The sequence below is a fragment of the Trichomycterus rosablanca genome, chromosome 8, assembly GCF_030014385.1.
Source record: "Trichomycterus rosablanca isolate fTriRos1 chromosome 8, fTriRos1.hap1, whole genome shotgun sequence".
Taxonomy (NCBI): domain Eukaryota; kingdom Metazoa; phylum Chordata; class Actinopteri; order Siluriformes; family Trichomycteridae; genus Trichomycterus; species Trichomycterus rosablanca.
Genome location: NC_085995.1, coordinates 13,841,947 through 13,914,035, shown reverse-complemented (window position 1 = coordinate 13,914,035; position 72,089 = coordinate 13,841,947).

Genomic DNA, 72,089 nt, shown 5'->3' with positions numbered 1-72,089 from the left:
CCGCCCCACCTGGGGATCTAACCCAGGACCTTTTTTTATGCATTTTCTCCCCATTTTCCTCCCGATTTAATGCACTCAATTTTGTCTTCTGCTTCTACCAGAGATACCAGATTGCATCCAAGGAGAGCACGTCGCTGTACTCGCCTCTTCCGACACGTGTACAGCCCTCCTCTTCTCGCCCCTGCTTTCTGCACAGGCGTCTCTTCCGCCAATCAGGGTCCATACAAAGGGTATGAAGACCCACCCACCGACACATATTCCAGTCCCCACTCTGCAGATACGGTGGCCAATTAGTATCTGCTGCAGGCACTGGCAATTATGCCCGCTAGATGGCGCCCATCCAACCGGAGGCAACACCGAGTTTCGAACCAAGGAGTTCAGAAACTCGGTGCTGGTGTGCAAGCGGAATATCCCGCTGCACCACCTAGGCGCAAAACCCATGACCTTTTTGCTGTGAGGCGACAGTGCTACCCACTGAGCCACCGTGCCACCCTATTAAATAATAATAACAAAAACTGATTCAGTTTCTTAAACTGCTTTCTTCTCTTTTCTCTACATATTCAGCAACATTGTTCCAAAACTGCTATAACAAGAATGTTCATGGTGTTTGCTATAACTCTGTGGAGAACCTGTACCTTTACACACTTGGCACTAGGCAGGAATACCCAAGACATGATGCAAATCCATGCAGGCTTTGGCCTTCCTATAACCAATGATGTCTCAGCTGATTACCCAGCTAAGATCTGAACTCAGATCTTGGCAGTGGTGTACTAGCGTAATAGATATCAGTTTCACCAGGTGTGCATCTGAACATGCACTCAGCATTTAGGTGTGTTTGTAGATGTACTTGACAGTATATTCAGCTTTATATTTGTAGTAAGTTATTTGGCTGACTCTAGCAAATGCTGACAGAAGCGGACACATAAAAGGTGCTTGGCAGTACTTTAGCACTCTTGTTCGAATAAAAAGCAAAACTTCAGACCTCTGTCAGCATTTTATAAACAAATACTGAGGTGTGACTCACAGAAGAATCATACTACTCATTAAAGTCAAGCTGGTTAGAGGAACTGACAGCTTGGAGGAACTGTACTGCTGTATTGACTTGGAAAAAAGATACTTTCCATTTGTCACTTTTACTGGGTACATTAGAGAGAAAGGTTGGCTTATACTTGTTAGGCATCCATATCTCTCTAATCATATTTCCTGGTCAGACTTGAGTGTCTCAAGCTTTAGTGACCTAAATGCATTTATTCATTGATTTTTCCCAACTTCCTTATGCTGGTCTGGGCTGTGGTTTGGTCCACAGTTGCCCAGAAACACTAGGCACGAGGCAGAAATACATAATGCATACAACACTCACATACACCCAGAGACAACTTAAAATATGCAATAAACCTACATATTCACTTACACCTACATATAACTTAACCAATAAACCTTATGCATGTTTTGGAGAGTAACAAAATAACCAAAAGATGGAGAAAGCTTGCATAACTCCTTACAGAAAGGGACCAGGTATCTAATGTACACCGATCAGCCAGAACATTAAAACCACCTCCTGGTTTCTACAATCACTGTCCATTTTATCAGCTCCACTTACCATATAGAAGCACTTTGTAGTTCTTCAATTACTGACTTTAGTCCATCTGTTTCTCTACATACATTTTAGCCTGCTTTCACCCTGTTCTTCAATGATCAGGACCCCCACAGGACCACAGAGCAGGTATTATTTGGGAACCCTTTTTTCACCCATGCATTCTGCACAGACGCCTCTCTATCTGCTAATCAGGGTGCTTACACAGCGTTCGAAGTCCGGTCATCCCGCCCTAGCAGAACCATGTCTGCTGCAGGCACTGCCAATTATGCCCGCTAGATGGCGCCCAGCCAACCGGTGGCAACACCGAGTTTCAAACCAAGGAGTTCAGAATCTCTGCACTGGTCTGCTAGCGCACATAGTTAAATTTTATTGTGCAAAACATCATGTAAATAGACCCTTGTTTGTTTACTTCCTTGCAATCATACAGAAACAATCAGTTTCCTTCCTTCGTGTCTATGCTCAACTTTTTTTTCTCTAAATTTTCTACCCACATCTTGTGTTGACTCATTCATCAATAATCTTCAAGAAATGTAACTATCTGTATGAATCTATAGACCTAACTTTACTATTTGAAGGTTTCTGCCTGCACATACAACATTCTCCTACACTTGTGCTTTTGTGACACTGCTCACACCTCCTTTATTCACAATCAGGGAAAGTCAATACCCTATCAGACTGAACTACACAAGCTTTGATGTCACGCTAATAGCATTCACCACTGCTCACTCTGGCCATAAAAGAGAATGATTTATGATAATTATGAGTTTAAAAGCTCCATGCAATAAAAGATGCAGCTTGATTCTTTAGAAAATGCTGCTGGTGTCTTGCTGGCATAAGCAAGCATTAATGTTGCTGGCTGGCATTCACCACAGACGTGAAACGCAATGGAAATTCTCAGCTAAGGCTTATAGGAAGCTAAAATCAAAGCCGAGCTCCGGTAACCTACTTGAGCCTCCATCGAAAATATCTATATATAGTAAATATATACTGTATATATATAGTATAATAACTATAGTGTAGCTTCACAGGACAAAATACAACAGTACAGACCATGTATCTCTCTTTTACTGCAGACCCCTACCCTAAGGGATGAGGCAGGTTCATACATGGATCAGTAATTATATACACAGTCAAGTCACATTATTATGACACTTCCTACTTTCGACAGCGGCAGCGCGTAGCTCATGAAGGAAGTCATGTCACGCCGGCTTAGTGGGTATATAGGGTGTGCATATAGATAGGCTTTCTGCACACGTATCCCTCGTTGCTGTCATGGGTAAAAGGGCAATTGATCAGAGTTGCAAAAAAATCATGATTATTGGCTTTCGGGCCAAGGGTGGCAGTATTTCCAGAACTGCACAATTTGTGAACTGTTTATGTGCTGCTGTGGTGAAAGTGTATCGTGAGTGGACAAATGGCATCATCGCGAATAAGCGACATGGAAACTGTGGAGCACCACGTGCCCTGACTGTTTTTCTGGGGTGAATGGAATCTTTCAGCAAGAAAGTGTGATGGCTTGAAATGTCCAACATTGGTTGGAAGAGCATGACCAAGACTTCAAAGTACTACACTGGCCCCCTAATTCCACACACTTGAACCAAATTAGGCATCTGTGGGACCAACTCGATCGTCGTGTTTGCTCTATGATATACTGATCAGCCATAACATTAAAACTACCTCCTTGTTTCTACACTCACTGTCTATTTTATCAGCTCCACATACCATAAAGAAGCACTTTGTAGTTCTACAATTACTGACTGTAGTCCATCTATTTCTCTGCATGCTTTTTTAGCCTGCTTTCACCTGACCTGTTGTTCAATGGTCAGGACCACTACAGAGCAGGTATTATTTGGGTGGTGAATCATTCTCAGCGCTGCAGTGACACTGACATGGTGGTGGTGTGTTAGTGTGTGTTGTGCTGGTATGAGTGGATCAGACACAGCAGCGCTGCTGGAGTTTTTAAATACCGTGTCCACTCACTGTCCACTCTATTAGGCACTCCTACCTAGTTGGTCCACCTTGTAGATGTAATGTCAGAGACGATCGCTCATCTATTGCTGCTGTTTGAGTTGGTCATCTTCTAGACCTTCATCAGTGGTCACAGGACGCTGCCCTTGGGGTGCTGTTGGCTGGATATATTTTTGGTTAGTGGACTATTCTCAGTCCAGCAGGGACAGTGAGGTGTTTAAAAACTCCATCAGAGCTACTCACTCTTATTCAATGTGTGAGTGTCTGAGTGTCTTATTCACTCATACCAGCACAACACACACTAACACACCACCACCATGTCAGTGCAGTGCCTAGAATGACCCAACACCCAAATAATACCTACTCTGGCTGTCCTGAACATTGAATAACAGGGTAAAAGCAAGTTAAAAAAGTATGTAGAGAAATAGATGGACTACAGTCAGTAATTGTAGAACTACAAAGTGCTTCTATATGGTAAGTGAAGCTGATTAAATGGACAGTGAGAGTAGAAACAAGGAGGTGGTTTTAATGTTATGGCTGATCGGTGTATATTTATAATTATTCCGTAATGAAAGTATGTGTGCGTATTTGAAGATGGTTCATGCACTGGAGGTTACAAATATGAGGTCAACTATTTGTTTTTTCAACTGTACAGGCTAGTACAATTAGCTGTGCAGTAAACATGCAAGAGGCAAATAACCATATCTGTTAAAACATCTCTAATTGCTGCCATCTGCCATGTGCAACCAATGGACTTTAAAAATACAATTAAATCATTTTATTACTGCAGGTATAGTGCAGATGGTTGTAAGTACATAAACAGATAACACGGTTGTCCCCTTTTTGTGATAATTGAGATGTCAGGGTTATTACATTCTCCCTCTCAGTATCTTTACATACCAGCCAGTTGGTTTTCTAAACAGCTCCAGATTTTTTCCTTGGGGAAACATTGACATATTTTTGCTAGACTCTTCTTTAGTTCTTTATGCTTGAATATAGGCCACTGAGAACAAGCAAGTCCTTTATTTTTCATTAGTGTTATGTTAAGTAGAACAAAATAAATAGGTGACATTACAAATCAACCTATTCTCTTATGTGACTTACACTGTATGCCAAAATATGTGGACACCTCTATTAACATACAATTTTTGTTCTCAACTTTGTATCAACAGTTTACATCAGTGCCTAATATAATATCATATCAATGTCATTTTAACTAAAAGTGCACAAGTTATAAAAAACACTCCGGAATCATGTTTAACCCTTCTAGGAAGAATGGATGGTATAGCCTCCACAAGGGTGCTATAAAACTCCATATGAATGGTCATGGTTTTAGAAAATGATGTCCAACAACCAAATCTGTTGAATGACTGAATAAAAAAGTCTGTTTATTCGATTTGCACAGTAATATACTAAGTAGTATGTTTAGGCGCTCAGGTGGCGCAGCAGGTTATTCCACCAGCACTTCTCGGTTCGAAACTCGGCGCTGCCACCGGTCGGCTGGGTGCCATCTAGCGGGCATAACTGGCAGTGCCTGCAGCAGACACAGTTCTGCTAGGGGCAGGATTAATGGACTATGTGGGTGGGGTCTTCAAACACTGTGTAAGGACCCTGATTGGCAACTAAAGAGGCTCCTGTGCAGAGTGCATAGATGAAAAGGGGTTCCATGTGGGTCGGAGGAGGCGTGAGCAGCAACATACCCACCTCGACTGCAATCAGGGATCCCCCAGCAGTGGAAGACAAATTGACTATGCTAAATTGGAAGAAAATGGGAGAAAAATGCATAAATCAATAGAAAATAAAATAAATAGTATGTTTAATTAGTGAACTTTGAATTGTTTAGTCACACTATAATATGTAGGACATAATATGTGGCTAAGCAATCACAACGTGTGCATTAGTGAAACTTACAGAATGTCACAATAGTTTAATGTGTAATGAATAATAGCAATAAATGCCAAATAGTAATAAAGTCCCATGGTGTAGGCAGAAGTTTCAGTATTTTTATGCTTATGGATGGGTGCCCTCATTTTTTAAAATAAATAGCAACGTTAATTATTTTGGCTTTCAGTTCCTGCAAGTTATTGGGCTGCTGTGCGACTGTTTTTGATAAACTGCCAGCTCATCAGACATGGGGAAGAGTATGCCAAATTCCTCACAGACAGTGACTATAGAACAGGATCAAACCCAGAAACTTAGAAACCTAGAGCAGTGTAAAAGGATCTAACCGAGATGGTCAGGATCCTGGTACTGTGTATCATAGTACATGCTGAGACACTGTGTCGCCCTGAACCACACATTATTTTCTAAAAATGAGAGTTAGAACACATAACCAAATCTCATTTTATTGATGTGCAAGGCTGTGTGGAGTTTGAATGCTCTGTATTGAGGTGAAGCTCACTCAAAGTCTGAATATTCTGTCTGTCAGATGTGCAGTAGAATAGAACAAATGTGCATTAACCTTATCTTTATTTTATTCTGAAAATGAGAGCATCAGAAAAAAAAAGCATTAATAGTAACAGCACTGAAGCTATTGAAATCAGTAAGCAGGATCCTGGTCATTAATTTCTATTAATATGCTGATATGGTTAATGCTGCCAAGATGAATTATGTGAATGTATCAAGTAGTCATTTAGTGGAAAGAGAGGCAGCACAGTGACGCCTCACAGCAAGAAAGGCCAGAGTTCAATTTCCTGTACAGGCAGCCAGGATCCTATTTGTGTAAACAAATATTGAAGGGGATTTTCATATTTTACTCTCTACATATCAATAAACAATTCAAGGAATCTGGAGAAATATAGTGCGTAAAGGGCAAGGGCACAACACTAAGCTGAACTTGTGATCTCTGATCCCTCACATGGCACTGAACTGTCAAGAACCATCATTCATCAATAGCTGATATAACCACATGGGCAAGGGATTACTTTGGCAAACCTTTGTCAATCACTACAATACAGAGTTACATGCACAAATGACACTAAAATACACTGATTAGCCATAACATTAAAACCACCTTCTTGTTTCTACACTCACTGTCCATTTTATCAGCTCCACTTACCATATAGAAACACTCTGTAGTTCTACAATTACTGACTGTAGTCCATCTGTTTCTCTACATACTGTTTTAGCCTGATTTCACCCTGTTCTTCAATGGTCAGGACCCCCACAGGACCACCACAGAGCAGGTATTATTTAGGTGGTGAATCATTCTCAGCCCTGCAGTGACACTGACATGGTGGTGGTGTGTTAGTGTGTGTTTAGCTGGTATGAGTAGATCAGACACAGCAGCACTGCTGGAGTTTTTAAACACCTCACTGTCACTGCTGGACTGAGAATAGTCCACCAAACAAAAATATATCCAGCCAACAGTGCCCCATGGGCAGGGTTCAGTGACCACTGATGAAAGTCTAGAAGATGACCAACTCAAACAGCAGCAATAGAGAAGCGATCGTCTCTGAGAAGCGTGTCACTGCAGTGCTGAGAATCATCCACCACTTAAATAATACCTGCTCTGTGGTGGTCCTGTGGTGGCCCTGACCATTGAAGAACAGGGTGAAAGCAGGTTAAAATGGTATATAGAGAAACAGATGGACTACAGTCAGTAATTGTAGAACTACAAAGTGCTTCTATATGGTAAGTAGAGCTGATAAAATGGACAGTGAGTGTAGAAACCAGGAGGTAGTTTTAATGTTATGGTTGATTAGTGTATAGGTATATGTACAGTGTATCACAAAAGTGAGTACACCCCTCACATTTCTGCAGATATTTAAGTATATCTTTTCATGGGACAACACTGACAAAATGACACTGACACAATGAAAAGTAGTCTGTGTGCAGCTTATATAACAGTGTAAATGTATTCTTCCCTCAAAATAACTCAATATACAGCCATTAATGTCTAAACCACCAGCAACAAAAGTGAGTACACCCCTTAGTGAAAGTTCCTGAAGTGTCAATATTTTGTGTGGCCACCATTATTTCCCAGAACTGCCTTAACTCTCCTGGGCATGGAGTTTACCAGAGCTTCACAGGTTGCCACTGGAATGCTTTTCCACTCCTCCATGACGACATCACGGAGCTGGCGGATATTCGAGACTTTGCGCTCCTCCACCTTCCGCTTGAGGATGCCCCAAAGATGTTCTATTGGGTTTAGGTCTGGAGACATGCTTGGCCAGTCCATCACCTTTACCCTCAGCCTCTTCAATAAAGCAGTGGTCGTCTTAGAGGTGTGTTTGGGGTCATTATCATGCTGGAACACTGCCCTGCGACCCAGTTTCCGGAGGGAGGGGATCATGCTCTGCTTCAGTATTTCACAGTACATATTGGAGTTCATGTGTCCCTCAATGAAATGTAACTCCCCAACACCTGCTGCACTCATGCAGCCCCAGACCATGGCATTCCCACCACCATGCTTGACTGTAGGCATGACACACTTATCTTTGTACTCCTCACCTGATTGCCGCCACACATGCTTGAGACCATCTGAACCAAACAAATTAATCTTGGTCTCATCAGACCATAGGACATGGTTCCAGTAATCCATGTCCTTTGTTGACATGTCTTCAGCAAACTGTTTGCGGGCTTTCTTGTGTAGAGACTTCAGAAGAGGCTTCCTTCTGGGGTGACAGCCATGCAGACCAATTTGATGTAGTGTGCGGCGTATGGTCTGAGCACTGACAGGCTGACCCCCCACCTTTTCAATCTCTGCAGCAATGCTGACAGCACTCCTGCGCCTATCTTTCAAAGACAGCAGTTGGATGTGACGCTGAGCACGTGCACTCAGCTTCTTTGGACGACCAACGCGAGGTCTGTTCTGAGTGGACCCTGCTCTATTAAAACGCTGGATGATCTTGGCCACTGTGCTGCAGCTCAGTTTCAGGGTGTTGGCAATCTTCTTGTAGCCTTGGCCATCTTCATGTAGCGCAACAATTCGTCTTTTAAGATCCTCAGAGAGTTCTTTGCCATGAGGTGCCATGTTGGAACTTTCAGTGACCAGTATGAGAGAGTGTGAGAGCTGTACTACTAAATTGAACACACCTGCTCCCTATGCACACCTGAGACCTAGTAACACTAACAAATTACATGACATTTTGGAGGGAAAATGACAAGCAGTGCTCAATTTGGACATTTAGGGGTGTAGTCTCTTAGGGGTGTACTCACTTTTGTTGCCGGTGGTTTAGACATTAATGGCTGTATATTGAGTTATTTTGAGGGAAGAATAAATTTATACTGTTATATAAGCTGCACACAGACTACTTTTCATTGTGTCAAAGTGTCATTTTGTCAGTGTTGTCCCATGAAAAGATATACTTAAATATCTGCAGAAATGTGAGGGGTGTACTCACTTTTGTGATACACTGTATATATGACAAATAAAGGCATTCCATCTGCCCTAGATTATCCTCATCCTTTTTTTTCATTTTAGATTTGGACCTACTTGTTTTTATTTACTAATTTTAGAGCATGTCTTCTTATTAACGTATGACAATGCCATGAAAAGATAGATTGTTAAGGACTGCTTTTTTGCCTTGATCTCAATCTAATTATGCACATTACATTTGCTATTGTCTGAATAAAGATAAATTCCTGTTGTATTCATTGCTGTAAATAAAGTAGGTTGTACAAACCCTTTTTAACTATTTTTTTGTGGCTGAATGTCAACAGAACGTACTTTCATTTGATTATTCTTTTTTTTAATAATGAGATCCTTAAAGTGTAAACAAGCCAGCAAAGAAATAGCGAGAAAAACATGAAAGTATGACAACATGCATTCATCTAAGTCAGATCTGAGACATCTTGAAGCAGAAAGTGTGTACTGGGCATATTTCATTCCAGCATGAAGAACCAGCATAATTAATTTGGCTGAACCTGCTAAGCCTGATTTCTATTAAAAAGGCAATAGACAGCACAATCATTGCAAATATTTTTAAACTAATTACTGCTACTAATGAATTTACAGCGATGAGAGGGCATATTAACATTAACAATGTAACAATCCCAACATGTACTAGATTCACTGTAGTAAAATCCATTCACATTTATCATTTTCAGCAGACATTAGCTCCCTGTATATGTGTGAATCCAACACTATCTACTGCATCACATTGCAGTCAAAATCAATTTAGTGACAGTTGGTGAACAGGTTTTTACTATGCTATACTATTATACTACACTATACTATACTATATTATACTATACTATACTATATTATACTACACTATACTTTACTACTGTAGCAAGATGTAACTGTGTAACAAAGCATAAACAACAATAGGACATGCATGTATTTATGTATTTAGGTGTAAATAGTGTAGTCACAGAAATAAAAATTTACAAGAGCTGTTAATTTGTTACTGATGTCACACCTCTGTAACAAACCTAGGATGGGTTTTTCAAAATGTTTGTAATGCTAGGTACCTTGTAACCTCAGACTTGAGAGTAATCTTAAATTTACCCTAACATAGCAAGTTTAAGAGTATTTCTTACCCATTCATAACTCATTAAGTACTTACTAACTTAAAGATCATGGCAGTTTTAACTTGAGGTTGCGAATTTTCCTTTAAAAAAATCTCACTAATCGGCTGGGCTGGGCGGCTACATGAACAGCAGTTGGCTGTTGTTCCCACAGGGTGGGAAAGCCAGACCAGGGTTCCTTATAACTGATGCAGCTACAACCTCTGCTGGCTGATTGATGGTGCCTGTGCAAAGTCGAGGAATAATGTGTTGACCAGGGTGTAGCTCTCCTTATTTAAAGCTGATCCGCATATGAACTCGCCTCGTGCAGGTGAAAAGATGCGGTCTGCACACGTGTCGGAGGGGGCGGCGCTCCTCAGTCAGCAGTGGAGGGTTATATCGGTACAGAGGAAGCGTAATGCAAATAGAGTAATTGAATATGAGAAAAATGGGGGGAAATTTCAAAAAATAAATTAATTTAAAAAAATCTCACTGATGCGCTGGTTCATGCACGATGACAGCACATTTATATGTATATAAGAACACAACTTCATGAAAATTAGGATCCATTCATAAAAATTTTATTGCATCTCATACACATTTAATGCCAACAAAATCTACTTGCTTGAATTATGTAGTTAGTATGTTCCTAATTTTACAGTTTTGGCTGTTCGTATAATGATGTAGTGAATAGCAATACAGCCTCCCACTACAAAGGTCCTTAGTTCAATTCTGAGCATGAATGTATATAATGTTTCATTATTATTACAATTTAACTTGAAATTAAGTTATTGAAATACAGTGATACCTTGAAACTCGGTCAGTTGGTCCTGGGAGTGGTGTTGAGTTTAAAAGGTGTTGAGTTTCAAGGTATTTTTTTCCACATAAGTTTGTATGAGAAACATGTTCCTTGGAACTGCATATATGTTAAGTTAATATAAAATAATAGGGTTGTTTTTGACACTTATAGACTGAAAATAACACAAATATAATATAAAAAATACAATAAAACCTGCATTTAACCTTTACTTCTTTATTGTTTTCTTATGCTTCTTAATCGTGGAGATGCTTGATCTTGGAATACCGTATTCCTTAGCGAGCTCAGAAATTCACATGAGAAGTGGCAAAACCACTTTTGAGCTGGTTGTGCTTATTTCCTATGGAGCGGTGCACAAAGCTTAACGTGACTTATTGTACTAAAATAATGAGTGAGGAATGTAATTAGTGGAGAGAACTTATGAGCAGTAATAATTAGGAGAGGTTTAGTGTTTCTAGGTTGTTCTTTTAATACATTAAGTCACATTAAGCTTTTTTTTAACAATAAGCGTTTTAGACTCTCTCGGAAAAGCTGATTGTCACAAGTGTCACCAGTCACACGAGTTTAAGGGTAGGGTTTAAGGGACATCAAGTACAACTGTACATAAATGTCTTGCTTTTCTTGGTGTAGTAGTAGTGCTTTTCTATGCAAAGAAATAGCTACAAATTGGCCTACTAAGCCTGTCATCAGTTAACAAATAAAACTGAGTAAGAAATAATTTACACAATTAAGTAACCTTTGTGTAAATAAGTAAGGTTAACAGTGGTGCTTGTCATCATGACCATGGCAGCTGTACAAATAATATTGTTTCAAATACAGAGACACCATTTAAGTAATCCAACAATGTCAGGCAGTTTGTCTCAATTCAGCACATCATTTAAAAATAAACCCCATTTATCTTCCTTATGATGTGCTGTGTGAAATGGGCTGCCTATGGCTCTGACAAGAGAAACCAGGCAAAATTTTGACCTCAGCTTTACTATGCAGCTCCTGACAGGTGAATTTCTTCAAAGTCTTGGTGATACCCATGGGCTAAGCAAAACTGCTGTATCTAAATGTGTGCATGCTGTCATTACAGCACTGCTGAGCCATGCACCAACATTTCCACACACTAGGGATGCATTGCAAATAGGTTTTCATGCAATTGAAAGTATTCCTGGAATTTCTGGTGCAGTGGACAGCACACTGATCCTCATACACACTCCCACCCATTTGAGCGCTACTACATTTGCCATAAAGGCTTCTCTGCATTAAATGTTCAAGTTATATTCAACAACCAAGGCCTCTTACAGACATTCTGGTCAAGTGGCCTGGAAGTACTAATCACTCCTTTATCTGAGCCAATTCTGAAGAGTGTCAGATGGCAAGGGCCAGTGCATTTGTTGGTGCATATGTACAAGGGCCAGTGCATTTGTTGGTGCATATGTAACCAGAAGCTACTTACTCACTTTGGTTTTGAATCCCCCCCAGACAGAGGCTGAGGAGAGCTACAACATCACACACTGCAGAACATGCAGTGTTGTTGAGAAAGCCTTGGTATTTGGAAAATGCATTTTCAGTGCCTGCACAAATCATCAGTGGAGGCTTCGGTGTTCACCAGAATGCAGCTGTGCCATCATTGTTGTATGTGTTATGCTGCACAACATTGCAGTGCAGGCTGGCATGAGATACACTATATTGCCAAAAGTATTCGCTCGTCTCCCTTCACACACATATGAACTTGAGTGACATCCCATTCTTAATCCATAGTGTTTAATATGATGTTTGTCCACCCTTTCCAGCTATAACATCTTCAACTCTTCAACACTCTCAGGTGGCGCAGTGGTAAAAACACACGCTGCAACCGGAGCTGGATCTTGAGTACGTGGTATCGAATCCAGCTCTGCCTTACCGGCCGAGGCTGAGCGGCTATATGAACAGCGATTGGCCTGTTGTTCAGATGGGCGGGACTAAGGTCGGAAGTGGGTCTCTCTCTGTCAGAATGGTGCAGTTACGACCTCTGCTGGCTGATTAGAGGCGCCTACACGGAGATGAGGAAGGAGTGTTCTTAGGGTGTGTCTCTCCGCACGCAACGCTAGGTGGCGCAACACTCATCAATGTGTGGGTGGCAAGATGCATACGGCTTGCTGCTCACGTGTCGGAGTGGATGTGGGTTAGATTCCTCTGTCAGGGCAGGGATCGGCAGAGGCAGAGAGGAGGCGTGATGCAAATTGGGCAATTGGACGCGCTAAAGGGGGAGAAAAAGGGGAGAAAATGCATAAAAAAATGTAAAAAATAAATAAATAAAAGTGTTTATGGGAATTTTGACCATTCTTCCAGATGCGCATTTGTGAGGTCAGACAATGATGTTGGACGAGAAGGCCTGGCTCGCAGTCTTTGCTCTAATTCATCCCAAAAGTGTTCTATCGGGTTGAGGTCAGGACTTTGTGCAGGCCAGTCAAGTTCCTCCACACAAAACTCGCTCATCATTGTTCATGTCTTTATGGACCTTGCTTTGTGCACTGGTGCGCAGTCACGTTGAAACAGGAGGGAGCCATCCCCACACTGTTCCCACTAAGTTGGGAGCATGGAATTGTCCAAAATCTCTTGGTATGCTGAGGAATTAGGAGTTCCTTTCACTGGAACTAAGGGGCCGAGCCCAACTCCTGTAAAAAAAGCCTCACATCGTAATCCCCCCTCCACCAAACTTTACACTAGGCACAATGCAGTCAGACAAGTACCGTTCTCCTGGCAACCACCAAACCCAGACTTATTCATCGGATTGCCAGATGGAGAAGTGTGTCTGCATGCCTAGGTGCTTGGTTTAATACACCTGTGGCCATGGAAGTGATTGGAACACCTGAATTCAATGAGTTGGATGGTTGAGTGAATACTTTTGGCAATATAGTATAGTTGAGGAGGCGGACAAAGGAGATGAAGAAAACTTGAATAAGGCTGTACGTAACAAAATGTGGAAAAAGTGAAGCACTGTGAAACCTTCCCGGATGCACTGTATTTCCCAAACATAAGAAGAAGTAAACGTTCCACCCTAATCTCCAATGTTTTTTTTTGTGGTTGGAGCCAACCATCGCAAATCGATAATGGCATAGTGACATGACGTGACATTTAAGGGAATTTTTTCACACACTGCTTAAAAGATCCAAAAGGTACTAGGAGTGTGGCTTGGCACTGAGAAAGCAGAATAGGAGAACTGAGAAAAGGCTCTAGACTCCATGACCGCAAGACTTGAAAGGTGAAAGTGGTGCCTATTGCAAGTGTCGTACTGTGAAACAGTTTTAATAATTAACAACCCGACAGCATCAATGCTCTGGCACTGCCTAGCCCAGCCAGACTAATACCCGCAGTACAGAATATCCCCAAATCCCAAGGAAAAAGGTTGTGACAGCATGAAAAAAAAAGAAAGAAAGAAATAATGAATAACATAAAACACTGCAGTGTTTCTTACATTCCAGACAGTATGAATCCAAGATGTTAAATTTTTTGCCTAGTCAACTTTATTTCATTTGTAAGTACTCATCCGTTCTTGAATTTCAGGCCTGCAACACATTCCAAAAAAGGTGGGACAAGGCCATATAAGGCAAGCGATGATGTAGAGAAACTAAATAATAATGTGATTTCAAAAAGGTGATGTAAACAGATAATTTAATTACGATTCGGAACAAAAGCAGTATCCAGGAAAGGCTGAGCAAAGATGGGCAGACGATCTGGAGTACATGAGAATACATGAGATTATTTTGAAAGGTTTTAAAACAATGTTTCTCAAAGAAAGATCTGAAAGGATTTGCATTTTTCCCTCTACAGTGCATAATATCATTAAACAATTCAAGGAATCTAGAGAAATTTCAACGCGTAAAGGGCAAGGACGCAAGCCTAAGCTCAACAGCCATGATTTCCTTTTCCTCAGACAGCACTGCATCAGAAACTTTAATTTATCAATAGCATATACAGTATAACCACATGAGGTTACTTTGGCAAACCTTTGTCAAGCACTACAGTGTGGAGTTACATTCACAAATACCACTTAAAACTTTACTGTGCAAAAAAGAAGCTTTGTTATCCAAGTCCAAAAGTAGCATCAATTCTCTTAGCTCAGAGGCATCTGGGATGGACCATCACACTGTATGGTGGTAAGATGAATCAGTATTCCATATCTTTTTTTGGAATATATGGATGTTTTGTGCTCCGGATCAGAGACGAAAAGAACCATCCATTGTTATCATTAGGTCAGTGACCTTGACAAAGGTAATTAACACTTATGTGATGGCAGCATCAGTGCAGAAAAGTTTATTAAGATTTAAGTGCAACATATGCTGCCTTCAAGACAGCATCTTTTTCCTGGAATGTCAATATATTTTTTTAACAGGACAATGCAAAAAACATGCAGCACACATTACAAAAGCACAGCTGTGACTTCAGAGAATGTGTGGAGAATCTTGAAACAAAGTGTGTCGATGACAACCTGTACTGTTGCATACATTAAGACGTGTTTACAAGAAGAATGAAACAAAATAACACCTAAAGAAGGGTGTTGAGAGAAGGAATGGCACCATTGCAAAGTGTTAAAAGCTTTACCATCCCAGAAGTGTTGATGGCTTGAGTTCTTTTTTTTTTTCTATGTTGAGTTCCTGAGATAATGCATGAAAGAAATAAGAGTGGTGAAAAATAAATCCTAAATGTATGTGTTGCATAAGGGCCCAACAGCAGCAAACTGGCAGTGGTGGGGCTTGAACCAGCGAACTTCTGATTACTAGTCCAGTACCTTAATCACTAGGCTATTGCTTGCCCTTGGTTTATTAATTTGGTTAACATTGAACTTAGTGTAATTTTATATTACCAAGACAACACTGTGGTCTCTGGGGCCCCAAAGAACAAGGCAGTAAAGTCAATGTCAACAGAACACAAGGGTTTAGTGACAGAATGAGGACTGGCTATTCTAAATTGTCCCTTAGTATGTATAGGCAAGTGACTATGTCAGATGTTCTCAACCTTGGGGTCCTGACATGCAGATGGACTCCCGGAATATGAAATTTATTTTAGTCAGTTGAAAGGAACTTGTGATGACTAAGTTGTTGTCCATCAGTGGAATTGATAATTTATTATAAGCTTAATGGTTTAAGGCTGCCATTGCTAAGCTTCCACTGATAGACCTTTGAGCAAGGCCACTAACCGTCATTTTATTGGATTGTGTCCCGTATCAGTTGTAAGTCCCTGTGGATAAAAGTCTCCGCCAAATGCCGAAATGTAACATTTTATTTAAGCATGCTATTATTCTATTAGTGTGTATTGTGTATATGATGTCACATATCTAATATGCACTTATTTATAGCAGTGCACTGATAATACTGCCCACAACATGAGGGGTAAAGTTGCAAGTGCACTGAGCCATCAAAATAGGATCATTGGTAAGAAAATACCAAGAACTCCTGTAAATGGATCCCCTGCAATTAACTGCCACCCTGGCCTGCATGTTTTTTTTATGATAGATAGATAGATAGATAGATAGATAGATAGATAGATAGATAGATAGATAGATAGATAGATAGATAGATAGATAGATAGATAGATAGATAGATAGATAGATAGATAGATAGATAGATAGATAGATAGATAGAGGTAAGTAGGTAGCTAGACAGATAGATAAGTAGCTGGATACACCAATCAGCCATAACATTAAAACCACCTCCTTGTTTCTACACTCACTGTCCATTTTAACAGCTCCACTTACCATATAGAAGCACTTTGTAGTTCTACAATTACTGACTGTAGTCCATCTGTTTCTCTGCATGCTTTGTTAGCCCCCTTTCATGCTGTTTTTTAATGGTCAGGACTCTCCCAGGACCACTACAGAGTAGGTAGTATTTGGGTGGTGGATCATTCTCAGCACTGCAGTGACACTGACATGGTGGTGGTGTGTTAGTGTATGTTGTGCTGGTATGAGTAGATAAGACACAGCAGCGCTGCTGGAGTTTTTAAACACCTCACTGCTGCCGCTCAGGTGGCGCAGCGGTAAAAGACACGCGCTGCAACCAGAGCTGGATTTCGAAGGAGCGTCGTTTCGAATCCAGCTCTGCCTTCACGGTTGAGGCTGGGCGGCTATGGACAACGATTGGCCTGTTGTCCGGGTGGGGGGCGGGACTTGAGACCGTAGGGGATGCTCTCTCAGGAACGGGGCGGTTGCGCCCTCTGCTGGCTGGTTGGTGGCGCCTGTATGGAGACGGGAGGGGGTGTGGCGGAGTGTGTGATCCTCCGTGCACAGTACTCTGCCACGCTGCACTCGTCAAGTGTGGGTGATAAGACGGTCGATTGGCTGTGCACGTTTCGGAGGAGGCGTGGAACGGCCTCGTCAGCCCCAATCAGGAGCAGGAATCAGCACTAATGAGAGGATGATAGATGGGACGAAATTGGACGTGCTAAATTTATAAAAAAAATAAATAAATAAAAAAACACCTCACTGCCACTGCTTGACTGAGAATTGTCCACCAACCAAAAATATATCCAGCCAACAGCACCCTGTGGGCAGTGTCCTGTGACCACTGATGAAGGTCTAGAAGATGACCAACTCAAACAGCAGCAATAGATCTACAAGGTGGACCAACTAGGTAGGAGAGTCTAATAGAGTGGACAATGAGTGGACACGGTATTTAAAAACTCCAGCAGCACTGCTGTGTCTGATCCACTCATACCAGCACAACACACACTAACATCCCACCACCATGTCAGTGTCACTGCAGTGCTGAGAATGATTCACCTCCCAAATAATACTTGCTCTGTGGTGGTCCTGTGGGGTCCTGACCATTGAAGAACAGCATGAAAGGGGGCTAAAAAAATATGCAGAGAAACAGATTGACTACAGTCAGTAATTGTAGAACCTCAAAGTGCTTCTATATGGTAAGTGGAGCTAATAAAATGGACAGTGAGTGTAGAACAAGGAGGTGGTTTTAATGTTATGGTTGATCGGTGTATGTAGGTAGGTAGATAGATATGTAGGTAGGTATGTAAGTAGGTACGTAGGTAGTCTTCATCTTTATGGGACATGATAACATTGTAAGAAAATCTACCACACATGAGTTAGAAACAAATTAGTTAAAATTGTGTTAGTAGTCACTAAGGCAGTAGTTATTCTGCTGGTCATATCCTGTTTATCCTAGATTAAGCTACACTATTAGCCTAATACTAAAACATGAACGACCACAATCAGATTCCACACCACTTTTCTATACATGTGTAGACTAAAACTTGATTAAAACTTTTTCCTGATGTCCGGGAAATAAAGAATTAGATTGGCTGGTATGCAGGATATTATTTTACAAGTCCATGCCTGTGTATTAATGTGTAATGTATTTTATTTCATGCAGTACTTTCATGCAGCTGATATAGCAAATCTGCTAGATGTGCTAAACGTTGCATTTCATTACTATTTTTGGCTCTGTCTTAGAGGACAAATGCATCTTATAGTATGGATTTGATTTCATTTCTTTACAGGTAAAGATGTAGATGTAGAGTTAAAGATGTATGAACTGCTTTGTTCCACATATGCATTTTAATTCAGTGCAGACACTACTCCAGGCTAAACCATTACCTCTAAGCTAATCATGCCTAAAGTATTTGCATAAGTGGGAGCTAGTCAATAGCAATAAACGCTATTTTACAGTGGGCTTTTAAATGGCAGTCGGCCTGCTGCTGAGTGTTTTGCAATTTACGCAGTGGTCGTTGCTTTGACTTTCGCTGCAGCAGTGCGATAAGAAAACATATTCTTTAGCACTACGCAAAGAGCAGTGCAGCATCATGTGTGTCGGCTAGCACTCTCATCACAGCCATAATCTGTCAGGCCCAGGATGAGGCAGATACTCGATGTGGTTTAGCAAGATATGGGGTTTTAAACAGGCAATAAATCACTGCAGCGGGAGTAAAACTCGAGTAGCATACTCATGAATCATTCTGAAGACTAGAGGAGTTTGGTTTTCTTTCTTACTGTTAATGATTGCAGCAGCTACTAACAAGCATCTTGGGATGCAGAAGTTTTTTTAAGTAATTTATTTATTTATTTATTTACTTATTTATTTATTTTTGTCAGACATATACAGGGGTTGGACAAAATAACTGAAACACCTGGTTTTAGACCACAATAATTTATTAGTATGGTGTAGGGCCTCCTTTTGCGGCCAATACAGCGTCAATTCGTCTTGGAAATGACATATACAAGTCCTGCACAGTGGTCAGAGGGATTTTAAGCCATTCTTCTTGCAGGATAGTGGCCAGGTCACTACGTGATGCTGGTGGAGGGAAACGTTTCCTGACTCGCTTCTCCAAAACACCCCAAAGTGGCTCAATAATATTTAGATCTGGTGACTGTGCAGGCCATGGGAGATGTTCAACTTCACTTTCATGTTCATCAAACCAATCTTTCACCAGTCTTGCTGTGTGTATTGGTGCATTGTCATCCTGATACACGGCACCGCCATTGGATGCACATGGTCCTCCAGAATGGTTCGGTAGTCCTTGGCAGTGACGCGCCCATCTAGCACAAGTATTGGGCCAAGGGAATGCCATGATATGGCAGCCCAAACCATCACTGATCCACCCCCATGCTTCACTCTGGGCATGCAACAGTCTGGGTGGTACGCTTCTTTGGGGCTTCTCCACACCGTAACTCTCCTGGATGTGGGGAAAACAGTAAAGGTGGACTCATCAGAGAACAATACATGTTTCACATTGTCCACAGCCCAAGATTTGCGCTCCTTGCACCATTGAAACCGACGTTTGGCATTGGCACGAGTGACCAAAGGTTTGGCTATAGCAGCCCGGCCGTGTATATTGACCCTGTGGAGCTCCCGACGGACAGTTCTGGTGGAAACAGGAGAGTTGAGGTGCACGTTTAATTCTGCTGTGATTTGGGCAGCCGTGGTTTTATGTTTTTTGGATACAATCCGGGTTAGCACCCGAACATCCCTTTCAGACAGCTTCCTCTTGCGTCCACAGTTAATCCTGTTGGATGTGGTTTGTCCTTCTTGGTGGTATGCTGACATTACCCTGGATACCGTGGCTCTTGATACATCACAAAGACTTGCTGTCTTGGTCACAGATGCGCCAGCAAGACGTGCACCAACAATTTGTCCTCTTTTGAACTCTGGTATGTCACCCATAATGTTGTGTGCATTGCAATATTTTGAGCAAAACTGTGCTCTTACCCTGCTAATTGAACCTTCACACTCTGCTCTTACTGGTGCAATGTGCAATTAATGAAGATTGGCCACCAGACTGGTCCAATTTAGCCATGAAACCTCCCACACTAAAATGACAGGTGTTTCAGTTATTTTGTCCAACCCCTGTATGTAATGAAGCCAAAAATGATAATTAATTATAATGGCAAAGAATATGTGTTTCAACTGATTCTTTTGTTTATGTGAGTTTAGGTTTGGGGCACTAAACAGAATGCACTTTGTAAATTATTAAAGCATTCTTTTTGGCAGGGTTGATAGTATTTGGCATTACTCAACAGTGGGAGGCAATATCAAATCTGGAAGGCATCCAAATCTTAGACCCTGCACATCCCTGTGGATCTCTGTGTGATACTGATGTGCAGCTAATGGTAAAGTGTTTGACTTTTTGCCCTTAAAACAACCCTTCCCTTTGTTTGTTACATTCCCTTTGTTTTTTATTAGAAAACATGAAATAAAGGCCTAAACAAACAGTCCACCCACACATTCTACAGTACATTAACAATACTAATTATGAATGAACAAAGAAACGAGTGTTAAAATGCATAAAAAAAAAGACAGAATCAGGCTGAAATAAATAAATGTGTTAAAATATGATACCAATGTTAAAGATGTTGGCTGGAACTTAATATTTGTAAATTAGGCTCAAATCGACTGTAGCAAGAGGTGTCTGGGTTCGATTCCAAGGCCAGATAGCCAGGGTACTTTCTGTGTGGAGCATATTCTTTCTATGTCTATGTGGGACACCCCCATAATTACATTGGGAAGACTTTTAACAAGATAGATATAGAATATAATGCCTTTATACACCGACTAGGCATAACATTATGACCACTGACAGGTGAAGTAAATAACACTGTTTATCTCTTCATCACGGCACCTGTTAGTGGGTGGGATATATTAGGCAGTAAGTGAACATTTTATCTTTAAAGTTGATGCGTTAGAAGCAGAAAAAAATGTGTAAGGATTTGAGCGAGTTTGACAAGGGCCAAACTGTGATGGCTAGATGACAGGGTCAGAGCATCTCCAAAACTGCAGCTCTTGTGGGGTGTTCCCGGTCTGCAGTGGTCAGTATCTATCAAAAGTGATCAAAGAAAGGAACAGTGGTAAACCAGCGACAGGGTCATGGGAAGTCAAGGCTCATTGATACATGTGGGGAGCGAAGGCTGACCCGTGTGGTCCGATTCAACAGCCCAGCCACTGTAGCTCAAATTGCTGAAGAAGTTAAAGCTGATTCTGATAGAAAGGTGTCAGAATACACAGTGCATCACAGTTTGTTGCATATGGGGCTGCATAGCTGCAGACCAGTCAGGGTGCCCATGCTGACCCCGTCCACTGCCAAAAGCGCCAACAATAGGCATGTGAACATCGGATCTGGACCACGACGGAGGCAGTGTGATGCTTTGGGCAATGTTCTGCTAGGAAACCTTGGGTCCTGCCATCCATGTGGATGTTACTTTGACACGTACCACCTACCTAAGCATTGTTGCAGACCGTGTACACCCTTGCATGGAAACGGTATTCCCTGATGGCTGTGGCCTCTTTCAGCAGGATAATGCGCCCTGACACAAAGCAAAAATGGTTCAGGAATGGTTTGAGGTGTTGACTTGGCCTCCAAATTTACCAGATCTCAATCCAATCGCATCTGTGCGATGTGCTAGACAAACAAGTCCGATCCATGGAGGCCCCACCTCACAACTTATAGCAGTTAAAGGATCTGCTGCTAACATCTTGCTGCCAGATACCACAGCACACTTTCAGGGGTCTAGTGGAGTCCATGCCTCGACGGGTCAGGGCTGTTTTGGCAGCAAAAATATTAGGAAGGTGGTCACAATGTTATGCCTAATCGGTGTATGTCATACTGTATATACATATACAGAAGTACACTACAATGAAATTATTTCTTTGCGTATCCTAGCTTGTTTGGAAGCTGTGGTCAGAGCGCAGGGTCAGCCATCGTACGGCACCCCTGGAGCTGTTAAGGGCCCAACAGTGGGTGTATGGCAGTGCTGGGATTCAAACTCTCAACCTTTCAGTTGATAGCCCAAAGCTTTACCCACTAGGCTACTACTGTCCCTTTAAAGGTCAAACACAGATGCTGTGGTTAGAAAAGACCTGGCCTGCAATTAAATAATTGTATCTCGAAGGTGGGGTCAGTGCTCTGTGCAGACCGTTGGAGTTCCTCTGAACCAAATTCATCAAGCCATGTATTCATGAACTCATTTTGAACATGAGCAGCCACAGAAATGCCACAGAATTTCCCTACTTTTGTTCCATGCATGCCGTTTGTTTCTACTAAGCCTGCTTTATTTCTAGATATGTAAACCCTAATTTCCAAATCTCCTTTGATCTACAGGGTCCAAATAGCTGACATCCATTGAAGCTAGATAAATGGCTGAGCTTTCGTTGGGACACATGATCTCCAGATTCTGTGATGGGAATAGAATAAAAAGGCACCAAACACACACACACACAAACCAAGAAACTGAGAGGTCTGTTATGGTTTATTAAGTCATACATTCATCACCAGCATGTTTTTGAGTGGTGGGAGCAATTTGGAGTACCTGGAGATAACCCACATTGATACATTATGAACATGTTCAGTAAGATAACTAGCAAACAGCTTTTGTGTGGTTTCACTTCTAAATTTATTAAAGGGAGCACAATGGCACAGCAAATAATGTTGCCACACAGCTTCACTGACCAAGAATCAATTCTTATCATAAGGTCTTGTGGCCCGTTTTTCCTATGTTTGTATGGATTTCTCTTACCTCCCTAAGCTTTAACCCAAGCTTTAGCTTGGTGTCTTAGAGACCTTGCTTCTGGCAATGCTGCACTAATGGTCAATAATGTGTTGCATAATGATAATTTTAATCATTTTCAAGCCTTTAATTAGTGGGCAGTCATTGAATAATTGAATTGCAAAATATTATTAAAAAGCAAGGTTAGCTTTGTATTTTAAATGAGAGCATTTACAGTTGGGTGTTATAAAACAACCCTGTGGCTGATACATCTGATACCAATATTAGTACTATTTAAATGATTCAGTTTTTCCATTAATGGATAAGTGTGCAGTGAAGGAACACAGTGTACAGTCCACCAAATGGTCTAGATGGTCTGCCTGCGTAATGCATATACCAGGAATCTTCAAACTTTTTAACCAAAGGGCCAGATTACTGTTCTTCAGTGTTTCGGGGGGCCGGACCGCAGGGGAAATAGTAAACACACCCAAAAAAGCTATTTACTATGTATAATGGATGTATTGTCTGTGCTTTGTATAACTGTAGTTCATAATGATAATGCAGAAATTTTATTTATTTTAATAATTTCCATTATCCTACCTCATACAGTGTTTCCTTAAAAAATCAGTGTGAACTGTGAGCCTGCTTTTGTCTGACGACAGTAAGCGTCAGGTTCCATATTTGTTACTGCCAGTCATAATAGCTAATAAATGTTGATCAGTGAGTCTGGATCTGGTTGGAGATTTAAGGTGTTTCAACTTCGAAAAAGTCTGCACACAAAAGTAGATGCTCCCGAAAACGGCAGTTACTTTGAGTGCATGTTTTATTGAGATCGGGGAGCAATGGAAAGAGAAGCATAAAAATTAAACATATGCTTGAGTTTTGATTTTGGACCGCATAAATGCGTTGATCTCCGGGAGCAGGTCGTTAAAACATTTCAAAACTCGCCCCGACTCAGCGAGCGGATCTCAGTAAAGCCTATCTTCAGCTCAGACAAGAATTCCCGAAACTGCCTGTAGTTAAGAGCATTAGCTTTAATGAAATTAACACAGGACACAAGGATTTTCATAACGAAATGCGCCAATCACTCCCCTCATGCTTGGAGCGCCACCCGTTGGATCGCTGCTGTATAATCTACTGAGACTCCGGACCAGTGGCCAGACAACATGTATTGCTGCTGTGGTTAAAGGGGCCGGTCAAATTAAAGCATCGGGCCGTATACGGCCCGCGGGCTGGGCCGTAGTTTGATGACCCCTGGCATATACTGTATAAGGTAGGTAAAGATTTTTACTTATTTTTCTTTTTTGACTGTTCATGTAGTCTTTCTGGAAAGTGTGGATCTCTGCTGCTCACATTTAATTTAATTCATTCAGAGTAAAACGTGCTGTTGAAGGAACAGCTACCTTAGTGAAAAGAAGAACCTGAATATTTGCATTTAAGCTATGTTCTGTCCCTCACAAGAACAAAATAAAATGAAATAAACAATAATACAATACAAAACAAGTTTAATGGCCCTTAGTGCATTACACATATTGACTTGTTTACTAAATTTTGAAACATGGTTTTGCTTTTTTATTGGTTATAGCTTCTTTTACATTAAACAGACTACTGCTATTATTATTATTATTATTATTATTATTATCTATTGGTTTTGTTAGGATTCTTCTTGTTGTTCTTTTTTGTCTTATTATTATTATATTGTAAATCTTTTTCTCAAAATTTTTTTTTTTAAATTATTTAATAATAATAGTAATAATAATAATAATAATAATAATAATAACAATAATAATAACAGTAATAACAATAATAGCAGTAATAATAATAATAAATAACATAAATAAATAACAAAATAAATGTTGTTCCTTTTTGTCTTCTCATTATTATTGTAAATCTTTTTCTCATTGCAAAACAAACTGAAGTCTTTTAGGGAAGGGGGGGGGGGGTAAAAAAACCCTCACAACAATATACACCAACTAGGCATAACATTATGACCACTGACAGGTGAAGTGAATAACACTGATTAAAGTAAATCTTATCTCTTCATCACAGCACATGTTAGTGGGTGGGATATATTAGGCAGCAAGTGAACATTTTATCCTCAAAGTTGATGTGTTAGAAGCAGAAAAAAATGTATAAGGATTTGAGTGAGTTTGACAAGGGCCAAATTGTGATGGCTAGGAATGGTTTGAGGAGCACAACAACAAGTTTGAGGTGTTGACTTGGCCTCCAAATTCTCCAGATCTCAATCAAATCGAGCATCTGTGTGATGTTATTGTAAATATTTTTCTCATATACAAATAATAATAATAATAATAATAATAAAAATAAATAAATAAATGAATTGCACAGATCAAACCGTAAGTTGTATGGACATGAGATTTATGGTGGTGCTAAAGCATAGTGTCAAACTTCGTGGTCTATGTCTCCTACCTTGACATAGAGAGAAAATACCCCTCATGCCCCTCAAAAAACTTCAAAAACCATATAGTCACCTACTTAGATATGGAGCTGATCTGCATATTATGCAAAATCACACACATTCTTGAGCATGAACTAGACTCTGGATTTTCACCACACATACACATGTTAAAGCAAACCCTAACAACTTAAACTTTAATCATTATCTAAATAATGTTGAAATTTCAATACAATGTCATTACTAGATGGCAATCAAAAACTTGGGTAGAGCAAGCCAAGCATAAAGCACACATACACCAACTAGGCATAACATTATGACCACTGACAGGTGAAGTGAATAACACTGATTATCTCTTCATCACGGCACCTATTAGTGGGTGGGATATATTAGGCAGCAAGTGAACATTTTATTATATGAATCATTTTAGAGTTTGACAAGAGCCAAATTGTGATGGCTAGACAACTGGGTCAGAGCATCTCCAAAACTGCAGCTCTTGTGGGGTGTTCCCGGTTTGCAGTGGTCAATATCTATCAAAAATGGTCCAAGGAAAGAACAGTGGTAAATCGGTGACAGGGTCATGGACGGCCAAGGCTCACTGATGCACGTGCTATAACATGCAAGATAATGTTACGCAAACAAAGACTGTCCGGTTGACATAGTCATAGTGTGTCTGTGTCCTATTCTATGTCAGGAATGGTCCAGGGGCTAATTTGTGCTTAGACCCTAGAAAACCCAGCCTAAAATAATAATAATAATAGTAATAATAGTAATAATAACAACAAAATCTCAATTTCTGAACAATGTATAGTAAAAACAAATTAAAGTCAAAGTTTAAGACTACTACTAAAACATTAAGGATGCCAAAGTTAGGTTCTCATACACCGCCAATGATGAGCAAATCAGGATTATTTTGCACATTTGTTCATGATGGAGGCTTATCTCCCTCCTGCAGAACTTGCCTTTTTTGTTCACCCAATGTCATGCTACAGTTTTCCCACAATAACTCTTCTTTTCTGCTACAACAAATGGCCGTTCTCCTCTTTTTGTCTCAACCAGAGCAAATCTGCCTCTTTCTTATTACAGTTTTAAACCAACCAAATTCTTTCTTGTGTCATTGTATTAGGCCCTCAATTGTTCTTGCACCATATGCCTGCAGCAATGTAAGATTATGCCTATTAAGTCTACATAACCCTGTTACAATGCCATGTGTTTGTGATGTAAAATGAGACCAAAATAAATAATTTCAGAACTTTTCTAACTTTAATATGATCTATGATATATTCAATTGCAAAACAAACTGAAGTCTTTTAGGGAAGGGAAAAAACCCTCACAACAATATACACCAACTAGGCATAACATTATGACCACTGACAGGTGAAGTGAATAACACTGATTATCTCATCACAGCACATGTTAGTGGGTGGGATATATTATGCAGCAAGTGAACATTTTATCCTCAAAGTTGATGTGTTAGAAGCAGTGTGCGTGTGCATCGCTTACCAAGGGAACGAAGGCAAGCCGGCAGAGGCAGTGTGACGCTTTGGGCAATGTTCTGCTTGGGTCCTGCCATCCATGTGGATGTTACTTTGACACGTACCACCTACCTAGGCATTGTTGCAGACCATGTACACCCTTTCATGGAAACAGTATTTCCTGATGGCTGTGGCCTCTTTCAGCAGGATAATGCGCGCTGCCACAAAGCAAAAATGGTTCAGGAATGGTTTGAGGAGCACAACAACGAGTTTGAGGTGTTGACTTGGCCTCCAAATTCCCCAGATCTCAATCCAATCGAGCATCTGTGGGATGTGCTGGACAAACAAGTCCGATCCATGGAGGCCATACCTCGCAATTTACAGAAGTTAAAGGATCTGCTGCTAACATCTTGGTGCCAGATACCACAGCACACCTTCAGGGTCTAGTGGAGTCCATGCCTCGATGGGTCAGGGCTGTTTTGGCAGCAAAAGGGGGACCAAAACAATATTAGGAAGGTGGTCATAATGTTATGCCTAATCGGTGTACATATGCACCCTTAAACCAATACTTAAAGCAATAAAGCATCTTTTTATTTTATGACACCCTTCAGTCTTTTTGGATAGTGCCATCAGCATGGCACAAGCATTCCAAAACTGTTCGACCATGAGAGCATGTCCTGTACATAGACCTCTTCAGGTCACCTCACAGATTTTCAATTTGATTCAGATCTGGGCTCTTTGTGGACTATTCCAAACCTTTGATCTTTTGATGAAGCCATTCTTTTGTTGATGTGGAGGTATACGTTGGGTCATTGCCGTGCTGAAAGGTCAAACTCCCTTTCATCTTCAGTTTTTTAACAGAGGCCTGAAGGTTGTATTCCAAAATTGACTGATATTTGGAGCTGTTCTTACTTCTCTCCACCTTGACTAAAGCCCCTGTTCTAGCTAAAGAAAACAGCCCCAAAGCATAATGCTGCCCCCACATTGCTTCACTGTTGGAGATGTTTGTTTGTTGATGTCATGTTTTACACACTTTGGTTACATTAACTGTAGTTACTCATTACACAAGGTTCATCAGTTCACAAGGTTACATCGAACACAGTCATGGACAATTTTGTGTCTCCAATGTACCTCACTTGCATGTCTTTGGACTGTGGGAGGAAACCGGAGCACCCGGAGTAAACCCACGCGGACACGGGGAGAACATGCAAACTCCACACAGAAAGGACCCGGACCACCCCACCTGGGGATCGAACCCAGGACCTTCTTGCTGTGAGGCGACAGAGCTACCCACTGTTGGTGATGCACAGTACTGTTTCTGCACAAAACGGAGACAGTGGTAGCTCAATGGTTAAGGTACTGGACTAGTAATCAGAAGGTTGCACATTCAAGCCTCACTACTGCACGGTTGACACTGTTGGCCCATGAGCAAGGCCCGTAACCCTCAATTGCTCAAACTGTATTCAGTCAGAATTGTAAGTCGCTTTGGAATAAAGCGTTTGATAAATGCTGAAATGTAAAATGTAATACCTTTCAGATTTATGGCCAGAAAGTACAACCTTGGTTTCGTCAGACCATAACAGGAGATTGTTGTCACATGTAGTACACAAGCTGTATTTGGCAGAAATTTCTGCAGCTCCTTTTAAGGTGAATTTTTAAGCCTTAAATATTATATTCGTGAATGGTCAACTTGTGCAGGCTGTAGCAGGTCATATGAATTTGACCTGTAAACAAGTGTTAGATGTAAGACAATTGTAAGTTTAGTGATGCATGTGGGTTCTTGCTTTCTTGGACAGAAAGGAAAAGGTAAATGAGCAACACACACATGTATAGATAAAGAAAAAAAAAACCCGCCTGCTGGATTTTCAGGAGGTGCAGACACAGTTGTAAAGTCGCTTAAAGTTCACACTCATCCTATTTTTACAACCGCTTTGCAGTTTATTTTTTTATCTGGGGAGGCAATGGAAACACTTGGCAAGTTTTGTGAAGCAGTGCACTCACAAATCCATTCTTCAATCCTGTAATATATGGTGTACTGTACATTCTGCTGAAGAGGTTATTTGGCCATACCTGGGTGTAAGTGTATAAACAGCGGGACCGGGTTTGGGAGGCTGGCAATTGGCATTCTGGCTGTGCATCAAATTTTAGGACATTGGTTGTGATTAGGGCTAACTCGATACCACTTTTTTATGTCCGATACCCATGCAATACTGCAAATTGAGTATCTGCCGATACTGATAACAATCTGATACCGCCATTTCTCCTATCAAACAACTAAGCAGTAATAATACATGTCTCAATGCACCATGGTTAAACTAGCTATCTAAATAACAATGCTCAGACTGTGAAGCAAATATTATAAAGGAATAAATACAGAAGCTATAACATCACACTTATGCAAAACTGCTGTTTTAATTATACACACAGAACATTTAGCAGCATTTTTGGTTTCACTTACATTCCAGCTGTTGTTCACGTGACACATCTCGCTTCACGGCGTGTCATCCAAAGTGTCTACAATTGGAAGACGTGGATGTCAATCAAACGCGATGGACCAATTAGAATTGACGCAGAGTTGAGATTTTACATTAAAGTTCTGTCACATTTTTAAATCCTGCAGGATTTTGAATAGGACGTCTGTGACTACACGGGAAACGGTGTAGTTTGTTTTATTTCATAACACTAATGGATTAATCGTTGAGGATGTGAGATATCTCCAAGCCAGGACAAGATAGGTTTTCTTTATCTCAGGTGAGCGATTTATCATTTATAAAGCATTTTTATTGTGTTTAAACAGTGTTTTTAGATGTGGCAGTAGTAGATGATTTTTTAAAATGCTAAAAGTTTAAGTAGATCAGTGTGTTTTAATCTCTGAATGGCTGTTGCAGATGAGTTGTAGATCAGTGGCAAATGTTAATGATGTCTTCAAGATGCACCTTGTTACGGCAGTTGCCGAGTGAGTGGCAATAAACAGCACTCTGTTGGAACGTATCTTCATGTGTTATTTGCTTTACACACAAACAATGGCCTTATTTACATTAAGTGTTATTTACATTAAGCAATGGTATCAGATCGGATTACACGCTTTTTTCCTTCCGATATCCGATCCAGTGATTTGGTCCAATATTGAACCGATACCGATACAGAGTATTGTATCGGTGCCAGCCCTAGTTGTGATTATTAAGTGATAAGAAAAAAAAGATTCAGAAAGGTCCCTTTCTAATCAATATTAAGGACTTAGTGTACTGCATCTGCCAAATGCAGAGAATGAGATGATTACTCATTGTCAATGACCCATTAGGAGACTGGGTGTTGACTTTCTTACATTTCTATTTAAAACCAGAAAGGCTCAGCTCAGATTCCTTTGTAATAGGATCACCTTCTTTGCTCCCATTCGCTGGTTGAGAGCAGGCTGTTTATATGATTGAGTGTGTACCTTTGGCTTTAACAAGATTGTGTTGCTCAGCACTAATCAGACTTGCTAGGACCATTTTAGAATGTACTAGATTTTTCCAAAAGAGAATTTCAATAAATAAAAGAGCATTTAAAGTAATAAGTGGCACAAAACTGAAGCATTTTTTCTAACATACTATATAAAGTTTGAATTGCATTTATTTATTTATTTAGGGTGGCACAGTGGTGAGCACTGTCACCTCACAGCAAGAAGGTCCTGGGCTCAATTCCCAGGTGGGGCGGTTTGGGTCCTTTCAGTGTGGAGTAGTCCTTTCTAGGTGCTCCGGTTTTCTCCTATAGTCCAAAGACGTGCAAGCGAGGTGAACTAGAGATACAAAATTGTCCTGGGTTTGACATTAAACTTGTAAACTGTTCAAACTTGTGTAACCAAGAGTGTAAAACATGACATTAAAATAAATAAATGTATTTATTTACTATAATATACTTTATTACATGTACAGCATAAAAGTACACCGATGAGGCATAATATTATGACCACCTTCATAATATTGTGTTGGTCCCCATTTTGCTGCCAAAACAGCCCTGACCCGTCAAGGCATAGAGTCTGACACCTTTCTATCAGAACCAGCATTAACTTCTTCAGCAATTTGAGCTACAGTAGCTCGTCTGTTTGGATCGGACCACACGGGCCAGCCTTCGCTCCACACGTGCATCAATGAGCCTTGGCCTCCCATGACCCTGTCACTGGTTTACCACTGTTCCTTCATTGGACCACTTTTAATAGATACTGGCCACTGCAGACTAGGAACACCCCACAAGAGCTGCAGTTTTGGAGATGCTCTGACCCAGTCGTCTAGCCATCACAATTTGGCCCTTGTCAAACTCGCTCAAATCCTTACGCTTGCCCATTTTTCTGCTTCTAACATAACAACTTCAAGGATAAAATGTTCACTTGCTGCCTAATATATCCCACCCACTAACAGGTGCCGTGATGAAGAAATAATCAGTGTTATTCACTTCACCTGTCAGTGGTCATAATGTTATGCCTAGTCAGTATATGTATTTATAAGCAGATACAAAATATACTTACTGTATTGATTTTAAAATCAATAAATCAATAGGAGGAATGTTACTGAGACATAAAAGATAATAAGATGTGTACTTTTGCAGACTTGTTTATCACTTTGACCTATTCTTCATGGAAACCAATATTTCCCAGGGTGACCAAATAGACCTGGTTTGATAAGTTAGGTAAAAAGGGACTCTCGAGAATCTTAAAGAGCACTAACCTCAAGCCCACCAAACCTCTTTCGAATGAACTGGCATGTCAAATGCAGTATAGCCAGGCCTTTTGCCCTAACCTCATACACTCTCATATTGAGTGAAGGGCACCAATTGCAAAAGACACAATCCAACCATTTTGCAAAAAGAGTGTGTGTGTATGAACCACGCCCCGACCTCTGCGCTCCTCCACTTCTGTGCAGGCGCCTCTTTTAATCCAGTCATTTCCCACCCAGCAGACTAGAGGCCAATTTTGTCTGCTGCAGGCATTTGCCAATTATGCCTGCTAGAGGGCGCCCAGCCGACCAGTGGCAGGGCCGAATTTCGAACTTGGGAGTTCAGAATCTCGGCGCTGGTGTGCTAGCGGGTTATCCCACTGCGCTACCTGAGCACCTATGTGTGTGTTAATTTAATACAAATTCATACCTGTTTCATATTGCTCTCACCTCTATGCATTATTGTATGGGGTAAAGTATGCTCCACCCAACATTTTTCAAACAGCTTTTCGAAGTAGCTTTGTGTGTTGTGTAGAAATGTTGATGATTGTTGTGCAGTTCATAGTTTATTGCTTTTTGTAACTGTTGTTACTCGATTTACTGGACTAAAAGGGGGTGCACTAGTCCATAATATGCGATTGTCTGTAACAGTGAGGGTTTTTTTTTTTTTTCCAGGGGGAAACACAACGAAAACACAGCACAGGTCCACAAAAATGCTAAACATGCACATATGATAAACAGTAAAAAAAAAAAAAAGAAAAAAAAAAAGAACTATGTAAATAGATATGTAAATATGTAATGTAAAACATGTAAATAAATATTAAAATTGGTGTACTGGACTACTGTGGAGAAATTTAATTTAACTTGTGTGGTAGAGGAGATTCTGGGACTCAGAGTATCTATTATTCTGAATCTGAAGCACTGCTGGTGGCTACTGGAGCAGTGCTGGTGCATAACTAAGCAGTAGAACTTGCAAAATTAAGCATAAAACACTGAGAAAAAAAGCTAAAACAAAGTGAGCCTCCCAGCAAAATAAAGCCTATCACTTATGTAAACAGACATTTCGGACATTTACTGAACTACAGGTCTTGGTATGCTTTTTAAACAGTTGCACCGGACATTTTATTTTCTAGATTTTGTCAGTTAAATTTGAAATCCGTTAAATGGAGGTCTGTTAAATCAAGGTTCCACTGTAATACTTTTAGGGCATTCTAAATTCTAAAAGGGTCAGGTATGATTAAATACTACCATTGCTGGATGCCATAACGTGCATCTAACAAGGTATTTGGATTTGATCACATGCCTATAATGACCAGAGGTGAACAAGTGTGAACAATGGCATTTGCTGGGCAGGAGAGATGGAAAAAGAAGCTAATCAGTGCTGCTTATTATGGATGCTAAATGAATCCACGAAACCACTCTTCATCCAGTACACTTTTGACATTTCCAATTCAGGTGCAATCAGATCTACTTAAGAGTTGACTGCTGCATAAATTAATATAGAAAAAATTAAACAAACACTCGTAGTCTCACATGTAATCATGACTCTGCAGTACTCAACAACAAACCACTTGCTTCTTCGTATTTGGCCATATCGAATTAAACAGAACTGCTTCCCAAACTACCCAGTTGATTGGCTGACCATATGGTGCGTTCTCCAGGCCTTTGGCATGCAGTGAAAATGAGAGAGAGAGACCATCTGCCATTCACATCATTAGTTTCATTCTGCATTTTGAAATAAGAAAGTTTAATTGTATCTTAAAAATAAATCACCATAATCATATTTTAATTAGACTGGTTATAGTTATACAAAACCAACAGGAATAAACCAGTTTTATGCATTTAAAAATAAATAAATAAATCCCATCACTGTTCAGTTGGGTTTCTGTATGATGGTTTAAATGGTATAGACATGCATGATTAGCCATAACATTAAAACCACCTCCTTGTTTCTACACCCACTGTCCATTTTATCAGCTCCACTTACCATACAGAAGCACTTTATAGTTCTACAATTACCGACTGTAGTCCAGCTGTTTCTCTGCATACTTTGTTAGCCCCCTTTCATGCTGTTCTTCAATGGTCAGGACCCCCACAGGACCACCACAGAGCAGGTATTATTTAAGTGATGGATCATTGTCAGCACTGCAGTGACACTGACAAGTTGGTGGTGTGTTAGTGTGTGTTGTGCTGGTATGAGTGGATCAGACACAGCAGTGCTGCTGGAGTTTTAAAATGCCATGTCCACTCACTGTCCACTCTATCAGACACTCCTAGTTGTTTCATCTTGTAGATGTAAAGTCAGAGACAATCGCTCATCTATTGCTGCTGTTTGAGTTGGTCATCTTCTAGACTTCATCAGTGGTTACAGGACCCTGCCCATGGGGCGCTGTTGGCTGTATATTTTAGGTTGGTGGACTATTCTCAGTCCAGCAGTGACAGTGAGGTGTTTAAAAACTCTATCAGCACTGCTGTGTCTGATCCACTCATACCAGCACAACACACACTAACACACCACCACAATGTCAGTGTCACTGCAGTACTGTGAATGATCCACCACCTAAATAATACCTACTCTGTAGTGTCCTGACCATTGAAGAACAGCATGAAAGAGGGCTAACAAAGCCTTCAGAGAAACACATGCACTACAGTCAGTAATTGTAGAACTACAAAGTGCTTCTATATGGTAAGTGGAGCTGATAAAATGGACAGTGAGTGTAGAAACAAGGTGGTTTTAATGTTATGGCTGATCGGTGTATACTGGTTTATTTATGTATTTAAATACATTTTTAATGGCATTTGGAATTAAATGACACCCTGTGTCAAAAATGACATATCATAAGTTATTTATTACGTTAATTTTTAAAGGTATAGAGGGGACTAAAAATTAGCCAGTAGCCATTTTCTGAGTGTTACCAAATTTGCATGTGTAAATCAGAGCTTTGTTGTTTTTTTAATGCACTTCTTTTGTTCAGCTATGATAGGAATTAAACTTGAAAGCACTGCTATTTAACATCACCCATGCATTATTACTTAGCTTGGGGGTGAAACTCTACTGTGATTGATTTTGTTGGCTTATTTTAAATTAAATTTGAATATAAATTCAAACACCCTGTGACAAGACTGGAGACCTGTCCAGGGTATTTTCCTAGATTTCTCCCAGTGAGTCAGAGTGGGATAAATTGGTGGTGAGACAGACAATGAATGAAAGAATGAATGAATGAATGGCTTTAGAAGGAGTGGGCACTGACAGATAGAATAGATGTGTGTGTGCGTGTGTGTGTGTGTGTGTGTGTGTGTGTGTGTGTGTGAATGTGAATGAGAGAGGGAGAGAGAGCACTCTGGCATAGTACGATTCAACATAATACATTTGTGCAACAAGAGCACTAAATGATTCAAAAACACGTGAGCATTGGAACTAGACCACTGAGCAATGGAAGAAGGTGGCCTTGTCTGATAAATTATGTTTTCTTTTACATCACGTGGATGGCCGGGTGCGTGTGTGTCGCTTACCTGGGGAACACATGGCATCAGGATGCACTATGGGAGGAAGGCAAGTCGGCAGTGTGATGATTTGGGCAATGTACTGCTGGGAAACCTTTGGTCCTGCCATCCATGTGAATTTTACTTTGACACGTACCACCTACCTAAGCGTTGTTGCAGACCCTGTACACCCTTTCATGGAAACAATATTCCCTGATGGCTGTGACCTCTTTCAGCCCTGACACAAAGCAAAAATGGTTCAGGAATGGTTTGAGGAGCACAACAGCAAGTTTGAGGTGTTGACTTGGCTTCCAAATTCCCCAGATCTCAATCCAGTCGAGCATCTGTGGGATGTGCTGGACAAACAAGTGTGATCCATGGCGGCCACACCTCGCATCTTACAGGAGTCAAAGGATCTGCTGCTAATATCTTAATGCCAGATACGACAGCACACCTTCAGGGGTATAGTGGAGTCCATGCCTTGACGGGTCAGGGCTGTTTTGGCAGCAAAAGGGGGACCAACACAATATTAGGAATGTGGTCATAATGTTATGCCTGATTGGCAATGGAATCAGTACGTGTTTAAGATTTAAGTATTATATAATTACCGTTAACTCTCCCTTTAACAAATAAAATGACATTTGTAATCACCCAGTCACCACTGATGAAGTGCACAGTTATACCGTTATACTGAGGTATGACTCCACTGATTGTACAACTTGAATAACAGATCTGTATAAAAAAAAAAAAGTGGACGACTTTATACATCTCTGCTTCCAGCTTGCTTCAGTGTTGTTGGTATAACGTTGATATAGCAACTGAACTGAAGTATTATTGCCCCGTCAAGACATCCCTTGAAACCAGTGTTTTAATCATTTCTCTGAAAGGTTATTTCTCGCCTGTCTATAGAGGAATCATGTCCTCGCATTGGAGGACTCGCATCGTGGCTCGACAGTATATAGCATTTTAGTCTGTGTCGAAAAACAATTTCTGAACTGCGATCATAGCTTGACACATTTATTCGGCAGGTTCTTCTGGTGCATCTTTGGTCTTCCTCTCTTTATCCTCCATCTGTTTTCTGTTTTTTTTTTCTCTCATCTGTTAACACTGTTATGCTTACGATACCTGGCTAACTAGTGAGCTGTACCTAATCTGCATAGTGCTCCATAGTACTTTTAGCAGCGAATAATATTATATGATTTGCATCTTATTGAAGCTTACAGCTAATGTATTAACTATCCCACGGTATGTCAGTATATGAAAAATCCACACCGTATGAGGAATCAACCAAGCCGGTATAACGAATGTACCATCATATCACCCAGCACTACTACAAAATACACTGATCAGCCATAACATTAAAACCACCTCCTGTTTTCTACACTCACTGTAGTCCATCTGTTTCTCTACATACTTTTTTAGCCTGCTTTTACCCTGTTCTTTAATGGTCAGGACCACCACAGAGCAGGTATTATTTAGGTGGTGGATCATTCTCAGCACTGCAGTGACACTGACATGGTGGTGGTGTGTTAGTGTGTGTTGTGCTGGTATGGATCAGACACAGCAGTGCTGCTGGAGTTTTTAAAAACCGTGTCCACTCACTGTCCACTCCTACCTAGTTGGTCCACCTTGTAGATGTAAAGTCAGAGACGATCGTTCATCTATTGCTGCTGTTTGAGTTGGTCATCTTCTAGACCTTCATCAGTGGTCACAGGACGCTGCCCACGGGGCGCTGTTGGCTAGATATTTTTGGTTGGTGGACTATTCTCAGTCCAGCAGTGACAGTGAGGTGTTTAAAAACTCCTCATACCAGCACAACACACACTAACACACCACCACCATGTCATTGTCACTGCAGTGCTGAGAATGATCCACCACCCAAATAATACCTACTCTGTAGTGGTCCTGAGAGAGTGCTGACCATTGAAGGAATAGCATGAAAGGGGGCTAACAAAGGATGTAGAGAAACAGATGGATTGTAGAACTACAAAGTGCTTCTATATGGTAAGTGGAGCTGATAAAATGGACAATGAGTGTGGAAACAAGGTGGTTTTAATGTTATGGCTGATCAGTGTATATGCCTCAAGATTTTACAGGATATGCTTTTTTGCTTACCATGTTTAAAAAAAGTAGATTTTAATGTTACTGTAGCCTTTAAGTCAGCTTGAAACAGCCTGAAAATCTAATTCTACCTCTCTTACTAGAAAGGCATGCAAAACTGCTCCTCACTGGAGTTTTTTTTAATAACTCTCCAATGTGATTTGACATATGATGCAGGTTTTACACTAAATGTTTGTGTTTCACTATTATGCACCCTACTTAAAAGTGATAGTTAGTTAGAGCGGTAACACAAACCCTCACAGCCCAACACCAGATAGCACTGAACAGAAGAACAAGACGTAGAAAACAAGAGTTGTGGTTATGCTCCTGTTCCTCCTCTAAAACATCTTTATAATTTATTGTTCTGATGTTATAAACATGCACGGATTTTGTACTTTGCACTCTGTTTTCAAAACTGCAGCATTTCTATCCTCCTTCTGTTACTTAACATTAAATGTAGCTGGTTAATCTCAGAAAAACAACAACTAGAATAGCAGCAAGTAATTCCAGTTCCTGTCAGACCTTTAGTGCTGCAAAATTACACTGGCAGGCTAATGCAGGCAGCTCTTTATAAAGTGTTTTCTCACTGCCTCAAACATTGTAGCAGATTTATAAATCTATGTGCTTTTAACACTGAAAGAGAGGGTGGGGCAATCTGCTGTGATAGCAAAAATGTACCAAGATGTGAGGTGCAAACACCTATTATGCCTGTCAAATTCAAGACGGCATAGATGCTTAATTTAGGCTGAGAGGAGCGTTTTAAGCTGAGCCGAGATAAAACATGCATAGACTAATTAGCTCAGTCGGGGAGGAACTCAGGTGAGGACAATACAGAGAGCTGCATGCTTAGCAAATTTACCTACAGACAGGAAACGGACTCTAGTTTGGAAATTATTTTGCTTTTAATAATACATCGATCAGGCATAGCATTATGACCACCATCCTAATATTGTGTTGGTCAATCCTTTGCTGCCGAAACAGCCATAAACGTCAAGGCATGGAGTCTGACACCTTTCAATTACAACCCCAAATCAGAAACAGTTGGGACAACATGGAAAATGCAAATGATAATAAAAACGTTACATTTCTTACATTTACATTTACTGACTTTTATGTGATTGCAGACAGGATGAACCTGAGATATTTCATGTTTTTTCTGGTCAACTTCATTTCATTTGTTAGTAAACATCCATTTCTGCATTTCAGGCCTGCAACACATTCCAAAAAAAGTTGGGACAGTAAAGCATTTACCACTTTGTAATGTGGCCATTCCTTTTCACCACACTTAAAAGACGTTTTGGCACCGAGGATACCACCTGATTTAGTGTTTCAGCTTTTATTTTTGTCCCATTCTTCCTGCAAACATGTCGTAAGATGTGCAACAGTACGGGGTCATCGTTGTAGCATTTTTCATTTCAAAATTATCCACACATTCTCTATTGAGGACAGGTCAGGACTGCAGGCAGGCATGGACTTCCCTGGAAAAGATGACGTCTTGAAGGCAGCATATGTTGCTCTAAGATCTCAATGTACTTTTCTGCATTAATGCTGCCATCACAGAAGTGTAAATGACCTTTGCCAAGGGCACTGACACAGCCCCATACCATGACAGACCCTGGCTTTTGGACTTGTTGCTGATAACAATCTGGATTCTCTTTTTTGTCTTTGGTCTGGAGCACACAGAGTCCATTTTTTCCAAAATAAGACCTGCAATGTTGATTCATCTGACCACAATACATGTTTCCACTGTGTGATGGTGCATCCTAGATTTTCACCTCATTACCAGCCCTATATTGCCCCCGTCCAATTTTTTTATGAATGTGTTGCAGGCCTGAAATGCAGGAATGGAGGTATATTAACAAATGAAATGAAGTTGAGCAGACAGAACATGAAATATCTTGGGTTCAAACTGTCTGCAATCAAATAAAAAGTCAAAAGTAAATGTAAGGAACACTGCATTTTTATTTTATTTGCATTTCCCAAACTGTCCCAACTTTTTCTGATTTGGGGTTGTAAATAGAAACATGTTTTTAAAATGGTACAGGAGCAGTAAGAATAAAGAAGTTGCTGGAATATTGAAGTTACAACATTTGAAAACACTTCAAATATAGCACTTTTCCACCAAAAGAACTCCATTCTTCCATTCGGGCTTCTTCGAACCTTGTGCTTTTTGGAGAACCTCTCATGTTTCCAGTTTCAAGTTTTTGTGAGCTAAGCATGTGTTGTTTGTACAGCCTTAACCTCTTTTACTGCATCATATCAAACAGTTTGTCTCATTGAACACATTTTCCAAAAGGTCAGCAGCAAACTGGCCTAAAATTGAATCAGGTAAACTTTAAAAGAAGGAAGTGCAGTGTCAAGCTAAACAGGGAAACAACGGCACCCAAACCTCTACAACTTGACACGCCCACAGATGGCATCACGGTTTGCATTGAAAATCCTAGTATTCTTTGGTTCCAGCTGCAAATGCAAGTTTGCCGTTTAGAACCTCTTTTTTTGGTGGAAACCAGCTGAACCGGTTTCAAATCAAGTTTTGAACTGAAACAGAGCCCGTTCCGTATCGATGGAACAGGGCTAAATAAGTAGCTAAATTGGTAACAGTTGAGGATGTCATGATTCTTCTCAAGTAAAGATTCTCGTTTCAGAAAAGACCCGTTTGTAGTGCAAGACTGCAGTAATAATATTAGTCTTTCTTTATATATCCACTAAACATAATATTGTGAAACAGTTGGATAATCTAGAGACTATTTTTGAGTGTGCAAAAGGCCAACACATAACATAGTATGGGGGTGCATCAGTGCCCACGCAGAGGCTTATTTTGAAAGAACAGAGAGATATTTGCTGTCATCAAGGTGAGAAGATTGCTGCAATCTTCTCCTGGGAAGATTGTGGCTATTTCAACAAGACAATGTCAGGCCTCGTTCTGCATGCACTACAACAGTTTAGTTTTGTAGACGGAAAAGTGCACGTGCTTGACTAGCTTGTCTGCAGTCTAGTTTTTATCTATTTTTTTATAAAAAAAAAAAAAAGTGGGCATCATTAAGAGGAGAATCAAACAATGCCCACCACAGATTGCTGAACAGTTGAAGTATTGTTGCAGGTAAGAATGGCCAAATATTCTACTTGCAAAATGACAACAATTAGTATCTTCAGTTCAAAAACAAATAAAAAGTGTAATTTAGCTAAACAGTGCTCAGATTTAAAATCTGTGACCTTCCTAACCAGCTGCTTCTTCTAAGATTTCAGTGCATCCATGGCCACATACTGTACGTATGTATAATACCCTAATATGTAATGATACATGTATTAATATTTGGGTCATTCCTACAATTCGGTGCCTTTTGTGTCCCCAGTGCTGATCATTGTATTTAGTAAATAACATTTTTAACAATACAATTTCTAAACATCTTACTGAAATAATTAACACTTTCAAATACTAAACACAATGTTTACTACCCCCCCCCCCCCCCCCCCCCAAAAAAAATAAAAAAAATAAAATGACTGTATACATACTGTTTTTTATTTCTTAGATACCAGAGGTTTTCCCATGTCCCCAGTGCTGTACATTCTAATTTAGTGATGGTTATATGAGATTTAATCATGAAAATATCTCAGTCTTTCAATACTGTTTAAAATGTTTGCTTACGTTCCTCTAAACCTTAAATTTACGAGTTTCATTTTATTGCTGATTATAAGGGTTTTTCACACGTCCCTCAAGTTGCTGTCCACCCTGTTATTTCTTACTACTGTCTCCTAAAAATGAAGAGCTGTTTTGCATACTGACATCATTTCCTGGAGCTCACATGATCTTTTTGGAGGGAAAACAACTGTGGAAGGTGAGTGGCTAACTCCTCATTTTAATTATGTTTTTTCCACATTTTATCCTAAAAGTCTTACATGGTCAACCATAACATGCCCACCCTGTTATAGGATTTATGAGAAAAAGCAATACGATTTGATCATTTCAAAAATAATTATACTAAAAAGCAGAGAAGTCTTTGTCTGAAATCACGTTTATGCTAGCATGGTTTTGCTCACTCGCTAGCTAATGGCTAATTTTATGTCAGAATGTCCACCCTGTTATGGTCCACCCTGTTATGGTCCACCCATACGTCCACCTAATACGTAACAGGTATGCGAGGTGCATGTGTAATTCAGCTTGACCAGTATTAGTTGTTTCATTTTCAAAAAGTTCTAAGGTCCAAAAGGCACCCAATCCCAGGAATTACCCATTTATTACTGTTTATGTATTAATTAATGTTAGTCTAACACTATAACCACCATGCAAACCTTAGAATTGGTGACATAGTGGGTACAGTTTACGAATCCGTGGGTACAGTTTTGCTAAATTGTGGGTACAGTTTACAAATCCGTGGGTACAGTTTTGATTTTGTTTTTGTTTGAGCAAAAATTGTTTTGAATCCGAAAGCCTCTAAAATACCCTTGTGGAACATCTCCCCTGTATGTATAGCATTGCCTTTTCTATGGCAATACCTTATCTGTGTGTTGGTAATTTAGCTGTCTGTTTTTACACTGTCACTGCCCCTTGTCTGTGATTTGTTCCTTTGTGTATCTCCCGCATGGGCCTGTTCCATGTTTTCTTCTCCCCACCCATTTTCTGTCCTGCATTTAGTTTTACTCCCATTTTGTGGTTTCCTTGATTATGCTGAATGGTTACACCTGTCCCTTGTTACCTTGCCTTGTTAAGCCTTGTTTAGTTCAGTATATAAGCTCCTTTCTTTGCACAGACCAGTGTGGCATATAAGTTGTCAACCTGACACTGATCCATGCTTTGCCATAGTTATGCCCACAACTATGTTCCTTGTACCGTTCTGTTGATTACTCTTATGCCTCGTTTTACCTTTTTCAACTTTTTGAAAACTGGGTATGCAATAAGCCTTTTGCAACCAATTTTAACAACAAAAATAAACATTCTTGCATTTTTAAAGGCTAGGACCTAGCATAGATGAATACATAAATGCTATACACCTTTATGTTCATATAGACTAGTCTCTGATAGTAAATCAATAATAATTTTAATTAGTTTTATTTTAGTTTACTAGCTTTCTGCTACTTAATTCATTATGTGCTATGTCGATCCTTTACATTAAAAACTCAATAAGTACTTTAAAGTTCCTGCTCTCCTACAACTAATGATGAATTTCAAGGTCCTCCTGTTTCCATTACAAACTTCTTTATCATATATCTCTATCACTTCCAAACGTGTACAGCTGAGATTGTAAATTAAAGCTGCTACTAAACCATGTAATTGTTCACACAATGTTCAGAGTGAATATGTCAGATCAACACTTCTATTGATCAACACAAGCTGTGGTGTTTAAACATCCCAATTAACTTAAACATTTATTTTGTTGCACTGCTAACTCTTTTTGACTGACAACATTAAGGTTTTTATCTATACAACTTTATAGATTTCTAATAAAATGTGGATGCGAGTGTGTTGCTATCTTTCTGAAAGGGTTTGCTACAAAATTGAGTGTAGCGTCTAGGAAAATTTGAATTTGAATGAAAACTGGTTGTCGTAATAGCGTCAGCTAATGGCTATAAAAAGATCAGGCTGCCACTCTACCTACTGGTGAGCCAGCACCCATAGATCCATCAATTGGACTTACTCATAAGAGGCAGCTCCGAGACTACAGAGACTGGCTTAGTACCATAAACCATAGAAAGAAGATACAGAATGGCAAATCTGCACCAGCATGGTTTCACAAGGAAAAAGCAGGTTGCCAACAGTGAAGCCAGCAATTCTGTGGGGAGGAAACTAACATTTGAATTAACGTTTAATGAGGCACAGATAATGCCAGTTCAAGGAATTGACCTGCCATACAGGCATAGCAGGTTTTAGCAGGTGGGCATGATTCTTTAACCCACACCCTCTGGGGATGTTACAGAATAAGATTTCAATCACAGGTTTTAGAAATGGTCTAACATCTAGCATGGTCTAACAGCTGATAGTTATTGTCCTAATTTCCAAAGCTTTTGAGTTGATTCCACAAACTGAAATGTATTTGGAAGTATGTTTGCTAGCTTTGTACCAAAAATTGCTTTTAAACCAAACATTACCATTGCTTACGGGTTGTTATGGCGAATTAATCAAATAATCAAGCCTTCAGAAAATATGATACAGAACTGGCCCTAAGCAAAACAATGAAGGAACTGGAAAAGCTCTTTGGATGTAAAGATTTGTCTCACTAAATAAAGATCAGTATTGTCCAGACTTTGGTCTTTCTTTTGTTCTTTATGAATGAACAGCAAATACAAACAAATGAATCTTCAACCAAATCAAACCTAACCTCTTACTAGAAGCTCAGCTTTCCAAACTAAAGCTATACACTGATTATATAATCAACATTAAAACCACCTCCTTGTTTTAACACTCACTGTCCATTTTATCAGCTCCACTTACCATATAAAAGCACTTTGTAGTTCTATAATTACTGACTGTAGTCCATCTGTTTCTCTGCATGCTTTTTTTAGCCTGCTTTCATCCTGTTCTTCAATGGTCAGGACCTCCACAGAACCACCACAGAGCAGGTATTATTTAGGTGGTGGATCATTCTCAGCACTGCAGTGACGGTGACATGGTGGTGTGTTAGTGTGTGTTGTGCTGGTATGAGTGGACAAGATACAGCAGCGCTGCTGGAGTTTTTAAATACCGTATCCACTCACTGTCCACTCTATTAGACACTCCAACCTAGTTGGTCCACCTTGTAGATGTAAAGTCAAAGACGATCGCTCATCTATTGCTGCTGTTTGAGTTGGTCATCTTCTAGACCTTCATCAGTGGTCACAGGATGCTGCCCACGGGGCGCTGTTGGCTAGATATTTTTGGTTGGCGGACTATTCTCAGTCCAGCAGTGACAGTAAGGTGTATAAAAACTCCACCAGCATTGCTGTGTCTTATCCACTCATACCAGCACAACACACACTAACACATCACCACCATGTCAGTGTCACTGCAGTGCTGAGAATGATCCACCACCCAAATAATACCTACTCTGTAGTGTCCTGTGGGGATCCTGACCATTAAAGAACAGTATGAAAGGGGGCTAACAAAGCATGCAGAGAAACAGATGGACTACAGTCAGTAATTGTAGAACTACAAAGTGCTTCTATATGGTGAGTGGAGCTGATAACATGGACAGTGAGCGTAGAAACAAGGAGGTGGTTTTAATGTTATGGCTGATCGGTGTATTCTGGACATCATTGGAAAAGACAATTATGCCTGAAAGAGTTGAAGATAAAAGCGAAAGAGGATAGAATATAGATAGACCTAACAACAGTTTGCCACAATATGACAGGGTGCTTTGGCTGTCTGCAACGATCCCAACAGAAATATAAATATATTGCTGGGTACAGCAATAAACGGGCAGCACCACACTCCACCAAGATATGAATTTACAGTTGGGTCTGCTCAGGAAAAGGGCTGTCATGCCTCCTCAGCAGGGGCAGGTCGTTTATAATAGGTGGTTCAGCTGTGACGTCCAAAAATGCCTCAGACTGAGCTAAGTTTCCAGAAAAAGATTGTGTGCTGGCAGCGAAAAGAAGAGTGCAACACAGTTCCAGACAAAAATGCATGTTTCCCAACAGAATTGCTGGCAAATCTGTGATAGAAAAAATGTTATTTATAGAAACACTCCCATCGAATTAATGCTTATGAGATACAGGTGACATGTCAGTTATGGGAACTTACACATCAATCATCTGCACCTCTTTGCCTCTTCTGCTGGTCATAACTGGCATACAGTGGGGCCAAAAAGTATTTAGTCAGCCACTGATTGTGCAAGTTCTCCTACTTAGAAAGATGAGAGAGGTCTGTAATTTTCATCATAGGTACACTTCAACTATGAGAGACAAAATGAGAAAAAAAAATCCAGGAAATCACATTGTAGGATTTTTAAAGAATTTATTTGTAAATTATGGTGAAAAATAAGTATTTGGTCAATAACAAAAGTTCAACTCAATACTTTGTAACATAACCTTTGTTGGCAATGACAGAGGTCAAACGTTTTCTGTAAGTCTTCACCAGGTTTGCACACACTGTAGCTGGTATTTTGGCCCATTCCTCCATGCAGATCTCCACTAGAGCAGTGATGTTTTGGGGCTGTCGCTGGGCAACACAAACTTTCAACTCCCTCCACAAATTTTCTATGGGGTTGAGGTCTGGAGACTGGCTAGGCCACTCCAGGACCTTGAAATGCTTTTTACGAGCGGTGTTTGGGATCATTGTCATGCTGGAAGACCCAGCCAAGTTCCATTTTGGTTTCATCTGACCACATGATATTCTCCCAATCCTCTTCTGGATCATCCATATGCTCTCTGGCAAACTTCAGATGGGCCTGGACATGTACTGGCTTAAGCAGGGGGACACGCCTGGCACTGCAGGATTTGAGTCCCTCTCGGCGTAGTTTGTTACTGATGGTAGCCTTTGTTACTTTGGTCCCAGCTCTCTGCAGGTCATTCATCAGGTCCCTCCGTGTAGTTCTGGCATTTTTGCTCACTGTTCTCATGATCATTTTGACCCCACGGGATGAGATCTTGCGTGGGGCCCCAGATCGAGGGAGATTATCAATGGTCTTGTATGTCTTCCATTTTCTTACAGTTGCTCCCACAGTTGATTTATTCACACCAACCTGCTTGCCTATTGTAGATTCACTCTTCCCAGCCTGGTGCAGGTCTACAATTTTCTTCCTGGTGTCCTTCGACAGCTCTTTGGTCTTGGCCATGGTTGAGTTTGGAGTCTGACTGTTTGAGGCTGTGGACAGGTGTCTTTTATACAGATAATGAGGTCAAACAGGTGCCATTAATACAGGTAACGAGTGGAGGACAGAAGAGCTTCTTAAAGAAGTTGTTACAGGTCTGTGAGAGCCAGAAATCTTGCTTGTTTGTGGGTGACCAAATACTTATTTTCCACCATAATTTACAAATAAATTCTTTAAAAATCCTACAATGTGATTTCCTGGATTTTTTTTCTCATTTTGTCTTTCATAGTTGAAGTGTACCTATGATGAAAATTACAGACCTCTCTCATCTTTCTAAGTAGGAGAACGGGCACAATCAGTGGCTGACTAAATACTTTTTGCCCCCACTGTATATAGCAAGATTCTGCAACCAGGCCCAGCTGGCCTAGTGTTATGCTGCCCTTAAAACTGAAGCTCTCTAATTTTGGCAGTATTTGTAGTTGCAAATGCCTTAAGAGACATCTCACAGGGCAACATTTTGACTATGCTAGCATACACTAACGAGGCATAACATTATGACCACTGACAGGTGAAGTGAATAACACTGATTATCTCTTCATCATGGCACCTGTTATTGGGTGGGATATTTAAGGCAGCAAGTGAACATTTTATCCTCAATGTTAATGTGTTAGAAGCAGGTATAATGGGCAAGCGTAAGGATTTGAGCGAGTTTGACAAGGGCCAAATTGTGATGGCTAGACGACTGCAATGGGCACGTGAGCACAGAAACTGGACCACGGAGCAATGGAGAAAGGTGCCCAGTTCTGATTAATCATGTTTTTTTATTTTTACATCACGTGGAGGGCCAGGTGCGTGTGCGTCACTTACCTGGGGAACACATGGCACCAGGATGCACTAAGGGAAGAAAGTAAGCTGGCAGAGGCAGTGTGCTGCCTTGGGCAATGTTCTGCTGGGAAACCTTGGGTCTTGCCAACAGTGGGTCTAGTGGAGTCCATGCCTCGACGGGTCAGGGCTGTTTTGGCAGCAAAAGGGGGACCAACACAATATTAGGAAGGTGGTCATGATGTTATGCCTAATCGGTATTAAGTTTTTAGTTGTACAATGTTAAAAAGTGCTTTTGCACCTCCTATTACAGTTTATTTTATAGTATGTTATAACACCACTGATGGTACATTTGACAGACAAACCCCATTTCCATAAAAGTTGGGACATTTAAAATGAAGAATGTGTAATTTATTAATTCTCTTCAATCTTTTTTTTCACATTTAGAATATAACGCTTGCAACACGCTTCTAAATGAGGCAGAGGCGTCATTACCTTTATGCTCCTTCACCTTTTTATTAATAAAACATCAGCTGCTTAACAGTCCATGTTCGCTGTTATCTGGTTCTCCTTTTCATGCTGCACCATACATTTTCAATAGGAGACATATGGACTGCAGGCAGGCCAGTCAATACTAATTTTGTGCCAGTGTAGTGCATTCTCAATGAGGGCTGGCATCATCCTTCTGAAATAATCATGGGATTCCCGGGAAAAAATTTCACCTTGATGATAAATCCCAATATACACCTCTCCAGTCAATAGTACCTTCATAAATCTGCAAGTTATCGATGCCATGGGCACTGATGCACCCCTTTACCATAATAGACGTTGTTTTTTGCTCCTTTCACTGATAACATGGATGGTCCCTTTCTTCTTCCTCCACCTGGTTCTTCCTGTAATTTTAAGGGAGTTTTACCTTGCCACTGTTGCCCCCAGCTTGCTCAACAAGGGTTTTTGGTTAGTCGGTCCTAGATTCTGTAAAGTTGCTTTGAGACAATGTTGTAAAAAGAAGTATACAAATACATTTGACTTGCCTTGACTTCATTGGCAATAAGAACTCAATGTCCATTTTTTTCCCTAAAACAAGCTAAACCTTGGACTCATCTAACCACTGCACACAATTCACTGTCTTTCAAACCATCTGAGATGAGGTCGGGCCATGAGAACTCGTTTCTGCATATTAATATATTAATTTATATAATTAATGTACAGCTGTCTCTTTGTGTAAGAGAGTTTCACGTTGCATTTGTTGATGCGGAGGTAGACTGTGTTGAACAACAATGGTTTTCTAAAGTACTCCTAAGCCCAGGTGGCAATATTTATCACATAACTGTAGCATCACAGTTTCTCATGCAATAACATCTGAGAGCTCAAAGACTATGTGCATTTAGCCATGGTTTACAGCATTATCCTACACAGACTGAGAACTTTTCAGATTTCATGAATCTTTTCACAATATAATGAACAGTAGATGGTGGCCATTTTTTGCAATCCTGAACTGAGAAATTGAACTTTTTGAATTGATTGGCAATTATCTCCTGAAGTTTGGCTCAAAGTGGTGAGCCACGACCCATCATTGCTTGTAAAGTTTGATACTTTGGGACTATTTAGTATGATAGTATGTGGTTTAACATCATCACATCACATTTTTGTTTTTCCTAATAATGAGTGTCCACAATAATTTTGTCAAATTAGTTAGCATGTTTCCAAATATTTATTCCCACCTATTCTATTCTAGCCCACCGCTGCTGAATTCCAGGTGCTATTTACCCTCTAGGTGTGTACTCAGACATGACTGGCTATGTCCGAGAAAGGGATGGTCAAAATCCTGCGATGGACTGGCACCCTGTCCTTGGTGTTCCTGTCTTGCGCCTGTTGTTTCCTGGTGGATTTGGGCCTGCCACAATCTTGACCAGTATCACGAACCAAGCCTCTTTGTGCTCCCAGATTTGTTTATTGTTTATGTGCCCAGCCCATCTCCGGAAGCACATGGTGGAGTGTTTGTTTTCAGTGTCAAGCCAACACCCCCTCATCATGATTGGTCTACTGCTAATTATCCACAGCTGCACCTTGTTGTAGGTGGAATGCTAAGAGCATTTAAGCAAGCAGCTGTGGCTCTTATGATTGAGTATTTTGTTTTTCCCCAGCTCATAGCGTGCTTGGTGATGACTGATTGGTTATCCTGTTTATGGTATCTTGTCTTGTCTTTTCTTGTCTTGTCTTGTTTCTAGCTAGAAGTGTGGTTTACTGATTACTGTAGTATAGTTCATGTTCTTTGTTAGCATGTGTAGGGTTTAGGTTTTTGTTTCTTGTGTTTAGCATTAGCATTTTAGCATTGAGCATAGATTGTGTGTCTTGTCTTGTTCAAACCTGTCTTGTGTAACCTTGTCTTGTCTTTTGTTATTATTGGAAACATCTCTGCGTGTGTGTCCGCCCTTTGTCTCTCGCCTTTAGCCCATTCGTTACAACCAGAATGAAGCAGTTGATGAAAATGAAATAAAACATTCTCTGCATAAGATCACATTAGAGAACGTAATATGTGCTTTATGCTGTGTGATTATACAGACATATAATTCAATAGTAAACTGCACACACACTGTACACTATATGGCTACTAACAATTATATTTACACATACACAACATGCAATAAAAAGCCTTTTTAAACAGTATGTTTATTATGCTAATGGCAGTGCTCTTCCAAGTGTAAGAACAGTCTCCTGGCACAGCAGTAGTAATTTTTGCAGTAATGAGCTCCTGTGGTTTGTAGCTTTTCCGACTGTCTGATGTTCTGGGCTAAAAAGCTATTCCAAACATTTGGACACAGGATGCCAGGAAGCTGCTGACCAGTTGTATGTTCAGTTCCCTGTCGGCAGTTACACAGTGCTGTCCAAATACAGTATAACGATTGTGCTGCCTTGCTGCTGGAGAAACAAAAATCCTACTGACATTAAACCCAGACACTGTGTGGTCTCTCAGCATGGTGAAAGGCAAAACACAACTTATGTAATAAGTTCATTAAAAAAATAACAGACTGCATTTTTTCTTAAATTAGCATTTCTACACAGGCTTTTTCTGCTTAATGAAGTACTGAATAAATGATCACCTAAACCAAATCTAAAAAAAACAAATCTATATTAACCACACTTGCAATACGAGCAGGGTACAATAGCACAGTAGCTAAGTGGGTAGCACTGTCACCTTACAGCAAGAAGGTCCTGCGTTCGATCCCCAGGTGGGGCGGTCCGGGTCCTTTCTGTGTGGAGTTTGCATGTTCTCTCCGTGTCTGTGTGGGTTTCCTCTGGGTGTTTCAGTTTCCTCCCACAGTCCAAAGACATGCAAGTGAGGTGAATTGGAGATACTAAATTGTCCATGACTGTGTTTGATGTAACCTTGTGAACTGATTAACCTTGTGTAACCATTAACCACCTGTCCTGTCATGAATGTAACCAAAGTAAAACATGACGTTAAAAAATCCTAATAAACAAACAAACAGCAATAGGACAGTGTGGCAAGAGTTAATAGGACCTCAAAGTAACTAGAATCAAATCAATAAGCACTGCCCATTCCAAAAGAGCTTATAAGAAAACTGAGAAAAAGCAGGCATGTCTGGTTGTTGGGGAGTCTCCACTGACTGAGCAATATTACTTAACAACCATAGAATGGCATCAAGTGATCTAGGGTAAAATGCACAGCAAGGACAGTTTAAAACAGGCTCCTCTGGGCAGAGCTGAAGTTGTGTCAGGCTGGAAAACAAGGCCCTCAACAATGAGAAGCAAAGCAAACACAGACTGGACCATAGAGGACAGCTCATGTTTACTGATGAGCCCAATTTTAGCTTGGTTTAAAATATGTCATCTAATAATTAATTAGTTAGAGTCTAGGATAGACCTACATACAAAGTGTATTACACCCGCTGTGAAGTTTAATGAAAAATTGGTGAAGATCTGGGGTGCTTCAGCATGGCTGGAATCTGGGCAGATTTGTCTTTGTGAAGGAATTAAGCCATGGAATGTTTTCAAAAGGAAGATGAAAGCCATCAAACAAAGACAGGCTTAAATTTTGTGACAGGAGTCTCATAAAGCCACCGACAGCAATGTGAAAACCATCAGCATCTTGTGATCAGAAAATGTCCACTTATTAGAAAACTAGAAGAGTGCTAACATTGTATTTGATCCTAATAAAAAGGTCAGTAAGTTTAAACACAATCGAGGCATGGACTCCACTAAACCTCTGAAGGTATGCTGTGGTATCTGGCACCAAGATGTTAGAGGCATATCCTTTAACTCCTGTAAGTTGCAAGGGTGGGGCCTCCATGGATCAAACTTGTTTGTCCAGCACATCCCACAGATGCTCGATTGGATTGAGATCTGGGGAATTTGGAGGTCAAGTCAACACCTCAAACTCGTTGTTGTGCTCCTCAACCATTCCTGAACCATTTTTGCTTTGTGTCAGGGCGCATTATCCTGCTGAAAGAGGCCAAAGCCATCAGGGAATACCGTTTTCATGATAGGGTGTACATGGTCTGCAACAATTCCTAGGTAGGTGGTACATGAATGGCAGGACTCAAGGTTTCCCAGCATAACATTGCCCAAAGCATCACACTGCCTCTGCCAGCTTGCTTGCTTTTCATAGTGCATCCTGGTGCCGTGTGTTCCCCAGGTAAATGACGCACATGCACCCGGCCATCCACGTGATGTAAAAGAAAACTTGATTCATCAGATCAGGCCACCTTCTTCCATTGCTCCATGGTCCAGTTCTGAATGCTCATGTGCCCATTGTTGGCGCTTTCTGCGGTGGACAGGGGTCACCCTGACTGGTCTACGGCTATGCAGCCCCATACGCAACAAACTGAGATGCACTGTGTATTCTGACACCTTTCTATCAGAACCAGCATTAACTTCTTCAGCAATTTGAGCTAAAGTACCTCGTCTCTTGGATCGGACCACACGGGCCAGCCTTCGCTCCCCACGTGCATCAATGAGCCTTGGCCGCCCATGACCCTGTCGCTGTTTTATTGTTCCTTCCTTGGATCACTTTTGATAAATACTGACCACTGCAGACCGGGAACACCCCACAAGAGCTGCAGTTTTGGAGATGCTCTGACCCAGTCGTCTAGCCATTACAATTTGGCCCTCGTCAAACTCGCTCAAATCCTTACACTTGATTGGCCAGGGTTCTTTCTGTCTGGAGTTTGCATGTTCTCCCTGTGTCCTTGTGGGTTTTCTCCCACAAGTCCAAAGACATGCAGTCAGGTCAACTGACTTATTTGTAAGTGTGTGTGTGTGTTTGCTGTTGGTACTGAACTAGTAATTAGTAGGTTGCTGATTCTAGCCCCACCTTTGCCAAGTTGCCAGTTGGTCCCTGAGCAAGGCCCTTATCCCTCAATTTCTCGAATTATACTTGGTCACAATCGTAAGTCGCTTTGGATAAAGGTGTTTGCTAAAAGCTTTATAAGTAAGTCTAAATTATAATTTGCCAGATGATACTTAAGAAGTTAGTTATTTGTTATCTGTCTATAAAATTACCTATTAAGGTTTTGATGTTGAAGGATTCCTTGTATCTATTAGTTATAATTATTATGCATTACATAATGTCAAACATGCTACTAATATTTTAAACGTTATGTGGGAGTGTCATTCTGTAGTACACATGGTTCGCATGAGAGTGTAAGATGTGGTCCAGTATCCAGAGTCTAGTGGGTGTGTTTCCAGAGCATGATGCTCCGCTTACAGAATGCTGTTGCTGTGCTATTAAGCTATATGATCTGCTTAAGATTTCCTTCTGTAAAGAAATAGTCTACTAGATAATGTTTCACCTCTTTCCACTCAATGCAGCAAGCAGCCAACACTAATGGCATGCCTTCTTTCTAAAGCTTTTTACATTTGGATCTTAGCCAGAAGCTAGCCGCATGTTTTACAGAGATGCTTTTCAACTATCACCTCTATCATGTAAGAACCGAACATCACGGTAACTTGACTTACTTGTTATTCTGATGTGTGTAAAAACCACCATAGAACCTGCATGTAAGAGTAGGAGTCATTGCTTCTCTTCTGCGGGGTTGTGTTAGTCTGACAGTTGCAGACCGAATGAGACTGAATTGCTGGTGTGTAACATGAATGTCAAAGTGGAACCAGAACTAATCTGGATGAATGTAGTAAGATGAGCAGTGGACTTCATGAGTGCAGTCTGCTGTTTAGGTTGTGTTACTTTGGAACTGATTAAAGTACAGCAATTAACTGTTAGGCTGATATCGGCAGGTGTAGCCTAATGGTTAAGGTACTGGACTAGAAATCGAAAGGTCGCTGGTTCAAGCCATACCACTGCCAAGTCACTGGTTCAATCCACACCACTGCCAGGTGGTCACTATTGGGCTCTTCAGCAAGGCCCTTTATCTTCAATTGCTTAGACAATATACACTGATCAGCCATAACATTAAAACCACCTCCTAGTTTCTGCACTCACTGTCCATTTTATTAGCTCCACTTATCATATAGGAGCACTTTGTAGTTCTACAATTACTGACTGTAGTCCATCTGTTTCTCTACATACTGTTTTAGCCTGCTTTCACTCTGTTCTTCAATGGTCAGGACCCCCACAGGACCACCACAGAGCAGGTATTATTTAGGTGTTGGATCATTCTCAGCACTGCAGTGACAATGACATGTGACAAAGTGTGTGTTGTGCTGGTATGAGTGGATCAGACACAGCAGCACGGCTGGAGTTTTTAAATACCGTATCCACTCACTGTCCACTCTATTACACACTACTACCTAGTTGGTCCACCTTGTAGATGTAAAGTCAGAGACGATCGCTCATCTATTGCTGCTGTTTGAGTTGGTCATCTTCTAGACCTTCATCAGTGGTCACAGGACGCTGCCCACAGGGCGCTGTTGGCTGGATATATTTTTGGTTGGTGGACTATTCTCAGTCCAGCAGTGACAGTGAGGTGTTTAAAAACTCTGATCCACTCATACCAGCACAACACACTAACACACCAACACCATGGCATTGTCACTGCAGTGCTGAGAATGATTCACCACCTAAATAATACCTGCTCTGCAGTGGTCCTGGGAGAGTCCTGACCATAGAAGAACAGCATGAAAGGAGGCTAACAAAGAATGCATAGAAACAGATGGATTACAGTCAGTAATTGTAGAACTACAAAGTGCTCCTATATGGTAAGTGGAGCTGATTAAATGGACAGTTAGTGTAGAAACAAGGAGGTGGTTTTAATGTTATGGCTGATCGGTGTATGCTGCCACAGCTTTGGATAAAAGCCTAAATGTCCAAAATGTGAATGTAATATAACTGAAGTAGGTTTACATTTTATTGTACTGTTTTGTGTCATGTACGTATGTATGTATTTATTTATTTTTTTGTTTTATAATAAAAAGCTTGCTCATCCAGGGCAGTTCCTTCGTGGTGCCTGAATGATTCTGCAACTAAGGCTGAGTTCCCAGAAAAAAAAGACAATGTGCTGGCATCATATTCCAGTATAAAACTGGCTCAGACCAGGCCAAATCGTTTCTTTTAAGTGTTGTCAGTTAAATATTTAAAAGAAAGAACAAAACAGACATTTCTGTAAATGGGGCTTCTACATATGTGTACAAACTATATATAAATGAAAAATCGAGATTAAACTTGTATGATGTGCATTGTTGGCAGTAAGTAAGGTCAGTTTTACGGGTTTGTTTAGAGTTTATTAAAAACTTTAGGGGTTTTACTCTAGGTCTTAGAGTTAAACTAATGTTTGATGAGTACCAGCCAGACAAGTCTGAAAAGTGGTAGCGCGCAGCAAACTGAGCTAACACCCTGGAAGCTGGAAACAGACAGAGGTCAACATTAAAGCAAACAACCAAGCTAGGAATGAGTAGAGGTCAGTTTCTCTGCTAAGGAATTGTCTCGGCTTCCTTAAACCATTTTTCTTCTGCCCCAGCACAGTCCTGCTGACAGCATGACCCAGTTCTAGGTAACAAAAGTGTTTAATCAACTTGTTTTTTTTTTTTTAGCATCTGGCTCCACAACTGTACCTGACTTTCTTTTAAAAGCCGGACAAAAATGGTGGTAAATAAAACAAGATTGTTACATTTTACAAGATCCATGTCTTAATAGGTTTATTCGTCATCGGAAATAAAATAAATGCGGTTAACAAACAGTAATCTGTGTTGTTTACAGTCAAAACTTTCCATTTCAAGCATTTAAGGTGACTGAGAACAATCCACCAACCAAATATATATCCAGCCAACATCGCCCCGTGGGCAGCGTCCTGTGACCACTGATGAAGGTCTAGAAGATGACCAACTCAAACAGCAGCAACAGATGAGCGATCATCTTTGACTTTACATCTACAAGGTGGACCAACTAGGTAGGAGTGTCTAACAGAGTGGACTGTGAGTGGACACGGTATTTAAAAACTCCAGCAGCGCTGCTGTGTCTGATCCACTCATACCAGCACAACACACACTAACACACCACCACCATGTCAGTGTCACTGCAGTGCTGAGAATCATCCACCACCTAAATAATACCTGCTCTGCCTGTGGGGGTCCTGACCATTGAAGAACAACATGAAAGGAGGCTAACAAAGCATGCAGAGAAACAGATGGACTACAGTTAGTAATTGTAGAACTACAAAGTGCTTCTATGGTAAGTGAAACAGATTAAATGGACAGTGAGTGTAGAAACAAGGAGGTGATTTTAATGTTATGTCTGATCTGTGTATTTATAAATGCGTAATTGTGGAACTGTGGATTAGCTGTGCCTTCTCTTCCGTTAATAAGATGCATTGTCAGGCCCATAGCCTGAATCTGCTGCCCTGGCAGAAAACCACTAAAGCTGAAGTGTCTTGTTGTTTTCTGCCTGTGGTGATGGAGGACCTTTAAATCTAAATTTAGCTGAAACATCTTGCCCTTTTCCGGGGCACAGCAGGGCCACATAGCTTAGCCAATCAGCATTCTGGTCTCACTCTGCTTAAAAAAAGAGATTTTACTCAACAGACGCAGGAAGGAGGGTTTTCTGTTCTAAATGAGTCTTGGGCGTCTGCACCAATCATCTGGGGTTTTAGAAAGGGAGTAGTGAGGTGGTGAAGAGTGAAAGAGAGAAAATGTGTGCTCTTTTAGAGGCTAAGCATTTCAGTGATGTATTTTAATGCCATTTAAATCTCATGTCACATTTTCCACTCATATAGGCAGGGTACTCTTTTAGATGTCGTAACAATGTCAATCACTGTCTTCGTGTTTGTGTTCTCATGCCCCTCTTTCTCCGCCCCTTTACTCTTTATTGTTCATGTTGATGACCCCTAGCTGTTTCTCGTGTTTCAATTATTACATAACATACAATTTTAGTACCCCGTCTTTCCTGTGGATTTTTCTGACTGTGTCCTTGTAATTTTGGCTTTGCCCTTGATTCTGACTGGGTCTTTGGGCATTCTGACTGTGTCTGTTTTGCTATTCCTGTGATTCTTGCTTTTGTTCCAGTCATTGTTCCTGTTTTGGTATTTGTCCATGCTTCTGTCTGTGTTCCCATTATTGTGCCTTCTAGTTTCTCTAGAGTAGTCCGCCTACTTCACATACAGAGGGCAGTACTATAAACAGAAACATGGGTGTGTTATGGGGTCCCCAGTTTAAACTATTGTTGCGAACCTGTACATGGAGGAATTGGGAAAGAAGGCAGAAAGCAGAAGTCCTACTCAGAGACTGTACTCACAAGTACACAACCGACAATGCAAGTAACAACAGGTAGCCTTCCGAGATGGGGGACATTTAAAAGTGTATATGTATCGCAAACCAACAAACACGGAGTAGTATTTAAGGTTTGACTCTTATCATTCATTGAAGCACAGACTAGGAGCCATCACAGCTGACACAATGACCAAGAAAAGAGAGAAACCAGTGGTGATTCCACCAGTTGCTTTCAAACTCCTGCTACACCAGAAACTAGTTCATAAAAAGGATTGGGTCCCCCGGCACAAACAGAGTACTATACTGTATGCTGTAAAGTGCTGGGATGATTGCCGGGACCTGAAACTAAATAGCCACTGGCAAAATGGATGGCGCAACATCCACCCCTTCTGGCCAGGTCTCCATAGATTACATTCACCTACAGGCCAGTGGCCACTCATTCCATGATGAATATGTGCAGATTCTTAATAAGGAGGAACAATGATCTGAGCAGGGAGTCAAACAGGCCATCTGTGTGAAGAGAAAAGGACCATCCCTGAACCAAGAAAAGGGTCTGAGAGTACATCTTTCACCGTCTTACAACGCTGTGATTGCAGCTACTGTATTCCCCAATTCTATGTGAATAGCACATGGGACCATAGTAATTATTGGTCATGGTGATTTGCATATGAAACTGATCACCGGTTCCATTGTTACGCATTGTTATGTTTCAGTCTTTATGCAAATGGGCTGCATACAACATTGGGGTATTTACCACCAGCTCAGACTCAATCTCCCCACCAGAATTACTGATCATAAGTTGAGCTTGTTTGGTGCAGATTTTGTAATATTTCTAGCAACCCTGAACATGGTGAAACATAGTGAAATGCAAAAGACTTGGGTGTGGTGTCCAGATGTTAATGTTAATCATCAGCTGCCAAATCATTGTTATTTACTGTTTTTCACAGTTTCACCTGTCAGTTATTTTATTACTGTGGCGGCGGCACGGTGGCTCTCTAGGTAGCACTGTCGCCTCACAGCAAGAAGGTCCTGGGTTCGATCCCCAGGTGGGGCAATCCGGGTTCTTTCTGTGTGGAGTTTGCATGTTTTCCCCATGTCTATGACTGTGTTTGGCATTAAACTTGTGAACTGATGAATCTTGTGTAATGAATAACTAGTGTTTCTGTCACAAATGTAACCAAAGTGTGTCAAATCCTAATAAGGGCTGCTCAGGTGGTGCAGCGGTAAAACATGCTAGCATACCAGAACTTGTTACTTGGCGGCTATATGAACGTTTGGCCGTTGTTCATACAGGGAGGGAAAATGCCAGATAGGGACCACATAACTGATGCAATTACGACCTCTGCTGGCTGATTGATAGCGTCTGCACATAGTTGAGGGATAATGTGATCAGGGTGTGGCTCTTTCAATAAGCATAAGGCAATTGGGTAAAAAATTAAACATGCTAAAAATTGGGAGAAAATGCATTAAAAAAATCCTAATAAATAAATATTATATTACTGTGGCTGAATGGTATATTGTTCTTTTAATTAAGGGGTGGCCACAGTGGATCATTCTGGTCCGCATACCTGTTTTTACACCGAACGACCTTCCTCATGCAACCCTTCTTATTTTTATCTGGGCTTCAAAGAAGATACTGAGAGAACACTGACAAGTATCCCTTCCGATGGCTAGGCTGTTTGGCCACCCGTTTCTCCTCAGACATGGCCAATCGTTTCTTTTCAGATCATTGTCACATCATTAAATCTACTATTGCTCAGCATTAGAAAACAGACATGTCAGCTCACAGCAATGTCATGCAGTTTGCAAACTCATCGTTGGACAATTCATATGAACAACGTTTGGCTGTTGTTGATACAGGGAGGGAAAATGCCGGATAGTGCATTTTCTGGTGCAATTACGACCTCTGCTGGCTGATTGATGGCATCTGCACAGAGACTGGGTCAGTTCGCTCTCCTCAATCTGGACGGGGGTCAGCACCATTGTTAACAGCTTTATACTTGTTAGGAATGTGGCAGACCCAGTTCCACAACACTGGGTGCAAGGCAGGAATACTCCGAATAGGGTGCCAATCGATTTGAGATATCTGTTGTGCTATCGACAGGGACATGATTGGCGATACGATCATAATCAAACCAAAGCACTGCAGAGATGGACAGCTGCATCTTGTCTGTATATCTATCTTATGTCTGTCTGTATATCTGTCTCATCAATTTAATAAATGCATTTGCAACATTTAGCAGATGCTTTTATCTAAAGCGATCTACAATTGTAACAACATTATTTAAGTAATTGAGGTTTAAGGGCCTTGCTCGGGAGCCCAACAGTGGCAAATTGGTGGTGGTGGGGCTTTAACCAGCAAACTTCTAATTACTAGTCCAGTATCTTAACCACTGAGCTACCACTGCCCACAATAATGCAGTCACTTTGTGCTGCAGGTGTGGTTTGTGTCTAGCTCCAGTTTATCGAATTAGACATTTATTTTTGCAAAATAAAGCAAACTGTTGCACTGGATCTTCTTACCTTCATACAGTACGTCTACACCTCAGTCCAAATCCTGTTATAATGAGTCATGACAGACACAGGGCAGAAAGTTGATCACTTGACATCAGAACAGCAAATGCTTGCTAATATCCATGCATTTTTAGGCCTCATTTAAAATGCTTACAGCACACGCTGGCTATTGTCATGCATGACTCTTTGGTACACTTTCTTTGACAAGATGAGTAGTGAATCAAATATAATTTATTTTTTCGCTGTGTGTCTCTCCTGCCTGGATAGCAAACATATAACACCATTCGCCTGGTTTTATGAATCATAAAAGATTGATCCACTCATTCTGAACTTTTAAGTATTTTGTTTACTGCTTACAAATAGCAAGATAATGCCATCTCCCTGAGCTGAGAAAACAGTGTAAGAATCAGGCAAAGAAATGATCAAATGTGGCCCCGACCCACAGAACATAGTTTTTGAGCTGGCATTGATCCGGGGGAAGACACATCTGAAAGATAAATAATATATGGCCTCCTTTATGGTCAAAGGGGTAGAAATGTGGCCACTAGCACTAATGCTTTCTGAAGTGTGCCTGCAGAAGTGGTTTGTCAAACAAATCACAGTGGGAGCCATGAACTTCAAATTAAAATAAATAAATAAATTATAAAGTTATAAATCCACCCAGGATTGGATAGCTTGATACTTTTTCTTTTAAGGGTCAGAGGCAACTCAGACAAAAAGACATAAAGCATGAAAAAAGTGACACACTACATCACAGATAAATGGTAAACAATGGTAATTCTTTTGCTCTTGTAGCTCTTGTGTTGTTTGACTATACACAGCTACAACCCCAAATCAGAAAAAGTTGGGACAGTATGGAAAATGCAAATAAAATGAAAATGCAGTGTTCCTTACATTTCCTTACATTTTTACTTACTTTACTTTTATTTGATTGCAGACAGTTTGAACCCAAAATATTTAATGTTTTATCTGCTCAGCTTCATTTCATTTTTTTAATATACCTTCATTCCTGCATTTCAGGCCTGTAACCCATTCCAAAAAAAGTTGGGACGGGGGGAATTTAGAGCTGGTAATGAGGTGAAAAAACTAAATTCCAAACAGGTGATGTCAACAGGTGACTGTAATCATAATTTGGTACAAAAGCAGGAAAGGCTGAAGCAAGAGGATCTCCAGTTGCGTGAAAATTATTGAAATGTTTAAAAACATTGTACCTCAAAGTAAGATTGGAAGGTATTTGCATATTTCTCCCTCTACAGTGCATAATATCATTAAACAATTCAAAGAATCGGAAGGAATTTCAGTGCTAAAGGCCAAGGGCGTAAGCTTAAACTAAACACCCATGATCTTTGATTCCTCAGACGGTCTGCTCAACCTCTTTCAAGGTATGGGGTCGTGTCAGTGCCCTTGGCAAAGGTCATTTACTCTTCTGTGATGGCAGCATTAATGCAGAAAAGTACATTGAGATCTTAGAGCAACATATGCTGCCTTCAAGACGTCATCTTTTTCAGGGACGTCCATGCATTTTTCAACAAGACAATGCAAAACCACATGCTGCACACATTACAAAGGCATGGCTGCAGAAGAAGAGGGTACGGGTACTGGACTGGCCTGCCTGCAGTCCTGACCTGTCCCCAATAGAAAATGTGTGGAGAATTTTGAAACGAAAAATGCGACAACGACGACCCCGTACTGTTGCACATCTTAAGACATGTTTGCAGGAAGAATGGGACAAAATAAAACCTGAAACACTAAATCACTCAGTGCCTAAATGTCTTTTAAGTGTGGTGAAAAGGAATGGCAACATTACATAGTGGTAAATGCTTTACTGTCCCAACTTTTTTTGGAATGTGTTGCAGGCCTAAAATGCAGGAATGGATGTTTATTAATAAATAAAATGAACTTGACCAGATAAAAACATGAAATATCTCAGGTTCATCCTGTCTGTAATCAAATAAAAGTAAATGTAAGAAACTCTGTGTTTTTTTTATTATTTGCATTTTTCATCCTGTCCCAACTTTTTCTGATTTGGGGTTGTAGATGCAGTTTCACATTTCAGATGACAGACATGGATATTTTAACCATGTTGTTACAAAGGAGGTGTAAGTGATGTGTTTAACAGATTTGGCAGAACTGAGCCATAGCTACTATTTACTACTTTGTTGACTAAATATAATATTAGCTAATGTTAGAACCTGGCTTGACTGTTTAATGCCACAGACCTGCTTAAGCAACCACACAGTATTAAGGGAAACAATAATTATGTTCATTATTATATCACAAATTTAAAGACACCATACTTCAAACACTGCCAGAGATTAGAAGGTCATAATCATGTCATGCCAGATGTCATAGTCTGTTAAATAAATGTTTTTATAACAGTTGATGTCAGGTATTATAAAAGTAATATGTTAGTATCCATAATTGTCTTGAGAGCTTTATTATTACATGATATGACAGCATGTGACAAGTTGCATGACATTGCTGTGAGCTGACATGCTGAGCAATAGTAGGTTTAATGATGCAACAATGATCTGAAAAGAAACATATGTACAATTCTGGAGTGCCCTAGTCAAAGTTCTGACTTAAATGTAATACTGGAACCTGAAACAAACTCTTTATGTCAAAAACATTGGGTCCAATATTAAGTGCTTCTACAAAAGACTAAAAAATAAAAATATGTAAAGAGTAAAAAAATTAAGTGTTTTTTTTTTTATCTTTTGATGTATCAGCTTTATCAATGGCTTCACAGCTGTAGACCCCCCGTTATTTGTACAATGTTAGCAGCAATTGTACATTGAAATGTTTTTGGTAGGCTAGGGAAATACGCAAATACGCAGACATAACATAAAAGAAAAGGAGAGAACAGGAAAGAAAAATTGGGGGTAGGGTCAAAATAGCAGCACAACACACACTAACACACCACCACCATGTCATTGTTACTGCAGTGCTGAAAATCATTCACCACCTAAATAATACCTGCTCTGTGGGGTTCTGACCATTGAATAACAGGGTGAAAGCAGGCTAAAAAGGTCTGTAGAGAAACAGATGGACTACGATCAGTAATTGTAGACCTACAAAGTGCTTCTGTATGGTAAGTGGAGCTGATAAAATGGACAGTGAGTGTAGAAACAGAGAGGTGGTGATCGGTGTGTGTGTATATACTGTATATGTGTGTGTGTGTGTGTGTGTATATATATATACTGTGTATATACAGTATATATATATATATATACAGTATATATACAGTATATATATATATATATATATATATATTATTTGCGATTGATAAGTAATACTGCAGGAGAGGTTAAAGTCCAAACTGAATTTTTTAAAATATTTTTGTTTATGCATTTTCTCCCAACTTTTTAGCACGTCCAATTACCCAATTGCATTATGCCTCCTCTCCACTGATGCCAATCCCCACCCTGATTGAAGAGAACAAAACCAAAACACGGCCCCTCCGACACGTGTGCAGTAGCTGGCTGCATATTTTCACCTGCACAAGGCGAGTTCACATGCAGATCAGCTTTGTGTACAGGGAGCCACACCCTGATCAATACATTATTCCTCGACTCTGTGCAGGCGCCATCAATCAGTTATGAAGTCCCTATCCAGCTCCCATCCTGTTTGAACAACAGCCAATCGTTCACTGCCAAAAAAAAAAACCTCAAGAATTGCTAACATTGCAACAATTAAGTTTTATTTAAAGTGCTGACCAAATTATGTCAGCAAATCTAGAAAATCATTTGATGGCTGGTGAATTGAAGGAGTTTATATCAGTTAATATAAATAAAAGATGTAGAAAAGAGTGTGCAAACATGCTGAACATTTTTAACACAGACTAGAGCTTTACATCAAAAGAGAACTGTCAGATGTGCCAGCAGGATTCAGTAAAGCCAGAACAAGAGATTTCATCACTGATGTATGCTGTATCATAGAAAAAGCCAAGTAAATCAAGACCTCCAGCTACGTCTTCTGTATTAGTGCTACCGCCCCCCAAGTCATACAACAAAACAGGCCTTACTACTGTGTTGTAAACTTTTGCTTTTCGTGTCTAATAGATACCCTTTTATCACAAATCACCCCTAACACTTTACGCCACCCACTACACCTTGTCTGGACTCTCTTCTTCACCTCTCTACCACACTCACCATTATTTTGTACACTTGATCCCAAGTATTTAAACTCGTCCACTTTCATCACATCAGCTCCTTGCAACTTAACCTTTCAGACTTTACATTTACTCCTGCTAACTTTAATTCTCCTTCTCTCCAAAAACATACCTCCATACCTCCAGACTCTCCAAAAACATACCTCCATACCTCATCAACCTGCTCCCTATTCTCGCTACAAATCTCAATGTCATCCGCGAACATAAAAGTCCATGGGGACTCCAGGCTAACTTCATCCGTCAGCCTGTGTATGACCATTGCAAACAAGAAAGGACTCAGATTTGACCCTTGATGTGGTCCCACGTCCATTTTAAACCCTTTCGTCATTCCTACCGCACATCTTACAGTTGTCACTTATATACACACATGAGGCATAACATTATGACCACCTTCCTAACTGACTGGTCTGCGGCTATGCAGCCCCATACGCAACAAACTGCGATGCACTGTGTATTCTGACACCTTTCTATCAGAACCAGCATTAACTTCTTCAGCAATTTGAGCTACAGTAGCTCGTCTGTTGGATTTGACCACACAGGCCAGCCTTCGCTCCCCACGTGCATCAATGAGCCTTGGTCACCCATGACCCTGTCGCCAGTTTACCGCTGTCCCTTCATTGGACCACTTTTGATAGATACTGACCACTGCAGACCGGGAACACCCCACAAGAGCTGCAGTTTTAGAGACGCTCTGACCCAGTCATCTAGCCATCACAATTTGGCCCTTGTCAAACTCACTCAAATCCTTATGTCTGCCAATTTTTCGTGCTTCTAACACATCAACTTTGAGGATAAAATGTTCACTTGCTGCCTAATATATCCCACCCACTAACAGGTGCCGTGATGAAGAGATAGTCAGTGTTATTTACTTCACCTGTCAGTGGTCATAATGTTATGCCTGGTCGTGTATATCTTGCACCACTTTACTTCTACCATATTCTCCTAGCTGATTCCTTCACCACCATAGTGGTCATTGCCCAGTTCTCTAGCACCCATTCACCACCACCAGCTGTCTTACCTCTTTTCTGAATTTCATACCACAGTCTTACCATCTGACCATCTCACCATCTAATCCTTGGTTCCACCCTCACTCTCTTCCTCCTCTTCACCTCCAAAGACACCCTACAGACCATTATCCAATGCACTGTCCTTTGCCACCACTTTATTCTTTGCAGGAGATCCAACCTGAAAGAGGTTGAAGACTATAGTCCACCTGTGTGCACCTTTCCCTGCTCTTAAAGTCACCCAGTGCTCCTCCTTCTTCTTCAAATGTGTGATCACTACAGTCATTTCCATTATTTTTGCAAAACTGACAACCATCTACTATTCTTTATTTCTGCTTATATCACTCCAAACATCTTTTTTTTTCTTCTGTCAGAACCCACTAGTGGGGCATATGTACTTATGGCATTGATGTGCACTCTATCAATTTTCACACTCATCACTCCATCAGACACTCTTTTCACCTCCAATATATTCTTGATCTACACTTCGTCCAAGATTACACCTACCCTATTTACACCATGGAAAAACAGTTTAGTCCCACCTTCATCAATCAGGAAATATGACACAGACTGGCACTCGGCAGAACATGAATGAAGGAACTGGAACAGATTTCTCTCTCTGAATAAAAATCAGTCTAGACTATGTTCTTCTCAGTGGCTTTCATGGATATGAAAGCTGCACCATTATAAGGCAAAACAGAAAAAATTGGTGCTTTTGAACTGATGTTGGCAAAGACTTCTGAGAGAACTTTGGATGGCAAAGAAGACTGGATGGCAAAAATTAACCTTAATCATATTAAACCTAAAACATCTTACTCAACGCCCATATAACCAAACTAAAGCTCTCTTATAGATAGATAGGTTAGATAGATTCAACTTTATTGTCATTGCTCAGTACAGGTACAAGGCAACGAAATGTAGTTAGCATCTACCAGAAGTGCAAATAGTAGCATTGTGCAAAAAATAGAGAATAGCAGTAACATACTGTATATATGATTAATATGAATAAAAAGTTATAACTATAGCCATTTACATATATGGAATTATATCTATATACAGTACATAGTACAATATACAGTACATAATAGCAATAAAAACAATAAGCATACGAATAAAAATGGGTATATATTATAATAATAACAGTAATAATAATAAAAGATTAGTTAGGTATACATTATAATAGTAATAATAATAAAGATTAGTTATGTATACATTATAATAATAACAGTAATAATAATAAAAGATGTGTAAATAATAACTATACAACTGTAACTTTAACTGTGTAAGGACGGTGAAAAATAACTATAACTCTACATATATATACATGATGTATGTATGACGGTTGTGTAAAGTGCAGGTGCAAATGATAAATTATAATTATAACAGTCCAGTGAGTAGTTGTAGACTTATAAGAAGAACCAGTTCACTGTAAGAGCTTGGAAGAGGTGAAGGTAAAAGAGGAAGAGGACAGCCAGCTACAAGTTAGGTGGATACAATATAAGGAATAATCAATAAGCCATTAAGAAGCCTGAAGACTCAAACAGAAGATACAAAGTTCACAATGCCTATACCATCTCCAGAAGTCGGAATCGACTTGACATCACTTAAAACAGACAGTGATTAAACAGTCATGAATGAATGAACTTAAAAAACTTAAAACATGGGCAAAGCAATTTGTTGGTCATGAATAAGGCCCCTATAACTATCACTGAAAAGTGTGCTTAATTTCACAGACTGTTTTTCAAAAATCACAGAGTTCACTGATTTTTAAAGAAAAGTGCCACATTTTACGAATTACACCCATAAATTAAATAATAGAATAAATGGAAGCCACAATACACAGCCATCCTACCTTAATGGTTGAATGTAAATATAGACGGAGCAAGGCTTTATGTTCGAATATTCTTGTCCGTGATTTGACCCCCGTGTCCACAGAACTGGTTGGGAGTTTTCCAAACTCAGTTATCCAAATAGTGGTTTTAGCTGCTTTAGACTTCGACGTCTGTGACATTTTATCTAACCGATTGCCAATAACTGAACTGAAATTTTAAGGACTGCTTCATAGTGCAAGTTAACAAGTAAACGTAAGGCACCTGAATGATATGCCAATGAAAAGTGATAAATTGCTTATCACAAACCTTAAACTTATTGCATATTACATGGAAAAAGGCTCTTTATACGGTTCATGATGCAATTTTCACGGGCTGTAAATTAGGTAGGGCCTTAGTCAGAAATGTTAAAATCTCCTACACTCACTGTCTATGTTATCAGCTCCACTTACCATATAGGAGCACTTTGTAGTTCTACAATTACTGACTTTAGTCCATCTGTTTCTCTACATACTTTTTTAGCCTGCTTCCATCCTGTTCTTTATTGGTCAGGACTCTCCCAGGACCACTACAGAGTAGGTATTATTTAGGTGACACTGCAGTGACACTGACATGGTGGTGGTGTGTTAGTGTGTGTTGTGCTGGTATGAGTGGTTCAGACACAGCAGTGCTGATGGAGTTTTTAAACACCTCACTGTCACTGCTGGACTGAGAATAGTCCACCAACCAAAAATATCCAGCCAACATCGCCCCGTGGGCAGCGTCCTGTGACCACTGATGAAGCTCTAGAAGATGACCAACTCAAACAGCAGCAACAGATGAGCGATCGTCTCTGACTTTACATCTACAAGGTGGACCAACTACGTAGGAGTATCTAATAGAGTAGACAGTGAGTGGACACGGTATTTAAAAACTCCATCAGCGCTGCTGTTTCTGATCCACTCATACCAGCACAACACACACTAACACATCACCACCATGTCATTGTCACTGCAGTGCTGAGAATGATCCACCACCTACATAATACATAGTGGGTGGTCCTGTAGATGGACTACAGTCAGTAATTGTAGAACTACAAAAAGCTTCTATATGGTAAGTGGAGCTGATAAAATGGACAGTGAGTGGAGAAACAAGGAGGTGGTTTTAATGTTATGGCTGATCGGTGTATGTAAAGGATTCAAAAAGTATTCAGACCCCCTGAGTTTTTCACACTTTCTGGTGTTGTGGATTTCATGTTGAATGGGTATATTTGCCATTTTACCTAATAATCTACACTTAAAAATACACAGTACAATCAAAGACTAAAATCTCTTATTCACATAAGTATTCAGACCCAGGTCTAAATGCTTTATAAATCCATGGTACTCTGACTTTTGCCTGGAAATTGTACTGAATCATGTGTTAACCACTGCAATACACCGTTTAGTGCTTCAATAATAACCTGCTTGAAGGTATTATTTATTTTGCCATGCATGATCTCTCTTAATGGAAAAATGTTTGGAGTCAGAAAAGAGAACGGGTTAGCGACTGAACATATGCTCGGGTGCACAAGTGTAAGTTGAGCGCTTATATCAGCAGCTGAATGTCACCTTCAGCTTCGAAAAAATGAAATATGATTTTTTCTTGCAGTCAAATCCATCCTTTCCCCTGCAGTGCATATGTAGCTGATCCTGATTATTATGTATTTCCACCTCCTGTTGTTAATGCAAAAACAATCTATCCTTTGTTTTATTACCACAGTGTACATAGTGAGCTTACAAAAGGGTTTTGCAGTGATGTATTAATAGATGGAAAGGCAGCGTAGGTGTGTCACTTGCACATAAAGTGTTCACGGAATTGGCACATTCACACTCCCACACATTTAAACACCACGATATGTACATCACTCTTGTTGTAGTCATTGCCATTTATTGAACACGTTTTCTCAGACTCTCTAACTCTTAATAAGACCTACTACCGTTAAAAATTCACATCATGCCAGCACAGAAGACCACCTGAATTTAAATCAAATCATATTTTTCAATATCAGAGCACCATCTGTACTCTAAGCAGCTGGAAGAATCAGCGAGCTGATCAGCTTTCAATTTGATTATTTGAGAAGCCATGTTTTATTTTTATTATTATTCTGAAACATCATTTTCAAGCTTCTAAACCCAATTAATTAGTAAAGTGAAAAGTAATAAATGTCACTGATGGCTGTGCCTGCCTGATACGGCATCTATCACAGTTTCCGAGCTGGAATTACAGTCATCAAAATTCAAGACTTTCCATCATGTTTTGTGTTGACAGCTATGCCTGTTATCTATACCAGTGACACTGAACTATGAGAGAAATCAGTGTGTTCTATATACACACACACACACACACACACACACACACACACACACACACACACACACATTCATCCACAGATGACTGAATGCCAGCTCCATGTCTGCAGCAGTTCGATAAGAGCCTCCTTCTCTCCTCACTGCCCTAATAAAGGCTGCCACCTGACCAGTGCTGTCTAAGCGAGGCATGACTTCCCCGAAGCCTATGGTCCTTTATTAATACTTTCTATCCACCTCTGCCAGCTTACGCCCCAAAGCCATGACCATGGGCTATGCGGAGCTTGCTTCAAATCACCTTTATTGATTTTTAATTAAGCACAGTACCAGAATTAGTGAAGAATTACATATGTTTACAATGAAAGAGGTAATTGTAACAAGTTACAGTTTATCAATTAGAAGAGTTACTTAGGAGAAATAACATATAATTATCCCCTATGCCTCCTGCTGCCTAACACACTGCTCAGGTATTATAGCACGCAAAGCATCATTTATAGATAAAAGCCACCTCTTCATATTGTTGACTGCTGTAAACAAAGTAACAACAGAATATATTAAATCACACACACACACACACACACACACACACACACACACACACAACCACTTAATAGCTGAACAAAAATTCTACACCTTCAGGAGGCTGGGGTGGCGCAGTGGTCGTCATTACAATGATAAAAAATCAGTTGTTTCAGGTGTGTTATGGATCATAGGCAAATCATATGGAAATGCCATCCACTTGCACTTTAGAGAGCAACTATATCTGGTTATCACTGTGGTCTTGTTACAAGTCATTCTAATCAATTTAAAGATCCACGACAATCTATACATAAAGTTGCCCATGAGTACAAAGTACGTTAAATAGGGGTCTCGTTGCCGAGGTGAGGTGGAAAACTCAAACTGTCATATAAAAGGGTAAATTTATGTAAATCTTTAGATCTGGCCACTCAGGTGGTGCAGCGGTAAAACACACTAGCACACCAAAGGTGACATTTTGAACTCGTTGGTTCGAAACTCAGCTCTGCCATCCGGCTGGGCTGGGCGGCTATATGAACAACGTTTGGCTGTTGTTCATACAGGGGAGGGAAATGCCAGATAGGGACCTGATGCACAGAGTCGAGGAATAATGCGTTGATCAGGGTGAGGCTCTCCGTGCACAAAGCTCATCTGCATATGAACTCGCCTTGTGCAGGTGAAAAGATGCAGTCGACTACTGCACAAGTAAATGTTTATATCCAATAATTAACAGATCGTATATGATTCAAAATAAAGCAGTTATTTAAAAATAAAATAATAAAATCCATATAAATAGCTTTTACTGTCTATTAAGCCTCATGTGCAAATTAGAACGTCAATAAGTTAGAGCTATTTATTTACAACCCAAAATCAGAAAAAGTTGGGACGGTAGGGGAAATGCAAATAAAATAAAAATGCAGTGTTCCTTACATTTACTTTGACTTTTATTTGATTGCAGACAGTTTAAACCCAAGAAATGTAATGTTTTGTCTGCTCAACTCCATTCCTGCATTTCAGGCCCGCAACACTTTCCAAAAAAAGTTGGAATGGAGGCAATTTAGGGCTAGAAATAAGATTAAAAAAAACTAAATAATGATGTCAACAGGTGATTGTAATCATGGTTTGGTACAAAAGCAGCATCCAGCAAAGGCTGAGTCTTGGTCCTGATCAGAGGATCTCCAGTTTGTCAACAAATGTGTGAGAAAATGATTGAAATGTTTAAAAACAATGTACCTCAAATAAAGATTAGAAGGGACTTGCATATTTCTCCTGCTACAGTGCATAATATCATTAAACCATTCAAGAAATAGGGAGGAATTTCAGTGCGTAAAGGCCAAGGGCGCAAGATTAAACTGAACACCCGTGATGATCTTCCATCCCTCAGACGGCACAGCATCAAGAACCGCCACTCAACAATAGCTGATATAACCACATGGGTGAGGGATTACTTTGGCAAACCTTTGTCAAGCACTACAATACAGAGTTACTGCACAAATGCCACTTAAAACTCTACTGTGCAAAAAAGAAGCCTTATGTTAACTATGTCTTCTCTGGGCTCGGAGGCATCTAAGATGGACCATCCCACAGAGGAAACGTGTATTGTGGTCAGATGAATCAGAATTCCAGGTCTTTTTTGGAAAAAAAAATAGATGCTGTGTGCTCCGGACCAAAGACAAAATGTATTTACAACCCCAAATCAGAAAAAGTTGGGACAGTATGGAAAATGCAAGTAAAATAAAAACGCAGTGTTTCTTACATTTATTTTGAGAATAAATTAAGAATTGCCAGTCAGTTAAAAAAGAACATTTTCAATACAAGATTGGAAAATATTTAGTCTTTCACCATTTCCTGAATCTTTCACCAGATTATGAACAGTAAATCATAAAAGATCTCAGTCCATGAAGAGCAAAGCCGGAAATCACTGCTGAATGTGTGAGACCTTCGAGCCCTCAGATGGCACTGCATGAGAAACCATCATGCTTCTGTGATAAATACATCCACAAGGGCTTGGGAGTACTGAAATTGAATTGTCATGCTACATCAAAAAATGCATCCTGAAACTGTATTACACAAAGAGAAAGCTGTACATCAATTGTATGCAGTAATCACTCACAGTTCTCATCTCAGATGGTCTGAAAGACAGTGGAAACGTTTGCAAAGATGGAAAGGACCATCCTGACTGTCATCAGCATAAGGTGAAAAAGCCAGCATCTGTCATGATATGGGGGGCATCAGCACCCATATGGCATAGGTGACTTGCATAAGTGTGAAGGTACTATTGACACTGAGACATACTAGAATTTTAAAGAAACACATGCAGCCATCAAAGTGATGTCTTTCCCACCAGGTCCATGATTATTTCAGCAAGACCAGGCCTTATTCTGTACTCCCTGCAACAGAATGGATTTGTATACACAGAATGCATGTGCTTGAAGTCCAGATCTAGGTAGAATGAAGTGGTAAATCAGACAGCAGCAATCACATATCAAAAACTGCAATATTTAGGGTGTGTTCGAAAAGCTAGGGAGCTCTCTACAAAGACAGTATTTTACGTCATCCTGTGCGCGCTCCTGAGAAGGAGGCTGTTCGAAATCCTAGATGCCTTAATATCCTCACTACTGAGGCATCTTAATATTTCAATGTTATTTTGACCCAAGAACGAGGGAGCATCGGAAGCATCCTTAGTGATCAAGGCTATCCCAGCATTCAGTGCGGCAGCTTTTCTGTCACAGAAAAATAAAAAAAACATGACTGACGGGGCGGAGTTATTTTCAAACGTAATTAAATTATTATTGATTTTTAACTTGTATAAACTTGTACATGTGTTTTTATTTGCAAGTTCGGGCTTGTCAGCGAATCTAACCGTTTTCGGTACACGGAGGGAGATAGGGAGAAGAGAGTTAGTTGACATGCTAGCGTGTTGTGCCACCCCATCCCATAGGTTTGAATGACAAAATGCTAAATGCTAAATGCGAAACCCAATGGAATCGCTGTCTAAGTAGTGCGTTCGAATAACCTGCCTTATAAGTCATTGACTTATTAGAATTCTCTCTACTGAGGCAGCTGCCTATGTAGTCAGTAAGACAGCAAGGCAGCTCCCTAGGTTTTCGAACACACCCTTAATGTCTTCTGTTCTCTAACCATTTAAAATATTTTAAAGGTGATAGAACACAGGGATAAATACGTCTCTGTCCCAATTGTTTTAGAGTGTGTTTACAATAAAGTTGGTCAGTAAAATACTGGAAATCTTTTCTTTTTTTTTTTATTCGGTACGATGTATTCAAAACCCCAACTCTGGTGTGCTAGCGTACTTTTTTCTATCGCTGTGCCACCTGAGTGGCGGAAATCTTTTCTTTTACTTTTTTTTTCTATTTTATTTATGAATTTTCTCCCAATTTGGCATAGTCAATTTGTCTTCCGCTGCTGGGGGATCCCTGATTGCAGTCGAGGTGGGTATATTGCTGTTCACGCCTCCACCGACCTGCGCGCAGCCCTTTGGGGAACCCTTTTTAACCTATGCACTCTGCACAGACGCCTCTCTAT